Source organism: Brachionichthys hirsutus, chromosome 4 (genome assembly GCF_040956055.1).
Source record: "Brachionichthys hirsutus isolate HB-005 chromosome 4, CSIRO-AGI_Bhir_v1, whole genome shotgun sequence".
Taxonomy (NCBI): domain Eukaryota; kingdom Metazoa; phylum Chordata; class Actinopteri; order Lophiiformes; family Brachionichthyidae; genus Brachionichthys; species Brachionichthys hirsutus.
In genome coordinates, this window is record NC_090900.1 from 10,139,007 (window position 1) to 10,199,954 (window position 60,948).

A 60,948-nucleotide genomic window follows, 5' to 3' on the forward strand; every position below is an offset into this window, starting at 1 on the left:
TGAAAAAAATCAACAGACGATGAAAGGATAATCGGAAACACGCTGAGTAAGTAAAATGTTATTTTTTCTACCTCGCTGTAAGAAATTAGGAATAATAGAATGTTGAATGTTGAATGTTAATTTTTTCGTTTTATAGTTGATCTAAAAAACGAGTTTGAAATAATAAACTTCACCCAAAGCGACTTTGGTACGTATTAAGTATTACATCTTGCATTGCACACTATATATATATATAGATATATATATATATTTCTGTTTGAATTCGTATGTGGAAAAAAATCAGATTTAGGCGATCCTAGTCTTGTTCCAACGGACACGAACCGATCTGGTCAGACGTTCGGCTGGCCTCTACTTGAGTTTGAAGATTTGTCATCGAGTTTGGACGACACCGAAGATGAAGGTAAATATGTGATTGTATGGCATTATATACTGCAGAGCATCATAAATGAATTGCTTTTTTTTTACTAAATCATCGCGTCTTTTTTTCCTCACACAGATCTCCTGCCTAAGAATGTGCAACAGGAAACGGCTGTTTCAGATACGCCGACAGCCACAGATGAAACCCCTGCCAACGCTGGTAAAAAAAAATAAAAAAAAAATCACACACGCACGTTACGAAGCAGTAGAAACGGCTAAAGCGTTGTTGTTTTTCCCCCTCTCCTTACATTCCAGTATCGGCGTTCGAGGACATAGAGGTTGAAGATTTACATCCGCAGGAAGAACGAGCATCGTCGCCAGAAATCATCGCCATTTCCGGATCACAGTCATCAGAAACGGACGTCGACCCGAATGACGTTGGCAACGTTGCCACCGCACCCCCGCCCGCAGGAGAACTACAGCCAGCAAGCCCCCCGGCAGGAGAACCGCAACCTCCAACCCCCCCGGCAGAAGAACTACAAGACCCAAGAATCCCTCCGCTGCGTCTCAGGATTCCGCGTCGCAGAATTCCGCGTCAGAGAAGAGATAGACAAGCCGTCTATGGGAGATACCGACGCGAGCTGACGATTCTTCACGACTCAGCCTTTATGATTCTCGGAGCTCTGTACCGCATGCTTCTGAAGGATTGATGAGTGAGTTTTTAATTTCTTTTATTTTCTTTCTAAAACAAATGTGTGTGTGTGTGTGTGTGTGTGTGTAAAACAAAATGAACCCCAATGCAGATATTCTCAGATCACAGCTACTCGCTATTCTATATTTTAGTGAATTGGATAATGCCATCCGGTTATATGATAATTTAAACCAGAATTATGTCTGCTGTTTGAGCGGGTTAGAAGAAGCCTTGCGTCATCTTAATGAAACTATGGAACCCGAGTCTAATAGTGCCTCAGACGAGGATGAAGACCGAAACGCTGCAAACTCTGTCGCACAGTTTGAATCACCTGCACCCGACAGTCATCCATCAAAAGCAGGCTCATCAGCTGATGGGCCTGGGGAATCAGCTGATTCCCCAGGCCCATCAGCTGATTTGCGTGTGTTAGAATCACCTGTTGCGGGTCCATCCGGTTTTCACCCAGTCTCATCAGCTGATTCCCCAGGCCCATCAACTGATTTGCGTGTGTTAGAATCACCTGTTGCGGGTCCATCCGGTTTTCAGCGCGGAGGGGGCACCGCTGTATCGAGCGATGGACCAACTGTAATTTCACATCCTCGATTTAACCATAAAGAAATCCGTCATATTCTGAGTCTGCCGCCGCCTTCAAACGCTCCAGATTTTGGAAGTTATTATTCGGAAGTCATCGGCGGTATAGCCTCGCACGTAGAAAACGCTCTCTCGGAGGCTCGGTGCGACGATCTCATTCAACTGGAATTAATGGGTCGCGAGATTCGTACGCATATAACAGGCACGGTTCGCAGCGATGAATCTGTCCAGGAGACATTTCGGGATCTGCTGGAACGGATTGTTCAATCCAATCAAAATGCGTTGTGTGATGAGCTCTTAGAATTAAGCGTTCAAATTGTGCGTAATCCACGAGGGGGCGGAAAAAGAAAGGCGGACAAATGCTTAGAGGTCGAGTTGATACGCAAGAAGAGCAGGCATCTCTTTGTATCGCATAATTGTGATAATCAGCTGTGTTTTGCCACCAGTTTAGCGCATGTGATGTTCCCAGAGTTAGATTCTGACCAGATCGGCATCCTAGCCAAAACGTACCAGCGTCTCGCTGGTTTAACCGATCAGACCCCCGTCTCTTTCAGCGACGTTGCTAAATTTGAAAAGATTCTGAACCGCAAAGTTTTTGTGCTGTTTAAAGAATCATCCGATTCAGCGTTTTCCTACTTTGAGACAGAGTTCCCTGTTGGGAGTAATGCAGTCGCTCTGTTATTACATAACAACCATTATCACGGAATCAAAAACCTCCGGGGTTTTTTAGGCGTCAGATTCGTGTGCGTACATTGCTTTCGCGGTTATGAAAAACCACATCTGCATAACTGTCTGGGGTATTGCAACATCTGCTGTGACCCTTGCTGCAAACAAGAAAAGGGGACGAGCGTCCTATGTCGAGACTGCGGTCGCATTTGCAGATCCGTCTCTTGTATGCAGAGACATAAAGAACCAAAGCCGGGCCCCCAAACCAGTCTGATGCTTAGTCGATGTCAAAAAGTTAAACTTTGTTCAAAATGCTGCAGACTGTATGAGAATACAGTATCGGGGGAAGACAGACACAAATGTCAAACCCTCAAATGCAATATTTGTTTTGAAAAAGTACTAGAAACCGGCGAACCACATCTTTGTTACATTCGTCCTCTGCCCCCCGCAGAGAATAATGTAGAAAAAATAATCTTTTATGATTTCGAGACGTTTGTCGACCCCGAAAAAAAAATTCACCGGCCATACCTAGTTTGCACAAAATCTCTACAAGGAAAAATCTGGGCCTCCTACGGTTTGGAATGCGTCAGGGATTTCGTTCTCAAATTTCGCAGACCTATGCATAAAAACACCGTCTTTATAGCTCACAACGCCCGCGGCTTTGACAGCTATATAATTCTTCAAACCCTGATCGAACTCGGTATTAAAACAACGCCGGTCATGCAGGGAAGCAAATTATTGTTTTTCAACGATCCGGAATTTGGGCACAAATACATCGATTCTCTGTCCTTTCTGACTATGAAATTAAGTTCTATGCCGGAAGCTTTGGGGTTTGTTAACATGTGTAAAGGTTATTTTCCACACAGATTCAGCTCTCAGGCAAATCTTAACTACGTAGGACCCTTTCCCCCGGCCTCGGATTACGGCGTTGAACGCATGACGGCTTCTGAGCGGGGTGAGTTTGACAAATGGTACGCCGAGGCGTCTCGACTCACTTTTGATTTTGCTCGTGAGGCGCTGCGTTACTGTAAAAACGATGTTGATATCTTGGCAGAGGGATGTAATTTATTCCGTGCTCAATTTATCAAAGACACTAACGTCGATCCTCTTCTTTCCGTCACCATAGCGTCGGCGTGTGTAAGAGTATTTCGGACAAATTTCCTTTCAGAGAAGACGCTGGCGATTCCCTGTCCGCTAAACTATCGCGAGCGATACAAAAACTACTCTGATGCCTCTATCCAGTGGTTGGAGTGGGAAGCGCAGAAACGAGGCAATTATATCCAACACGCCGCAAATCAAGGTGAAAAAACTATTTCCGCCCTCAAAATACAAGTTGATGGATATTCAGAGCGTGACGGTGTTGCTACTGTATGGGAATTTATGGGATGTTTTTATCACGGATGCAGCGACTGTTTTCACCCCAAAACCGTCTGTCCTCTGAGAGGTGTGACGTTTGCAGAACTGAGATCCAAAACCGAACAGAGGCTGGAGCGGCTGAGGCACGTCTGCGGTTTGAACGTGGTTGTAATGTGGGAGCATGAGTGGAAGGAGATGAAATTGTCCCATCCTGGGCTGAGCGTGTTTTTAAAATCCTTTAACCCGCCCTCCCCTCTGCTTCCCCGCGACGCTCTCTTTGGAGGCAGAACATCTGCGTTTTCTCTGCGTTACACCAGCGGACCCGGGGAGACCATCCATTACGCCGACGTCACGTCGCTCTACCCGTACGTCAACTGTGCATTTGCATACCCGCTAGGTCACCCCAAACTGATTCACAAAGATTTTGAGGAGCCCCAAAACTATTTTGGCTTGATCAGAGCAACCGTAAATCCACCGCGGGGTCTGTATTTCCCGGTCCTACCGTCCAAAACGTCTCGAGGTAAATTAGTCTTCACTCTCTGCCGCACCTGCGCCGAGATGAATAATCAGGATGACGCATGCGTGCACGACGACGGAGCCAGAGCTCTGACGGGTGTTTGGGTGACGGTAGAATTCAACAAAGCTCTGCAGATGGGGTACAAACTAGCTAAAATCATAGAAGTCTGGCATTTTGAACAAAGTAGCAGTAGCATATTTGTCGGTTACATGCATACTTTTCTGAAAGGCAAACAGGAGGCTTCGGGATATCCTGCCGACGTCGTCGATGAGGAGAGCCGACGAAAATACATCTCGGACTATCATCAAAATCAGGGGATTTTGTTAGACGCAGCCAACATCAAACCGAACCCGGCCAAGCGACAGGTGGCCAAACTGTGTCTCAACAGCTTCTGGGGTAAATTTGCCCAAAAAAGTAATTTGCGTCAGACAGTGTTCATTTCAGAGCCGGGGGAGTTTTTTAAATATCTCTTTTCAGGGACGTACGAAATTCACTACTTTCGAATACTCACTGAAAAAATCGCTCTGATTCAATGGACTTACAGCAAAAGAAAGTGTGTGGCTCCGCCAAACAAAACCGATAATGTATTCATCGCCGCTTTTACGACCGCCTACGCGCGTCTAAAACTCTACGGTTACATGGAAGAATTGCAAGACAGAGTTTTGTACGTGGATACAGACAGCGTCATTTACGTAGTGCGCGAGGGACAGGTGCCTTTAAAATACGGTAATTACCTGGGTGATTTGACGGACGAATTGGGGGGCGACACCATTCAAGAATTTGTTTCTGCCGGACCAAAATGTTACGGATATCAGACAAAAGAAAAACTCAAAGTGGTCTTGCGCGCAAAAGGAATCACGCAGACGCAGGATGCATGCCGGACCGTTAATTTCGACAGTTTGAAACTTCTTGTAAACGAGTATTTGAGAGGATCGGTTTGTTCTGTCATAGAAACGCCTCAAACCGGTATAAAACGCGATAAAGGGGGATTTTTTTTGAGAGACTCTGCATTTGTGAAAAGATTTCGTGTCGTGTATGACAAAAGACGATTGTTGCCGGACGGCAAGACTTTACCTTTCGGATATTAACCATGTCACAATTCCCCGAAGGCGAACAGGTGGATTTCGACCCCCGACTTCAGTGCCCGTTCTCCTGTCTGGTGGCGGGCCCTAGCGGCTGTGGAAAATCATTCTTTGTAAAAAATGTTTTACAGCATAGTCATCATGTTTTTGATAAACTTCCTGTCAATGTGGTGTGGATATATACGTCTTTCCAGCCAATGTATGCAGAGCTGCAGAAACTGAATAAAGATATTAAATTCATTCAAGGCATCCCCGACTCATTTGAAGATGAAGGATTGTTTCCGGAAGACCAGACTCATTTGGTTATTCTGGACGACGTCATATTCGAGGCCGCGGATCATCCCGAAGTTGTGAAAATCTTTACCCAATACAGACATCACAAGAATATGAGCGTAATTCTTTTAACTCAAAATATTTTTCATCAAGGCAAGTTTAGCCGCACGATAAGTTTAAACAGTAATTATCTAGTGCTGTTTAAAAACCCTCGAGATAAACTTCAGACAAATATATTAGCTCGACAGATTTACCCCACGCAAAGAAAGTTCTTCCTAGAGTCCTTTGCAGACGCAACTTTACAGCCGCACGGATATTTATTGATTGATTTAACTCCGAGCTGTCCAGAACCTCTTAGGTTGAGAACGGGAATACTTCCCAACGAATGGCCCGCAGTTTATTCTCCTAAATAATTGTGTTTTTCAATAAAAGTAATTCATTAATTACATAATGTCTGCGCGTATGAAAAGAAACGCTCCTCTGCTCAAGGCTTTGTACAACGCCACACCACGGAAACGAAGAGACATTATAAACCACTCCTCCGAAGATTTCTTAAAAAGCTTATGTGAGATTGCTGTAAATTTATTGAAGGGAAATATTTCACTCTCCCCTGCCCTGTTCAAAAAACTCCAAAGGCAGAAAAAGGCAATCAGATTATTAGCCGACAGAAAAACCACGTTGGCGCACAAAAGACGCGTTCTGAAGAAACAGTCTGGAGGTTTTCTGCTGCCTCTGCTATCGGCCATAATCCCTCTTGTCGGTAACTTGTTTGGCGGTTTGATAAACAGATGAGTGGATTAAAAAATACGCAGAAAATGTTCCTGCTTTCGCCGCAACAGTTTAACCGTTTAAAGGCTGCACCTGACACATCCATCAGAGAGAAGGCGGAGAGTGGATTGGATCAACAAATGTCAGAAATTCTGTCTAACGTGAGTTTGGATCCTTATGAAAAAATGAAAAGGTACGACTCTTTATTGCAAAAATATCTGTCGCTCATGAAACAAGGTAAACAGGAAGAAGGAAGAGTAACTTTGACTCTGGGAGAGAAACAACCGGAAGCCTCAGAACGCTCCAACCAACCGGAATCACCCCAGCGTCTGACGGATGGAGTGACGTCTGACGTTTTAAAAAGCCTGCCTTTGCGTCATCGTCAAAACGCAGAATATATCATGAAAAAATTATCTGACGGTCGCGTCGAGTGGACGGACAGAGGAGAGTTTATTCATCGCGGGGAGCGTCATGAGGGATCCCACGTGATTGATTTAATGAAATATTTAATGGTGCCCCGTAAAGAGAGCAAAAAAACAAATCCGCCCGTGGGCTGGTCTCTGTTTCTGAAATCTTTACAAGATCTGAACGTTCCTCATTCTCTGATAACCAACCCACGAGCGAGAGAGGAATTAGGACGTCTTAAAACGGTTAACCCCTCCCCCTCACCCTCAAGGAGGAGAAAATCTGCCACACTCTCTCCACGCTGGACTACGCCCATGACTCCGAAATATCCTGGTTGGATAACCTTCTCATCTTGAAATAATGAAACTTTAAGCTTGTTTTATTCTTAATAAAATATTTTTATTACAAGAATCATCGGTTACAGTCGTCTTTTTTCTTTACAAAATACACTTACACACAAAAGTTTTTAAAGAACATGCGTTGTGGCAAATCCCGTGAAATCCACTGATGCATTTGCGGTTTCTTTCAACAAATTGTGATACAAGGGCGTCATTTTCTACTACGTCGTTATTATATAAAGACAATACCCGATTATAAGACAGTCCGCGGGCTCTATGATAGAGGTAAAAAATACAATGCTGGCCGCAGACTGAAGAGAGCGTATGCTGTATCTGTTTTGTGTGGTAATAGACGCGTTCGGCTCTCTCCTTAAAAAAACGCAGGATGCTTCGAGGGTAGTGGGAAAAATCTGGTGCGAAGCCGTAGGAATCAAAAAACGTAGCTGTTCCGTCTTGATCCAGGGTTATAGCGAGCCAGTGCTCACCGGGCATATGGGAAGGATGCGTGTTCACGATAAAAAAGGCGGGTGTGTCAAAATCTCTTTGTAAAAATTTTAACTGATCGGCCGCCCAGACTCCGCAGAATAAATCCCCGACCAAACATTGCAGTATAGTTTCAATCTCGTTACTATTCATCGTCCTCAGGGAGATCAATAGTAATCTACAAGAACTTCTCTTTTGGAATTGATCTCTAGGATCGAATCGTAGCAGGCATATACGATCAACGTGGCTGTTTGCGGTAGAGGTTGTCTAAAGCGCATCTCCAGTCTCAGATTTCCTGTGGAAACCGGCGTCAACGCGTCATTGTCGTCTCCGGGGCATAGATTAAAAACAAACAGTGAATAACCGTTTTCAAATTCTTCCCGATTTATTGCTAGCGGTAAATCTTTCAAATGTCTTCCCGTGGCTGCAAATATATTATAAAACTCCCTGACCGAAGCCCCCTGGTTAAATTGAGGCTGATATGCTTTCGCCGGCACCTGTCTCCCATCCCTGCACAAGGCCAAAAATTCTACGTCATTATGCATGAAATTGAAAGGCGATAAGTCTCTTCTTCCTGTAAAAGCGTCGTGATTTACCATACATAAAACTACGTATCTGGGCATGGTGCCCAAAAATAAATTTTCCTGGTTGCAGATTCTGGAATTTTGAGGGATGGAATACGTTTTGACTTGTACTCGCGAGAGCGGGTACAGAGCATTTCCTTTCATCAGCGCCGACGCGTGCCCTAAGCGAACGGCCGGGGACACTGTGACTTTCTTCACGTACAGAGAAGCGCCCGTTATGTTTAAACGGAACGCTGAGTCACGCGCCATCATGAGAACAAAGTCGTCGCTGGCTCGGGTAAGCTTGATTCTCAAGTCGACAGAATTTAAAAGCAACCGCTCACAGAAAAATATGTCTGCGTGTAACGGACCCAACAGGTGAACCTCTCGGGAATTAGCTGTAAAATCCGCTCTCTTTCTGTATCCTAGATTGAGACCGTTTAAGGCAAAATTATCAATCGCTCCGGCCGTGTCTTTGTAAAACAAACCGCCGGTAAATTGACTGCTGAGAGTAGCGGGGGAATAATTAAGCAGCGTCTCGATGATTGCTCTGTAGGGATGCGTGGAGCTAGACTGCGAGATTAACCGATCCCCCAACGTCACGTCGCATTGGCTGAAAATTGCATTGAGAGGATAATTAATCAGCCCCACTTCGGCTCCGTCCGGTAAGTCAGTGCCATCGGTTTTGGTAATCTTCAAACTCAGATGGAGCAATGTATCGTTCAAATCCAAATATTTATCACCGTCCCCCGGAATGAAAAACTCTATCGGGCCGGTAGAAGTTATAGCCGAAAGGGGACGTATTTCTGTAGTTATCTTATCTTCGACGGACCATTGCGTCATTGGCGTGGAGAAAAGATCCAATTCAGCCAGCGTACACTCTGCCGATTTCAGGTGCGGGGCCGTCATGTCGGTGAAGTATTAAAATATGTCAGAGTGTGAGAGAGATCTACTCTTTCCAGAGGCGTTTTTCTTTTTTGAACGTTTCTTCCTGCGGGTTTTGTTTTTATGCTGTGATGGTGGGAGACGATCGCCAGGGGGGCGTTTCCTCATTCGTCTAGCCAAAACCATCATTCCGCCAGCGCCTCGCTGGTCCGATTTTCGTTTGAGATTAGTCATAACCTGACCTATAACGTCAGTCGCTATATTTGCTCCGGCAGTTTTCAGATGGGGTTTAACGACGGCAAACCCTTTTTTTATTAAAGGGCTGACGAAGCGAAATAATCTTGAAAATATCGAGCCGATTCCACGTCCGTACATAACAGGCGCTCCGGAGAACCCCGGTAGAGCGCCCCCTACCTGGCTCTCGTAGTAATTTACAAGACGATGCGGATCATCTATTCTGTGGTGAAACTCTTTCATTTTTTCACAGAGGTTTGACGGGGTCTAAAGTGGAGCTTGAGAATAGATTTTCCGTATTTGAAATTAAAAAATAGATTAGTATCCGATTTAATTTCTACGCGGATGGTCTTGATGTGATTCTTTGACACCGGTACGTAATGCACCGTGGAAAATTTCTCATGTACAGAATCGCCAAATTCACCTCGGACGTCTACAACGGCCAGCAGCGGTGAATAGCTGTCTCCGACTGCTTGAGGTTCTATAAAGTCCGTGTATATAAATAAATTTGAAAGTCCCGCTTGAAGATCGCTCAGGTGAGGAGCCGAGCGATTGTGAATATTCCACCACGCGTTGGGAATCAAACCTAGTATGTAAGCTAACGTAGGCCGTACGCGAATATTCGTTCTCCCGGGGCCTTTGAATTCGAAACATTTTTTGATATCGTTGTAAGACATTGCGTTGCCATCGTCAAACTTCTTAATTACAGGGTTAATCTGATCCAACAATTCTGCACGGGATGAATAGTAACCTCTGGTCAATTTCTTATTCTCTGGAAGGTAGGCATCATCTTGGATTTGCACAATAGCTGCTACGCCCTCGACATTATACCACGTTCGAGGATACGTTATTTCAACGAGACCCACTACCCAATGTCCATTCAACTCCAGGCTTCTAGCCAAATCCGTCGTAAAACACGAGCTGGTATTTTCCGGAAATATGCCTTTACTGGCGTTTGACGGCAGCGTGATGTAGAATCCATCATCCAACGACGGTTCCATAGTTCCTGAATGCAGGACCCTACGCACGCATGTTCCTTTTAAACGTTCTTCAAATCAGAAGCCTTCACCCAGCTGTCAAATTTTTCCGGCCAGTTTTTCCAATGCACCAAAGCGTATGTTTTCCCCCTCAACTTGCGACGTTTTAGAATTTTCTCTACCGGGTAAAATTTATCACCATCAAATTTCACTTTCTGTAGTTCTGACTCGTAAAACGATCCCTGAATTTCTTCTCCATCAAAATCCTTAAGTTTGTAGACGGGAGGCACGCGATGCAGGCGGTCAGACACTGTAAAAACCTCGTCGGTAAAACTCTGCTGATATTTCTTGTCAAAAACTCCTCTCATTTTCGATATTCTTACCTGATCTCCCGTTTCAAATTTCATTTTTGAATTACTCGCTTGGATGGGGAAAGTACCATAGAGATTTTGAAATACCGCGTCTCTATTCTGAGAGTTGACTTGCGTCGGACACATTTTAATACTTTTATGATAGCTGTGGTTGTAAGAGTGCATCAGATCCGGTAATACATCCACATAACGACGCGTGTTGTTGGCTGTGAAATAGCGCCACATTCTAGTTTTCAGGGTGCGGTTGAATCTCTCCACGGTAGATGCCTTCAAATCACTAGCTACAGTAAAATGCACGACCTTGTTTTTTTTCATGAGAGCTTTAAAGCTATGATTCAAAAATTCTTTGCCCGCATCAGTTTGTAACTTTTTAGGAGCCTGACTCTCTCTGAAAACCGATTCAAACGCCCCGACCACCTCACCGGCAGATTTTGATTTCATTACTCGTGCATAGGCCTTTTTTGAAAAGACATCTATGACCGTCAACAGATATTTGAATCCGTCGTTATATTCAGCCAACGCTTGCATATCGCAAAGATCAGCTTGAAATTGGTTCAACGGTCTAAAAACTAATACTTTATTTCTAGGAAAATGGACCCTCGCTGGTTTATGTAAAGTGTATGTGTCCTGCTCGGTTAAAAACTCTTCTACATCCGCTTTCTTGACACGTTGACTCGCCTCATCTCGCACACCGCGGAGCAATCTCTCCACCCCGCCAAAACTCCCGGGATGAGATGGTGAATAGTATATATTTTTGAGGAGCCGTTTCTCCATCGAAGGTAATTTTTATTAATCCACACCCCACGTCTTTACACCAGTCTCCTCCGGGTCGAATGATAAAAAAACAAGTTTGATCCTCATTTTTTATTTACTCTGAGTAGCAAGAAGAAAACAACCATACACATGAGTAAGATATCATGTTTTATTAAAAAAAACATCACACAAGAAAAGAACTATACTTGATTACAAAGACTCTAAATGCTGAGTATAGAACATTAGGGTGTTTAATAAAAAACATCATGCATATATTTATAAGAAAAAACAAGAAAGATCTAGAACTATACGTTGATTACATTTCATTTACAATGACTCTAAATGTTGAATATAGAACATTTGAGTCAACGTTTTCGTACAGAGCATAATGCAGTCTCTCCACTTCTTGTAAAATATCCATCGCCATTTTTTGAATTTTTACACGATGAACGATGACATTGACAAACATAGCATAAACCGTTAGCACGTGAGCCGGTGTGATTTCAGCGTCACCCCATTTCTGTATAACTTCTCGAAAGATATCAGACACTCGATGCTCGTTTAATCCCAGCAATTGCTCTTGCATCTCTTTCCAGGAAGGCTTCGTCTCCACAGAGTAGACGATTTGAAAATATTTCTCCAACGCTCGAATCTTGACATTTTCACTCTTGTGGCCGCCAGTCAGTCTGGTTCTTACAAGTTCATCCAAAAGTTCTATCAGGCGATTCATGACAAAAACGTTATGGATAAATCCTGTCAGACGTGTCACACAGTTCCCCATGATGATGATGATCAGATGTGTTTCCAAAATTTAGAAACTTTCTGAATATGGGCAGTCTTCACCTTGGTATAGGAAGTCACGTCCTTGTAAATAGAGTCGATGGTTTCCGAGAGGTTGTCGGCTTCAGATATTTCGACCAGTAGAATCTTTACCACGGTTTCGACGCATTTGTCGTCTATCTTTATTCCACACAGACGGAGGAGCAGTTGGATGGCTTGAAGAGAACGGAGTGAGTAAACAGTCTTGAGCAAGGTCAGCGACTCGGCTTGGATGTAACCATCCGGTGGATCAAGACAAGGATGTTGGTTCTGGCTCGGATGGTTGATTTTGCACCCGTTGCAGTTCTCTTCTTGATAACCATTGATAATTAGATTCAACACGTGAAGGATACCAGTTTTTATAGCGTCGAACACAACGGGGGTCAGCCATACGTCGACTTGCTCCATCTTCATCGCATACGTCTGGTAGATGGCCTTGCGTCTTGCTCTGCCCGTAAGCGGCAATTCTGCCACCACATACGGACGGTTTTCTACAGATACAAGATCCTCCAACGCCGGTGTTCCTGTCCCGCTGAAATAGATTGGAGTGTCTTCGTAAACCAGACTGTCTGGACCATCGGTAAATAACTCGTCCGAAGGCTTATGGATATATCCCACAATCCTGGCACGCTTAGTCGTTGGTGCCGTCGGGGCAGAGTTCTTCTCAGCCTGCATGATGAAATATATATTCCGAGTGTGTTTGGGCAGATGCTCTCTTGCGTCTTCCGATAGCCGTGTATGGAAGTCGGGTTGAATCAGAAAAATATAGAAAGTCAGAAGGTGGGCGGGGAGAAGGGGGACGTACTCGCAGAGCTGGTAGGCGTGGTTTAGAAAGTCAGAAGGGGGATGTACTCGCAGAGCTGGTAGGCGTGGTTTAGAAAGTAAGGCTCCGTTTAACTTCCAAAGTTTCTTTCCATTCACGACAACGTAGAAAGAGGTTGGAGATTTCTTGGCTTTTTTCCCTCGTTGCCTGCAACCACGAAGATAGGGGTATGGATAGCAGCTTCAGGAAGACCCCGCAATCCGAGAAGAAGGATTCGAGCGTGAAGGTCTCTTGATCTTCTTTTTTCTGAAAACTCACACGCATGAACCATTGACCGCTAGCCGTGTGCTTAGATATCCAAATAGCATTGTACAGGGTAGCTACTGTGTTGGAGGACAGCTTTGCACGCTTGGAGCTGGAAGCCATACGCGATGATCCACCTACGTCGACTCCTTCTCCGTCTTCTTCCCCTTCTCCTTCTCCATCTCCTCCTTCTTCACCCGCTCGCTGATCCAGATACTCTTGGGTCAAAGCCCTCAGCATTCCCCAGTCCGTGGAAGTCAGCGAGCTCAAACCGCTGAGACCGATGTTATCCGTTGAATCATCCGTCTGGTAGAGCATCAGTTCTCCGGTCTCGTACCGAAAGATGTACCCCCATCCTCCAGCGACGCCGTGAGGGCCCAGAGACCATTCTCCTTTTAAATCATGAAGCGGCTCTCTCTGGGTTCGACGCAGGAATCTCATAGTCTTCCGCGGGGCTTCCAACGCGTTGCTCGGCTGCTGACATACGGTCACTGGGGTCTCGCGAATAGGCACAACCGGAAACGACATCCTCAAAATCTTGTTGCCTTCTGAGTCAGGATCCGCTCGGCTTTATACTTTTTTTACCCACGCTTACTCCTCCCCTTAAAAATCACTTACTCCTCCCATCCATTAAATTTTTTTATAGTACTATTATTTTATACGATGTGAATTAATTATTATTTATTAATTAATATTTTATTAATATTTTATAAGAGGCCAAAGGTCATCATTAATTTATTAATTTTTTTATATAAAATGTTTTATTAATTATTAATTTTCATATTGGGTCAAAGGTCAAATATTGGGTCAAAGGTCAAATATTAGGTCAAAGGTCAAAGTCGTAAATCTTTTTTGACTAAAGGATGTACTCATCTTCTCTCTCATGAGCATATTTCTAAATATGTTTATTGTTTGTATTTATTTATACAAGTTTATGATTGGCAGACCTTTACTATTACTACTATTTGTTTATATAAACTAATTGCCATTTTTTATCAAATGTTTGTTGATGCAAGCTCAATAATTATCAGCATAATTGATTAGCAAAGGTAGAAAAATACAGAATGTCTAAAATGTCCTACATTTAATCTGAAATGTATTTTTTCTGTAACGTATCCAATTTGACATCATCCCCTTAAAAAAAACGAATCCTGAAATGTTAGAGTGTATTTCTGATTAGTTTAGTTATCATTAGAAAAAACAGTGCTTTTCTTTCAAAAATAAGTACATTTCTAAGGGACCCCAAACTTTTGAACGGTAGTGTATAAAGTACATTTATTTCATGATTGCATATTAAAACATTTTTTGAAACCTAATAATCCCGTTAACTTGACCTGGATCCACATGTGTCAGAAAGTGATGGATGGATCAGTAATTAGTTTAGTATTATTGTATTTTCATTTCATTCATGTCCATTTAATTTATATTCTTTAAGGCTTTATTATGTAATTGCACATGTACCATCCTTGAGGATCATTTTAAGAAAAGAGGAAATGTGTTAAAGTAAATTATAGAAATGCTTAATTTTCTTTTTCTGCAGACACATTACTGCTTTGAGCCTGTACTTGGGATGTTCAAAAATCTGAACATGTGCTCCTGAACCACTTGTGAAGAAGCAACGTCTTCCTCAAGGCCGCAGACACGTAAAGACAAGTGATGGGTAACGTCCTCAGATAAGTCGTGGAAAGTTTACAGGTGCTTGGCTTTCAGGTGTGGCGTTTATGACTGGAGCTTTGACTGTCCTTCACACTAAACTGCCTGGTACTCCATACTGGGTATTAGCATTTAAGAATATTCAGCTAATAATCTGAGTTCGACTCATCACTTCCATTTTTAGTTGGCACATTAAACAAATCAAGATGCTCCCCTTTGTTGCAGTAAACCATTTATTTATTGTGAACCCAGTGTTGAGGTACTTGTTTCATTTCAATGTTGTGCTATTTAATAATTATATAACACTTTATTTGCGCTATAGTTACTTCAAAGTTAGTTATTTTTTTAAAACTGGAAGTCCTGAAAGTTTTAACTTCTTGATTATTGCAGTTGTACATGTTCTATACATTTACTGGAGTTAAAGTCACATTTTCTTCATTCTTATTTCTAAGAAGTATGTGAGCTACATGACTGTTCAAAAGTTTGTGGTCAGCCAGACAAAGGAAGGTCAGTTTCATATAGCTTCTCTAATCAGCTAAACTGTTTTCAGCTGTGCTAACATGATTGCACAGGGTTTTCTAATCATCCATTAGCCTTCTGATGCAACGAGCGAACACATTGTACCATCAGAACACTGGAGTGATAGTTGCTGCAAATGGGCCTCGATACACCAATAACCAGACACCTGCAGCTAAAGTAGTCATTTACCACATTAGCGATCTATAGAGTGTATTTCTGATTAGTTTAAAGTTAGCATTGAAAAGAAACAGTGCTTTTCTTTCAAAAAATAAGGGAATTTCTCATTGAGCCCAAACTTTTGAACGGTAGCGTATTCCTGTTGCATTATATATAAAATATATTTGAAGTAGTTTGGCTAAAATCCTTTAACTAAATTATTCAAGACTTTCATGAACATCACAATGAATCAGCTTCATCTTTACTGCTGTTAATAGACGTGAACAGTTTAATTTCCTTCTACAGCAATAGAAGAAGCAGATTAGACTATATTGACATTTTTTAAAAACAAATGCATGCAAAATATACTTGTATATTTTATATTAGGTTCCTAAATGTCAGCGATCTTCTCACATACGTTACAGACATTGTCTATCGTATTGCATAGAGAATACTAGTTTAGTGCAAATTGTAAATACAATTTAATACAATACAATAATATATTTTTTGTAGCCTGACCCGCACGCTCAAAAAAGCTTTGAATGATGTTCAAATTATGTCTGCACATGTTCTTTTGAATTTATTCTCACCACTTAAAACTGTAGTTCCTTCGCTCGATACATTAAGAGGTGAGACAACAATCGCTTCATCTCTTCCTGTGGAGAAATGTTTGCGTAAAAGAATATAGTTTCCTCTAAAGTCGGCTCTGCAACAGTTTCCTCCAGCATACCCCCCCTTCCTGACTGTCACTCCACCAGGAGGTGGGATCCGAGCAGATTTTATCTATAATGGGAGGACATGATTCATGGAGGCAGGGACAGCTCAAGGAAAACCAATCCTGTGACCCCCCCCCCCTGCGCTGAACACCGGGCAGCAGCAGCAGCTACAGAAGGACACGGCGGCGGCGGCTTGCTCCCGACATCCACGATAAAATGGCCTTCCTTAACCAAACTCGTAAAGCACGGAGCAATAAAACTCAATCTTCTGTAAAATCCAATTAAGTCATTATCTGACTGATTGTATCTTTAATTGAAAACAGAAGTGACAGTAAATTTCTGTGATATATCAGGATCAATCGATACTGCAGTACAGTCTGGTCTCAAGAGGTGATTTATAATGTCAAAGTCTTATAGGTAACTCCACATTCCTCTCTCTAAAACCACTGGTGGATGAAATTAAGAGTAAGTGCGTTTCATAAAAAAACAAACAATGTGGTCACGTTATTGATTACAACGGATGGGGCAGAATCCAATGAATGTTCCCGCCACGCAGCAGAAAGAAAATACAAGTAATTTTCTTTGTCTGTTTTATATTGCCGTTTCCCACACACACCATCGCATTTACACTCCATCACTTAGAGCGTTTTTATTTCACTAAAACTTGTAGCGACATAAACTCCAAGACTCCAAATTACTTTTGTTGCTGTCTCATTCAAACACAAACACAGATAAACACTTTCAAAGCATGCAGTTGGAAATGAATCTCTATAAAACACAAGAGCAGCACAGAGTGCAGCAGTGCGCTGGTCAGCTTCTCCAGAGGTTTGTTTTAATGAACACTCGAACATCACAACTCAAACGTGAGAAACAGAATTACATTCATGAACTCAATAGTTTTTTTTAGGGTTTGATTGACAGAAATGTTAGTGATCAGTAAAGCATAGCGTAATTTTTTTCTCACAAATTCCCAGATACCAATGTGACATCCCAACAACACTCAAAAACATTACATTTAATACAGTTCAGGTCAGAAAAAAAAAAGAAATACAGCAAATGAATACATTTCAACAGTTTTTATGCAACACTTCAAGTTATGTATTAATTCAATCAAATGGCTGCTGATTTTTCAAAATGGACTAATCAATGACGGGTTTCATTGTGTTTTTCACACACTAGTGTTACAGATTCCCCACCTCAGCCTCTGCTGTGTCCACAAGACTGCGTAAACAGTTGACTCTTGGCCTGAAAGGGTTAAATTTACAATAGACATGCAAATGCTCCAGTATAAAAGACGCCGCTGGTTCAGCGCCATAAATAAACGGGTGGCGCTCATCACACGCCAACACAACGGAGGGAAACGTGATTCATGTCTGACACTGCGTGCTTGGCTCTTTCTCCCTGCTAAACCTTCAGTCGGTGTCACCGTCTGCCTGACTCTACTCTGAACTTCACTTCAGTGACACCAACACTCATGCTCAAAAACATACATAGTATTCCACGTGCTTAAATCCTGGGTAAAAAGTATTTTTTATTGTGTGATTTCCCAATAAAATCATGACCGATGTATCAGAAACTCGGAAATCGTCGCCTATTTCAAAGAGAAGCAAGTCCTGAACATTCTCATAAACACAGGACAGAGCGTCTGCCTCAACAGTGAAGTCTTTAGCTAGACATGAATCTGCATTCATTTCAATTACCGCAAGCAGCAAAAAGAAATCTGACCGTATAGTTGGCTTGATTAACAGTTAACAGTCTCCTGATGAGTTTATGGTCTTTGCCACTATAGATATAAATCTTCTCCAAAACAGCATGTTTGTTTTATAAATTCGGGTTCCATTTGAAAAATATATAATATTTAAAAATGTAATATATGTTTAAGTTATAGTGTAGGGCGTGGCTACCTTGTGATTAACCTGTCTCTAAGGCAGTGTGACCTTGGGTTCTAGTTTTAGTCTAGTCTCCACTCTCTCCTCCAAATATGGCTTCTGGCTCCAAAAAGAAAACCAAGATGGCAAGGTCCAAAATGTAAAATTAAAGGCATGATGTCTAGCGCCATCCACTATTTACTGTACAGTCATGGCCCTGATATGAAAATATTCTCTAAAATCCAAAAACAAGCGGAAAACAACTTCTTAGAATCACTAAATCAGTGTTTGCTAATTAGAGTCGGGATCAAATTCATCAATTAGTTCAGTGGATCAAAAACTAACTCTAAAAAACGAATATGAATACTACAAAAAGTGGTGCATGTTAACTGGGAGAAAACTTGTCACAATGAGTGATATATACTGATATACAGTACTGAGCTTGTATATATATATATTTATACAATACAAATATATCTTGCCAAACACCAAGTCTGTATTCGGATTGTCAAAATGCAGTCAAATGCTGAACGAGTCGCTGCTAATTCCCCGCTCAATGAGTACATTTGCTTTGAGAGAAAGGATTTCACTGGAAGTTTTCTATATGTTGGATCATTTAATCACAACAACAGTCTACCATGGTTTCTGATTCATTTAGCAAATTTGGTTACGAATAATATATTGTTTAGCATTTTATTCATAAATGATCTATCAAAGCACCTCACCTTCGAGGAGTGTTTGCAAGTTGGCATTTGTCAACTTGTACAATTTTGGTTTCTCTTTCAATGACTTCCGATATTTTGAACTGCCTTCAAAAGAGGCCTTAACAGCTTGAAGTCTAAAAATAAATCAGAGAATTAAAATGACCTGTATTTGCAATAAAAATATGGAACATTGGATATAATGGACAGAAAGATAAACAATGAAGTATTGAACTGGCGAGAACATGCAGAACTGCTTTCGTCACGTCGTTTTATCCTTAGCTTCTCTTATTTGGTGGCGTCACCATCGATGATGGAGTTGACAGTGAAGCTTGGTGTCTCGCTGCTGACCTCGCAATCTGCGTGGACATCAGCCTCGGCCAGGGAGCTGCTGGACCTGCAGGTCATGATGGAGTCATGGCCGTTGGTGATGCTGCTGGGTAAGAAGCCTGCAGAGACGGCAATGAGACTCTTGATCAATAGAGGTCAGCTGACAAATGAAAGAACGTTTTGAAACTCCCAAAGTCATGCTGTGATAACCAATGACTGGACAGGTACCGAACTGTCCGTTCCGTAAATGATCACACCAAATTTAATAGCATGTATGTTTTAGAGTGCCGTAAATCACCGTTTCTAGGTGATTTATTTTAAGGACTTTGGTGATTCTCTGACTTTTCTTTGAGGTTGCGGTTTTGAATAATATTTCTTAAAAACTATGAGGTAGTCCGTCATAAAAATTGGTGCCAACCAGATTTTGATTCCCACTGGATGAGTAAGCAATAGGGAGGAAAAGTCAGGGGGGCAGTCCCCTGATATTTCCCATTATCATGGCTTTCTGTTAGCCAATGCTATTCGCTAGTTAGCAATTAACATTGATGTAGGTTCACGCTAATTTGCTATCTAATTTCAAATTTGTTTCAGCAAATCCTAATTTTTATTTTGATACACAACAAATTGCCAACCTCACATATTGCAGATTTTCTTAACCACAATCCTTGCACTATTCCCTGACAAATCAAAGAGAATGTAAAAATAAAACAGTTTTTTACTGCAGTAGCGTAGTGAAAAAAGGAAACACATTAATGGTTAAAAACATAATGAAAACAAATGACTGTGCACGCTGTAAAAGAACCATCACACATTAAAAAACAAACCCCAAACCTTTCACCACCTCTGCTGCTGAGCTACAAATCTTTTTTCCTTGGATACTCCTCAAAGTCATTAATATGATAAATTCCTATTGCTTCATGGATGCAGACGGAACAGCAGCACACATAAAATAAAATAAAGTCTCTGTACTATAAGGAGAGCAAATAAGGAGAGCAGAAATACTATGAGACAAAACGGAGCTCTCTGTTAACTGCTGCATTTGCCGGATATAAATATGACTGTCCAATAAAATGAGAATGAAAAGAAAAATCATTTGGTCTTTCACCATTACGACGAGAGCTGCGTTCATCCACTCATTTTGAACCTTCTACTGCACTGAAACAAATGTAAGGCCCATAAACAGAGTGAGTATTATTGAGTATTATTATCCATAGTATGTATACCTTAAACTGTTATTATAATTTACATATAATTATGACATTTGTCAAGCTGTAATATTTGACATTAATCTATGAAGACTCAGTGATTGTTTTGGAGCTGCGCTCAGACATTTTTCGATGATTGATTAGGAAGTTGAGTTAAAACAAATTTGACAAAAATACAGATGAATGGTTTACCCATTATGGCACCAATAAGTAATCTATACACTGTAAGTAATCAATTGATAGAAAGTGACAAACACTCAGGTGTTGCACCTTCTCACATGAAATTATTTTTTTCAGACAAAAAAAAAATCAGCTAAGAAACCAGTTCCTCACTGAAGGAGACTGAGGCGCATCAGAATCAGATGTAGTAAATAGTAGAACAGAGTGCAAGTACAAATTAAAAAGCAATTTTAGATGTGAATGCTGCAAGTTCAACCCAAATAATGAAAATATGAAAAACTAAAGGGACTTGTTAAATTGTTGAAAACATAAAAATGGACAAAAAAGATTTTCTCAACGTCACATATTTTTTTTTGTAGATGAATATGTGGTTACCCAAATATCAATAGGGTGTCAGAATATAAGAATGTCAAAAATGTGTGAGAAAATGTAAAATAAAGTGACATTTGTTGAGTGTGCTATATCAAATCTGAGCATCTCAATGTGCATGCTAAAGCTAATTAAAGATACTCACTGATTCTTAACATGACTCATTGTTGCTTACTTTGTGTCCTGCGTTAAGGAGCTGCAGTAATCAATCATCATGTTTTCATGACTGGGGTTACCTGTGTGTCTCCTGAGACCTTGTTTTGGCCGACTAACAATGCAAAACACAAAGACTTCTGTCACATAAGACAGAAAACACAGAATCTACATGAGCTGGAAATTTATCTGCTTGATAAGTAATGTTAAAAATATTTTTGTGCAGTGACTATTGTAGAAACTATAACGGTTAGCTGATAAAAACAATGGTCTCGCCCCTGCCTTCCTCTCTAAGCCGCTTCATCCCGACGCTCCTGCTCGGTGAGCTGCCAAAGTCGAATCGGAAACTCAGAGGTTCTCGTGCTTTTTTTGTTGCTGCTCCAAAATTATGGAACAATTTACCACTGCACATCAGAAAAGCATCTCCATTGTGTGTGTTTAAAACACATATTTATTATTCCTTGGTGTTCAACACGGCGTGAGACTTTGGTCTTGTTTAATTTGTTTTCATTGTCTGCTCCATGGCTTTCATGATTATTGCAATGTTTGTTTCATGTTTTTTATGATTATTGATGTGCAGCATTTTGTTTCAACTATGGTTGTTTAGAGTGCTTTATAAATAAAGTTGAGTTATGATTTTTGAAATGCGTTGCTTGCAAGAAATTCTCAATAAACCTGTCTCAAAAGACTCCACAGCGACTGGAAAAGTTGCCTCGTTTGGCCAAATGGTCAAATGTATTTAGGACACAACAAAGAGCTGTTTAAGTTTTTTTTTTTTTTTGCTCTACTCTCTCTGCTCTGCCTGCCACACCCGTCATCAGCATATCCACGTCACCTGTGCTGCTCAGGACACCTGCTGCTCGTCTCCTCATCAGCCTCACAGTACAAATACTCTGCTCAGGCCTCTAATTAGATTAGGTACTCTGCGAGATGCCAGATTGTTAGTGATGTTTCCTAGTTTCCAGGGTTCCCAATTATCATGTACAGTGGAATATGTCCTGAGAGCTACCTGCAGAAACAAGATACACTTTAAAATGAAGGTCAGCAAAATTCCTATGGGCAAACATATTGTTTAGATATTGACTTTGACACACAATATATTGTATATATGTATGTGATTGTCCTGGTGTCGTATCAAAAGTGCTTTGCCAGTGTATACCCTCTCTATTTGACGACATGTGTTGCAGGTCTTAGCTGGACAGTGATTGGATCGTCAGATAAAACCGTCATGCTAACATTAACACACAAACATACACAGATATGCTATCGCCGGTGCTCATCTTTAGACTCCACTAACAAGAGCTTCGGCTGGTATTGTGAGAGTCCAAGCAGAGATCATGATAACCCCGAATACACGATCATTTTAATTCAATGAAATTGGATGCAGAATTCACCCTATTCTCTTTTACATTTCTTCACAGGTTAAGTGAACATTTGATTTGAGGTTAAACACACCAAATTTCAAGAAGAATTGCAACAAATTAGGGGGGGGGGTCAATGTGATTTCGGCACATTTAACTCTTTTAAATGTGAAATAAATGTGGCCCTGGTAGGTCGGTAGATATCGGTTTGCTGTAGCAGATTATTAGTGGAATTAGCGTAGTTCATCCAAAATGAATTTAAGATCTGATGGCGTCTCCAAAGCACAGATTCCCAATGAGTGGAGTATGAATATAATAAATGGAGTGATGGATCCATCACTACTTATTCTGGATTAGATCCGGGGTCAGGAACAGAGACCTGCTCTGGAACTGAAGGACTGAATAGCCCTTCAACCACAAACACATCACGTTGTTTTATTACTGTCGTATTAACAACTTATTGACGTTTTCACATTGAATAATAAATATTTTAAAAGTCATGTTTGTTGTTGTTTTGCCTTTAACACATGAGGATACATCAGTTATATATTTCATACATGATTATTCAGAAGAGCCTCCTTATTGGGATATCATGAATATACTGTAAACAAGAGTCAATCTTCATTATACCCAGAATCCCCAGACCAGCTAGTGAAAGGCGAGCGATGCTGCCTTTCTCCTTTCTCAGCAGGGGTGGGAGGGGAAAAGATGAATAATTTTTCTCCTCATTAACTTCCTGATTGGTTTTGGACTCCAGCTTTTGCCCGTCTACAGTTTGTCACCAATTCCAAACTGGCAGCCCAATCATTAAAACTAATGTTTGTGTAGCTAAGTGCAGCCGGCTTCATCTTTAATACCTCAGCGGTCTTCTTCGTACAGCAGTAACAGCGAGAGGGTGGGAGAGGGCCGCTGAGAATCAGACTGCTCACTGTTAATTATCTGCCTGTTCATCAACAGCAAATCTATGATGTAATTAAAGGCTGAAGGCAACTGTTCACTGTACATCTGACTTTAATACGGATTAATGTTGCTGAAAGCTTAGCCTTGTTCTCGATTAGGTCTTAACCCAAGTTAATGACACAATTAAACATTTAATGAGTGTTTTCATTATTTTTTTACTTAATTCTGTACATTTCATTATTTGCATGATGGATTTGTCATACAAAATCTGGAAACTATAAATCATTCAGATCAAAAAGTGACATCTTATTGCAAAATGTTGACAATTCTCACACCTGAGAACTTGGTGACATGTTTAAAATTTTTGCATGACAATAAATTAACCAACTGATTAATACTTGTTGGTTCCTTATCTATATATCTATACATTAATTAATCAACCATTCACATAATTTTTTATCTCAACACGTTTTGAGTTTACATCATTTGTGAATCTGCTTTTGCACCACAACTTCAATTTAGTTTTACAGCCATTATTCTCTAATCATCCATTTTTGTGTGTACGAGACGACCTTGATCATCTCATCTACAGCCGCTTAATCCACCTTGTGGGTCAAGGGTGTTGCTGGAACCTATCCCAGCTGACTACACGCGAGAGGCAGGGCACACCCCGGATGAGATGCCATCTCATTGCAGGGCCGCACAATGACAAACTACCACTCACACCTCAGGACAATTTTGGAATGATCAATTCAACTGAATTGCAGTTGCAGTTTTTGGAGGTGGAAGGAAGCCGGAGAACTCGGAGAGAACCCACACAGACACGGGGAGAACATACAAACTCAGCACAGATCGGACCCGGAAGCTTCTTTCAGTGTTATACCTGCAGCAATAACTGTGCTTTCTACATATCTCAGTGTGACCAATGAAAAGATAAGGTCTCGTGTAAAGTTTATTTAAGGTTTGAACTGTTACAAAAAAAAAAGACGTTTGTAACAAGGCAGAGCCTTAACCTGCTGAAAGAGTTTGGTCTCCCCGAATGAACTTTTGCCCTTTTCCCAGTCACTCAGCACTCTATATAAGATTTCCAAACTACTAAACAGTCTTTGTCCGGATTAACAAAAGGAAGCTTTTTTTTAACCTCCCACTTGTCCTGTTAAGAGAGGGAGGGAGGGAGTGAATGAAGGTGCAATCATTTCTCCTGCTGCCAAAGAGTGGAACAAAAGCCCAGATGTGAGAGGAGATGGTAATTCAGTCCGATCCAGCAGGGATAAGCTCTCGCTGTGGGTTTTATACGCCACACTCATCCACCATACACAAGGGTCATAGGGGTAGATAACACTTACATAAACACACACACACACGCTGTATTCAACTGCAGGGAGTTACAGACGTTTCTGGAAGAGCTCAACAAATGAACAAATGCTAATATATATTAATGTCCAAATAACATAAATACAATACAATATATAATCTTGTTCAGTACCTCGGCTTTTTTTTGGTACTTTTCTATTTCAATATCTAACAATTAATTATTCATGAACGTGTGATCATCACACTCATTGAGAACAACAAACAAGTAAACCTTGTCGAATAATTGGAAGGACACAATTTCCAAAAAGTGACATGCTGAAATATGTTTTCTGACCAAGATAGCACTCAGTAGTGCCTTCAGAGTGGCTGGGGGTAAAAAAACAAACAAAAACATTATGGTTTATCTGGTCATGGCAAACCGTTGCATAATTCTGATCGCAGACAAACAGACGATGGTGAAAGCCCTGCAAGCAAAGATATATAAAAGAAAAATGATGACTAAGATGGCTCATCTCTTCAAATAGCAATCAAGGTCAGGTTTTAAAAGATATAGTTTCCAAATCATACCTTTAACAATGTGTGGCTAAATGGGAGGGAATCCCTGCAGCTCCTGTATCAACCAGAGCAAAGTCCTCAAAGAATGGAATCAGTTACAAAAGCTCAGTAATACCGATGCAACGCATACGGCCAGCCACATAAGTAGCGGCATTATGGAGGCATTAGCTGGGTTGAAAGTCATGCTTGCGGTTAACACACATAAATGATTATTTAAACCAGTTTGGAATTTCTTGTGACCACATAATTATAAGCTCAACATACATTTAGTAGCCTTTTGCAGCATTTTAACAATCTCTCACCGTCTTCTTGAGCAGATTTTGTGTGACAATATCCAACAACAACCCTCAAGTTACCACAAAAAATAAATAAATAATGTCCATGGACGACCAGGGACTGTCAGCGGAGGCTGACATCAAGGGAACAAAGATTCAGTAAACGAAAGGTCGCCTGTCACATTACAAGGTTGGCCTGGGATTAAATGGCTCCCATTAAAATGATACGGGTTGTGTCCAAACCCAAACATCCCAGACCAGCTTGAGCGCCCCCCCCCCCCCACCCCCACCGGTGACCAACTGAGGGCAGCCCTTCGATATGGTCGTCTGGCTCCTCATCATCAGGCAAACATCAGGACTTAATGGTCCAGAAAACTCAGTCACAGAGCAGACAGGCATGCTGAGCCCTGAACAGTGGAGGCTCGCGCCACTCAGCTGATGTTCACAACACAGCTCTTCACCCTCAGTTTCTGATCAAGCATCAAATCTCACAGGTTTTGGTTAACTCTAGATCCTGTAAGTTTTTATGATGAAAGTGGCCAACATCACACAAAAGATGAGCTTTCAAAGGTATCTTTTATTGTCATGAACCGTGCATTATGGGAGCTACGCAAACTGCCACATAATAACTACATATATTTATATTCAGTTGCATAACACTGATGATGCAATCGATCTAATATCTACTACATTTACTTATTACTGAGCAGTTTTTAGCAGATAAACTACATAACGGGAAGCTACTTTTTCACATCGAGGAAGTTATAAACCTTGAACTTGTATTTTCAGTCCTTGCGTGACATTAACGGCTAACCCCAGAGACCTGCTCTTATTCACGAAGCGAATACAACTCTGCAGGAATCTTTCTTTGTATTTATTTATTCATTCAGTACTGAATCCAATACTGCTGCTAATGTCAAGCCAGGTCAAATACATCAACTGATTGTATAATAGCATTGGTATTATCATCAATAAGGACTCATTTCATAATGTAAACCGTTCAACCAACCACACATTACAAATTAACATCCACTGAATGAAGAACTGTCGAGAGAATTGTTTTAAGGGACGTTGTCTCTCATGAAGCCATTAAAGGGGGGGTGGGGGGTCAGAAAACACTTAAATGTTGATTATTGCTTTAGTATGGAGCTAAAGTGCCAACACAGACTGACATAAGGCATCAGTGTTGGGGTCAAAGGCTAATTAAGCAGAGAGGGCCCTTTGCTCCTGTATTGTTAGCCGATCTGTCCCTGGTGAAGATGAGAGCTGGAGAGGCGTGACAAAGCCCTCGTAACTATGCTAAAAGTCCATTTCAGCTACTTTGCCTCATCAACTCACAAAATAGCCTGTCACTCCATCATTTGGCTGTGTGACATGAACCATCGAAAAATTATGGATATGCAATAATGAGCTGAGGCAGCCGATCAATATTTGTGGGACTTTTCTATCATTACATTTTAAACAAGCGATTCATTGTAAGTCGACAGGGTAAGAAAAATGCCAAAGTAAAGGACACAAGAAGAGTGTAATTTATTGCTCTGGTAAGAAGGAGCCGTCCTGTGAGTGCTAAAGCTGCCATATGTGTTTATCCAAGTCATTCAGCTGTTTCAGGGCTGCCAAGGCAACATCATTTATCAACGCATGCTGAGCTACCGCTGCCCCTGCATGGAACAACACAAGGAAAGTGACTACAAGATCACTATTAGGTAGAGGGGACACCATAAGGAATCAAGAAAACAACATCCACTTTCAGCACATGGACAAAAAAATGAGTATGACACATTGTATTAAGTATTTTGTATAATAACTAGACCTTCATGTAAACTAGATTACCTGTATGAGTCATATTTTTAGGAAGGATGAATGGCATGTTAATTTATACAATTGGCAACAGAAGTCCAGTAAGGAGGAGGAGCCAGAGGGGTTATCATGGAAGGCCAAGCCCCTCCATGGCATGTACCACCGACAAATTGAAGTGGTAGCCGACATAGGGAAAAACATACCAGTGGCTGGAAAATGCAGGACTGAAAGACAGCATGGAGGCACTAATCATGGCAGCACAAAAACAAGCCCTAAACACAAGATCAATAGAGGCCGGGGTCTACCACGCCGGACAGGACCCCAGGGGCAGGTTGTGCAAAGAAGCCCCTGAGACACTGCAGCACATCACAGCAGGGTGTAAGACGCTGCAAGGCAAGGCATACATGGAACGACAAAACCAGGTTGCAGGCATCGTGTACAGGAACATCTGTACCGAGTTCAGATCGGAGACCCCAGAGTCAAGACGGAGGAGGTGGCTGAGAACAATCAAGCCAAGATCCAAGAATTTCCAAGGACATAAGGTAATGAAAGAAAAAAGGGAATATTTCTACTTTTCTACACTATAAACAGTACAAATATTACACGTGTAAATTCCTGCCCAAAGAATCACCAAACTGACCAATAAATACGGTCCGTTTATCTCTCAATTTTTTCCCCTATAAAATAGAGACAGATTAAAGATCTACTCTGAGACACGCCTGCAGATCATGGATGTGTCAAACATCAGGACAAGTCGACGCTGTAAAGCGAGCTCAGCATGCCTAATTGAAAATGTTTAAGAACTTTAGAAATCATATCACATTTATAGAAACAGACATAATGACGCAGGACCTCCCATTAGAAAATGATTGATTGCAAAGAACAGCATATGATATGATAGTTCCTGATAGCCGGGCAGCGAGAGAGCTTGCGTTGGTGCGCGTGCTTATGTGAGAGAGAGAAATAGAGAGTGAGGGGACGAGGACATAAACTACACGGCCCTGGCCATTTAACGTCTCCACAGCCCCAGGCCTCGGTTAATGGTGGTGTTGTACAACACATTACAACAGCGCTGCTGCCCTCAACAGACGATTACACTGGTATTTAGCCCATCTAAAGCCCTGGAGGTAATTGTGGCACTTAGCAGCACAGCAGGGTAGGGAAGAGAGTGTGTGACAGGCCAGAAAGGACTCCACTGTAAGCAAAAGGCAGTGGAGACACTAACCAGCCGTGTGTTCATTGAGGCCCTCCGGGGGACCGACAGCCCACAGTGGGCTTACTTTCTCCGTCGGTGTTTACTTCTAGACCCGTCACCTTAACTAAAATACATTTTTACATATCTTGGAGGATTTGCTCACCTATCGGAGAAGTGGTCTGTGGTGAACTTTAATTAATATATATGTATATGATTCAAGATTCAAGATAATTTATTATCATTATGCGAACATATTAAAATCGTGTGAAGGCTCACGGCTTAAGGCACACATCATAACATAATCAAAATCAGAAACAAAAACTAAATTCTCTCTGAAAACTAAATTCTCTCTCTCTCTCTCTCTTTATATATATATAAAAGAAAAATAAGTCCAACTCTGCCTCTCTTTATTGTCTTTTTTTTAGACATATTGTCCTTTAGGAATGTTCACTATAGGGGTAAGAAGAAAATCGAATGGACTTTGAATATGTTTCCGTTTCACACAAAGACATTTCCTACGTGTAACGCTTCTACAGAATGCCCTCAGAGCAATCAAACAAAACGGATATGAAAAGCTTTTTCAAGCAGGGCAGACTTTAGGTGAATAAGTTGCAGGACATATAATTATTGTTCCAACAGCATTTGAATTACCACGTTTAAATGTGAAGCTGGTCACAACAGCATGATAAATATATTAACAATTTCATCTCACTTAGCTAAAGTCAACATTTAATTGGCCAGGTTACTTCAAACCTGCTGATAAAATATTAGCGTCACAGGATCTTGACTTTTCTCAGTTCGAGGAAACAACACAGAGTGCACACTGAGGTGAGTGATGCTCTCAGCATGTCGGTGACCGAGGAAATGAACTCTTGCCGCTACATGGCATGAAACAGCACCTCCTTCGAAAAGGTCGTCTCCTTGGTGGGAAGAACCCATTTGTTTCAGGTTTAATAAATCCAAAAGAGCGAGAGGCCTCTTTGGCACCACCAGGAGGAGTGTGGCCGCTTGTGTGAACACGTACATGTAGTGAGTGTGTGTTTGAAGGGACTTCTTAAAGTATTTATGTGTGTGTGTGTGTGTGTGTGTGTGTGTGAGAGAGAGAGAGAGTGTGAGCAAGTGCAATTTTGAAGTAATCTGATCGGACAACAGGTAAAGCCCTTTTTACACACGAAACAAAGAAACTTACCGATGTCAATCTGTTTTTTTACAGGAGTTGGAGAACCTGAAACGACAGATTTTATACGCAGTAACTCACTTTGCTGCACTGTACAGTATAGATTGAGGCAAGAAAAATCAATAGAATATCGTCTAGAAAGATAGTAATGGATTTCTAACTTAATGGGCTCACACAGGTCCATCGATCTGCAGGATTAACTTCTGCAATACCTCAACAATCTGATTTGCATTTAAATGACTGTCCGTTGTGTGCTGACACCGGTATAACCAAACAGACATACAGTACGGGTACACACAGCGGCGTACGACGCAGCAGCACTCCATTCTGAGGTTTGGCTTTAGCATTACCACAGTTTTCAACATAAGAAGTAAGTGAAAGGAAAGTTGCTGCCCTGAGAAGTCTGCAAACTTTGAGCAGTTTATGAATTTTGCAAAACAACAACAAGGACAGAAATGAAAGAACATTTCACTGACAGACTGGGCTCGAAGCTGTCGCCTGCAGGACTGAAACAGCCATAACTCTTTTGGGGCAGCTCATCTAAACCTTCCTGGTTAGATCTTAGTGACAAAGTTGGCCGTGTGTTTGTGGGGAAACAGTTTGTGTGTGTGTGTGTGTGTGTGTGTGTGTGCGCGCGCGCGCGTGCAGCGTGAGGCGAGATGTGGGGAGGGCACTGAGACGGGGTGGGAGTTTGATGGACTGCGATGTCACCTCCCGCTCTGCAATTTACGGCGGCGGGGCTGCTGACGAGCGCGGGGCAGTAAACAGGCCGGCCGGGGGCGTATTTCACAGGGAGCTGGCTTTTATGAAGAACACCAGGACGGCTCTACCCACAGCTCCGCCTGGCCCGCCGTGACGGATGGAGAAAGACGCATGACAAGCTTCATCATTGTTTGTAAATCTTAACTGTTCCCGCTCACTAACTCCAGAAGGCAATTTTGCGGAGACTGTGGGGTGGTGAATGGGGAGGGTGGAGAGTGGGGAGGAAGTGGAGGAGGTGAGGAGAGAAGGGGAAAGGACAGCATGGCACTCCTGAAGGTTATTTGGATCTCTGTATTTGGCCAACTGATTAGCCCTATCCTGAGAGGGAGATAAATCTGATGGGGTGCAATTTGGCAGGAAGGAAGAAAGGAGGGGCGGGGAGGCGTTGAGCTCACGGCTAGTTCCTCCTCGTGGATCTGGAGTTACACAACATGTTAAGTCAAAGCAAAACTATTGGAGGATGAAAAGGAGATATGGCTCAATTTTAAAGCAAATGTCAAATAAAATTAATAACCAGGATAATACCGTATTCATAAGCTTTTCTTTGTTAATGCTTTATCGTTATCCATTCATCTGCAAATCATTTAATGGGTTATTTTCAAGTCATTTCGGAAAAGCGTTAGAACAACAAGGATTAATCATGAATTACTGCAGCTTCTCATGTCTGGATGTCTGGATGGATGGATAGATAGTATCTATCGACAGTATGCTGGTATTTTGAGCTCTTGAAAGTATGACTTTTAATACCGTTAAAGTAAAGACGCCCTTCTGATGGACAAACTGTGTTGAGGTGATGTCCTGTAGTTGAACAGCTTGGACTACTAGAAGTTACTTTTTCATGGTGGAACAGGCAGACAATGTTATAGGAAGCAAAATGTCTCTCGCGCTGTTTTACAGCATTACTTGCTCCATTGAATGAAAAAAGTCAGCCGGTCTTTACAGTGAATGATTTTGCTCAATCGTCATTATCTGTAGTAAAAGTATGAAGAAGTGAAGATGATCCTCAGGGGCAATCTATGTAAAACATATGGAAGCCCTATTTATTATTTATTATATGGGCCATAAGTGTTCAAACTCTGTGCGACTTGTTCATAGGCTAACTGTAGATTAAACATACATTATCAAAGAAAGGCATTAATGCCTTAAAATCATCAGCAGTTTAACCAATTGTGAATATTTAATTCTTAATCAATTGCACAGTCAATTTTAGCGATAACCTGGAGAATATCTGTTGCTGAGATAAGTTGGTTGGTTATTTTGCACATTAAAACTCTTATTAAAAGGAAAAATACACTCAATCAACATTTCAATTAAAAAAAAATCTATAAGGGAAAGTCACTCTCTCATGAACCCCCCCGCTGCTTCTATTTAAGGTGTCAGTGAAAAACCACAGATTTATGTGGTTTGTTTATCTGTTGGAGCCTGAGTCCACACAAATGACGGACCACCCTCGGAGAGCGTTGTTATCTTGTAATGGAGCGTGGCCGCTCGCAGTCGGAGGCTGGCGGTGGACCCTCACAGGAAACGGACAGGTGAAAGTCAGAAACAAACACAGGCTTGAGGGAAGATGCGGGGAGCGATGGGATTGTGATGCTGGTGGTGTCAGCACTGAAAAAAGGATGTTGATGTTTGACTAATGACGCTCTTCCCTCGTGTTCTTTATAAATGAGTAATAATAATACAATACTACTGTTGAAAATCAAAGCATCATCATCTTTTAATTCCTAAAAGGAAAATGTCCTTTTTGCTGTAGTAGCATGCATAATGGGGTGCTAGGTGGGCACTGAGTTCATTGCAAGAAAATAAAATGGCGTAATCAGGCATCTTCACTCATTAAATGAAACATGCAACAACTGAGTCAATCACAAATGTCTCAACACAAACCAGGGTGAGGCCAGATGGTGTTGGGTATGACCATCAAGAGAAATGTAAACGTTGACCCACTTTTAGAATCCAGAGCATTAGGCAATCTTCATGTACACAAACAAGGGTGACAATAATCTCATTAACCAATCAGAAGACTACAAGATCACGTAAATTGTGGAATGGTTAGTTATACAGATAATTATTATGCACAGAAAGTTATAATATAATAAATACACAAATACAGCATTAAAACAACATCAATGCAACAACGCTGAATGCCTAACTTTACAAAAAAGTGGAAATATAAAAAGCAGGATAGTTACTACAGGCGGTGAACTCGCCATAGAAGTACAAAGGAAAGAGCGCCATGTACAGACAGTTAAAGCTGAGTCAACAATCTGACACATGTTGACATGGTTCAACTTAAAAGAAGACAGTCGTTCACTGCACACCACTACTGGACGTTAATGTGAAGCTTATGACAGTCATTTGTGAATTGTGAAGCATAGTAGTACTACGAGAAGGGCCTCCTCGTGACGTCACGGAATGGTGGCGATGCTAACCGTTTAAAAACGTTATATTATCTCACAAAGAAGCCTGTTCAATTCATAAATGTACACAACCACATACTTTGACAAGCTGCATTATGTCATAGTACATTTACATATAGCTTGCTTCTTGCCATGAGCTCTTTAAGGTGCCAGAAAGAGAAATTACATCTGTTAATCTCTGAAGCAACCAAAAGAAACAGCTGCACCGTGAGGTCTGGAATTTTAGTTTTATTTTTTTTAAGGTGATGGCAGCAGAATTTCAGAAATATATGTGTGTTTTTTTATTCCAGATGAGATGAGGCTAATTGTATTGAAAAGTAGGGCGAGTGGGAAGGTCCTGGATAAATCCTGGATATCGTTCATATTTGAGAGTGAGATTGTCACTTACTGGCTGCCATGGTCTCAGTGTAGTTGTTATTGTTGTTGTTGTCCTCCAGGCTGACGAGGTGTGGCAGACAGGCTGAGGCACCAAGGCCCTGAGTCAAGTATGTGGCTGCTGGATAGCAGGAATGCATGTGGTACTGAGAGGGCATGCTGTGGCTCTGCAGGCGGCCCTCACCGTGCGGCACCTGAGTCACACAAGACAGCAAAGAAGAAGAATAGTAATCATCCTATTCCTTCACTTTTCAGGTCCAGGAGACCTTCATGAAGACTTTCATATTATTTACAATAGAAACTGGAACAGGGCTTGGAGTTTACGTTAATCAGATTCTATTAGGGGTGCACCGATTGCAATTTTCTGGCCGATCACCGATTTTTAACAAATCCTGACCGGCCGATACCGATTTTTAAAATAACTGACAGTATTCCTTATTTTACTGAACACAAACAAGAATTTGTGCAACAGGTTACCCTGCAGACCTGTTTTGAGTCTCTCACCAACATAAAGTGCACAGCAGTATTTTGCTTTTACAGATAAAAGGAAATGACAAGGTTTGAGGTGGTTAATAAAATAACTATCTACAGGATAAACTAACAAAACAACCTAAACCACCAATAAGGTGTCCTGAGTTTTAGGTTTTCTTTCTTGCAGTGCAAAAAAAGAACAAATAGCCAAATGCAGCAGCTTTGTGACGATTTCAATGTAAAATTGACAATCTAAAAACTGAGAGAAGCTGTTGTATAGAGAGCAGCAGGAGAGTAAAGATGCTTCCTTCCAAATAAAAATAGTTTGTTTCTCATTATCTTTTGAAGGTGAGAGATCTGCTTCAGCTGCTGTAATGTTTCAGTACCAACAGACAAGCAAGAGGAGCAACAAACACTGGAGCCAGAACTTTGCTTTAGTTTACTTATTCTGCATGTTATGATGTCCTTTGAACTTATTTTTTCCTCAACTTTATTGCGTCCAATTTCCCACATTTAAATATTGATACTAAATGTTATCTTTTTCTTTATAGAATGTGTGTGCATCCTAATCCCAACAACAGCACGGGGTATGCAGATCCATTCATATCCATTTTTCTTTTCAAAATACAATAAATAAACAATAAATTTAAAATACAAATTTTTTCCATAACCCATTCACCTGCTACTGTAATGGTACAATCCTCAGCCCTCAGATATTTACAGGCAGCAATTTAATCTGACAGGAGAAACTCAGAGACAAAATAATATATGACAAAGAATTATTAGTGTTTAAATTCATGGATGCGTGGCCTGTTCTAAAAATGGGCTGCAACATGCAGCGCTGGCTTTCCCCCAGCTGTCTGAAAACTTTAAAATGAGCTGTCTACTCAGCAGCAAGGCCACCTCATGGAGGGTTTTCAATTTCACTTTTATGGAATTTGATTTCTGTCAGCCTGTAATATGTCATCCATGTTGTCCACACCATCAGTTCTCAGACAGCTTTATAAACTGTTATTTAAGCTACACTCAGCTCTAGTATTAGGGTGTGAAAAATACAGCAGAGATTGAACTGGAGTGTTGGGAGTGCACTGAACTCATGGTTTGCAGTCGAGCACCAACCACAACAAACAAGATGTCTCGTGCTCACGGCAAAGATGAGCCCTAACATGCATATATGGCGCCACATACCCAACGAATATATCCACGTACATGTATAATTGTGGAGTATTTTTTTCTGTGCTGATAAACGACCTGACCTTCCTCGTGTTTCTATCGAGGGTCCGTCTTGTCCTTGCTTTTCCCACAGACACAGAGATAAGTCAAGGAGACAGGTGAGAGAGTAACCCAAGTTGAGAAGGAAGTTGGTGCATTAAATAGCAAAGGTATTCCTCAAAAACAAAGATGGACAAGCATTAACATGTATCTTTGTTTTTTGCCTGGCGCCACACAATCTGCTGCTGCCCAACATAAACCTTGTAACAGCGACGATTTTAATATCTCCACCGCGGGGGAGAGCAAATCAAATCTAAGAGGCTTTCTGCTGCACACATTTAAATGGTCAGAGGAGAATGGATGGAACGTAACTTATTGCTTGTGGACAGAAACCAATTTATATATATATGAGATTAACAGTCAGTCAGTCAGTCACAGCAGTATCACTGAAGGAATGCAGATGGGACTGGCGAGAAACAGAATATTAGTGTTTTCCACTCGAGTTTACAATATAGCTGTGTGAAATTAGTAAGCAGCTGCAAGGGAAAGCACAGAACTGTAATGAATAATTATATGTAATAATAATCATGGATCATACACAAAATCCAAAGTTGGGTCGATATACACGGAATTACAAGGCTAGATTAGAAAAGGATACAGAAATTATAATCTGGCCTTTAAAAAGTATATACTTACATGCAGCATTGCAGAGCTATTTATGCTAAGAATATGATTGTGTCACAACAACACCTTGGTAGGCTGGCATTCAATAACAATAAGATGTGATGCAAAACGCAATAGCTAACATAAAAGGCGATTTATTTCACTATCTGCCCAGTTTACTGGACGTTTATGGGGTTTTTTTTTTATTCAAATGATGTTCTTTGTGTTGCTACTGTATCATTCAATGCCCGGGGATAGGTTGGACACTATTAAGACAGAGCCTGCTTCAGAGACGGCTGCTACTAACTCCAGAAGCTTCACAGACGTTGGGGCAGAATTAAGGCCATTCAGGCCCGGAATGAAAACGCTGTCTGATTAGGGGCTACAGCTCATTTTGATGCAGGACTTCAGAAGGGGAGCAATGCAAACCAGTACTGACCTCAGCTCAGCTGATTTCTAGATGTTTATAAGTTAGAATTCCTTTGCAATAAATTAGACCCAGTGATTAAAGCAGGACTAAAAAAAAAAGAATAAATCTGCATTTCATTTCATCCTCAGGACTGTGAGCCGAGTGGCGGCTTCCTTTAGCTCAGGTTGTTTCTCTGAAAGCTTCAGATCCAGATGTCCAGCACCTCAAAGTCTCCTCTCAGCCAAATCCACCAAAGTCTAAAGCAGTGGCAGTGAAATAAAACAGATGGTAGCCAGAAGGAAATGTTTTGGTGTTCGGCTATTTGACTGGTGGTTATGGAGAACTGGATTACAGCAATGTCTTTAGGAAATGCTGCCTTCGTGCTTCCTCTAAACTTATTGGCTAACGTGTTGTCTCCTGGGGGGGCGTTCTTACCTCCCTGAAAGGGCCTGTCTTCTTATCTGGCACCATCACCTGTCTGGAATCTTTTCACGACCCTTATATTATCATCATCCACCTGCATGACAGCCAAGCAACCACTGAGTGCACAGGAGAAGAGAGGACGAGGTAGATGGCCTCCAGCAGATAAAGCCGCAGCGTTTCCTCGTGGGTTGGGATTTAACAGAGGGCAGAGTTCTGACTATTCTGTGAATATCAAACACAGAACCAATGCCATAGGTTCAAGATTGATATAAATACATTCCCAAATAGTAAAATGATGTAACACAACCGCCGCTTCAGCACTGCATCAGGTACAGTACTGGCAAGGAACCAGGAAGAGGCACTTCTTAAAGTTAAACTAACTTTGTATTATAAATAATAATATTTAGTGAAAGTATTTGCATTCACCAGGTGTTAGTTCAGCTTTAGAAACTTGCTTAGTGAAAAGACATTGTTCTCTGGATAGTCAAGAAAGACCACAGCCGTCAGTACAGCAAATATGGAGACAGATTCAAAACGGAGTAATTCAAGGACAACCACTTCAGCTGGCGACGCTAAAATTGGAATGGTGCTCATTCAAATAAAGACGGTTAGGACAGGTAAAGGAGACAGAGAAGAAAAGCGTTTATATTTACTAACAGAGGAATTCTAATCAATCAGCTACTTCTGCTATCTCTAAGGAACATTTCACCTCTTTTTGTGATTCCTTCAGCAAATTAATACTTATGAACTGAAAGAAATACACGTTTGCACTTCCTGCTATACAAAAAGAGGTCCCTGAATTTGAATAACCGTAGCACATAGTCCTCTCAACCTTTCAGTGACAACTTCACTGAAAATATCATAAATCACAAAGGAGGATGGCTAAATTATGCTAAAGACTGCTAACTGATTAGCATTAATGTGCTCACTTTCTCCCCTTCGAGCACTGAGGCATAGCGGTTTGTTCCTCCGCCGACAGACAATACCATTAACCTTTGCAATTCAGGCTCTGCTGTGCGCTGGCAGGTTACCAGAGGCAGTGACCCCAAAACTAGATGTTGCTATTGGGGGGGGGGGGAAGGTGGGAAGGGGGGTAGAAGAGGTGAGAGCGGGGGTGGACAAATGTTCTTCATAAAAAATAAAAAAAACACCTCATCTGAGATCACAGGAGAGTTATAGATCTAATTTGCTTCACGCACAAGCTCATCTCATTGGACACAATAGATACATTTAGGCATAAATCAGCGTGAATACACACGAGCATGAATGAAGGACCATTGTCTCCGTACTGTCTCCCCGCTGTGTCCTACTTTGTAGTCTGAGTGCCAACATTAGAGCTGACACTCTTATTCATCTCTAGGGAAAACAAAGAAATAAAAGTTGGTATAAATCACACCCATATTCAAAGAGAATGATCTTCTAATGTCCACAGAGCTGCTTCCACATGCATCAGCAGCACAGCTCTGTGTCGCATCACTGCCACGCCACGGCAACGCCTCCTGCATTGTTTTTTCTTCTCTTCGCTTTTTAAGTAAAAAATAAAAAAGTGCAACGTTACATTTTTTCTTTAATTGTCAGGCTCATGTTTCTTGTATATGCTGACTGTGTTTTTTAGATAAAAGGACAGTTCATCCCAAAAACGCTACATGTTTACTCGCAGGGCTATTCGCGCATTTGGATTTGTTTTTTTTTTTTTTTGAGTAAAAGGGTTTGGGAGATATTAGCTGCGGAAACTACAAATGAATAATAGAACTAGAGACAAGAAGAGTCAGGAAGGCACTTTTGAAGATGCAAAGTGTCTCTCAGGATTATCATGAACCAGTAGTTCATGATAATCCACGCATCCTGAACTTTTCTGTTTCATTCACCAGAAGACAGACTTCTCTTCTTCAAACCGTCCATGATTTCATGCGTTTGTTTTAGTGAAGAATGTTTTTTTTTTTTACTGGTGATGGATCTTTTTCTATTTTCTTTGCCATTTTTTTCCTTCGTTTGTTAGTTCATATATCTTCTGCTTGTTTCTCTATCTTAATTAACAAGAATGAGCACTTCAAAATAATCTCTTTCATTTAACACAATTTTAGCAAAAGTAAATAAACTATTTTGCTCACAAATATAATTATAAAGTGCTGCGTGTCTTCCCTGTATTCACACAGTTTCACGCTGACTGAGGTGTGTGTGTGTGTTCATGCTCAGGTGATTTGCAGCTAAGCAGCTTATCTCTTGTTTCTGTGGCATGAAAGCAGCTTAGACTTGAACTTCTCCCTCTGAGGTACGAAGCCCTTTCACCACCTGAGATCACCCTAAAAGTTTTAACACACATAATTCCGACATCTGACTGGTAAGGGCAAAATGTTGCATATTTTTATTCAGTTAAATTTTATGCTGTCATCGTGATATACATTTCCTCACTGTTGGCAGCTGCGGACAGGATGGATCATTTCCAGAAATGCTTAATTTGTTTAGATCAAGACTCCACGTTGCTGCTGAGTCCTTCACATTAATTATTTTCCCTTAGAAAAGAAATATCATCAGGTTATTGCTTTGTAATATAACGTCTAATGCTGTATAGCAATATCTATATGAAATATATATTTTTGCAAATTAAAATATATATAATCTGATACTGCACAGTATTGTTTAGTTTCTCGTGCCACAAATTACAGACATTGCAGGAATAGTGTGGCAAGCAGCATGGAATGAAAAGCAGGAACTGTGAACTTTAAGAATCATGTTCCCCATTTACCTTTTTTTAATTTTTAATATTAACATGTTCATAGGCTAACGGAAACTTTTGAGAAAACTTCTTCACAGAAGGATAAAAAGAATCAAACTCGAAGACCACTCAGGGAGCGCAGACCTCCGCCGAGCAGCTCATTCCCCTCATAAATTAGATTTACAACGTCCACATGGTGATCTGGATCATCACCAAAAGGTTCGAACTTGTTCTTTGTATCTTTATACACCAACCATGAAAAGTAAACATGAATGTGTATTTTTAAGAGATTGTTCGCTCTGTAAATTGGGTTTTCAATGTTAAAATGTAATATTTTTTTCCTGACCTCATTCTGGATCCGACCCAGATGAAATTCGGTGGTGAGATCGAGGCGCCCACCCTACATGACTTGTGTCAAATTCCACAAACATCGGTCAATAATCAACCGAGATATTGAGGAACAAATTTTGAAGCTACATTGACTGCAATGTTACCAAAAATTTCAAACTGCTACATAATCCAGGATCTCTCCTGGATCATCACCAAAATGTCGTCATCTGTTCCTGCTAATAGTTTACTGTCGACTGCTGGATCAAGTTTGAGTCTAATACAAGGTTGTGAATTGTAATTTATCATCAAACAGAGATACAAATAGTCTCTCTTAAGGTGAGCCGAGAACCTGAGATCGGCAACCTCGTCTACGTACTGTTCTGGACTGCAGTGAAATATCTGCTGCCTTCTTGAGGCTTAAAATAAGAGTTTGATGGATACGGATGAACAGCTTTAGCGGCTTGTTAGTCACCTGGTATTGCTGGTAGTTGTAGAGGTTGCCGTAGTAAGCGGGGTAGCGGGAAGGCTGGTAGAAGTTGTAATAGGAGGTTTCCAGCAGCAGGTCCGGCGGTCCCTCGGTGAGAGCCCGAGCACCGGCCGGCAGACTGGAGGGCGGCATGGAGCGGCTCCCTAGAACGACGAGAGGAGACGGACACACGACTTCACTCAGAGACGCTTAGGATGCGTTTTATTTCAGCATTTTCATTTCATTATCAATTTTAAAATAGAGACATGAGGACTGCGTGAATTTACAGTTTTAGAATCAAAAAGTCTATTAGTAAAATGTTTGCAATTAATTATGTATTCACATCAAAGCTAACGCAGACTTATTGGTCTGAATTTCCAAACTGATAACCAATAACACTGATCGTGTGTATTTGTTATACAGACCTCGGCAGAGAGTAAATATAGGGATAGATCATTTAACAGAAAAACAATTCAGCTGAACTTTGAAGTTACTCATCTCCCTACCACAAGACACAAATTGCTGTCAACAGCGCCGCCTGCAGGTGGCAGCGTGTCATTGATATCAAATCAGCTGTCGCGCCACAATTCATTCACAACACAACACTGAGGAGTGGGTTGCCCTGCTCGGATGTTACGATCGTTATTACCCAATGTTCTTTCCTTATCAACAAGGCCACATTCTTCTCAGGCAGCTCCTGAGCACTTAGTCTGACAAAATGATGATAATGTGCAGAACTGAAGCCAAAAGATAAAGGCATGTGTTAACCCTGTTCTAATTCCTGTAATCTGTGGATCATAGCGTGCCCAACTCCCTTTCCCACCTCCGAAAGCTCCTCTCTGTTTCCAAGCCAGATGCCCGTGTTCATTGCCACGAGGACAATAAGCTGCTTCAGAGTAAGACATGAGCAGCCTTGACCAGTCACTCATATCTGTGTTTGCCTCTCCATCGTGGACGAAAAAAGAAATGAAAGATACTCTTCATTGCTATACGTAGCACCAAAATACCTCAGTTCACTCTTATTTTCTCTGGAGAATGTCTCTTATTAAAGGCACCTATAAAAAATAAATAAGAATTAAAAATAATTTGTTGTGACTACCCGTGCAATAACCAATTAAATAGCAGTGGTTTAGTTGTTTGTTAAAATACATATTGTGGTATGTTTCTATGTGTCACAACATTTTCTAGATGTGAAACAGTGCCATAATAAATGAACGCTCATCCTGATACTGCTTTGAAAAGCATTTCTGAATATTTTTATTTAGATATAAAGAGCGAGGACAGTTTAACTTACGTACGAGAATGTCTTTTACACAGTTTAAATAAGACAAATTAGCAACAATCTGCCATCTCCCGCCAACGCTAGATGCTCTTTCATTTCTATGCAACTGCTTGTCTTGACAGTGCAATTATTAGTGTGTTTGTTTATGATTAAAATAAATATATCTAAACGCATTTGTATGACACAATTCTGACACTGAGGATGGCTGGACAGCAAACAGCATGTTGTCCTCCTCTTCATGTTAGTCAGCATAATAAGGAATGCGGTGAACAGTGTTTATTCATAAACATGAGGGTTTCAGTTTGTTTTAAAAATGCAAAAAAATATTACAATTGTGTGCCTTTGTCTAAATGTAATCATTTTAACAAATGGAAAATTAGGATGATTCATATTCATTTATTTTTCTATCAATTAGCTACTGTTCCATTTGGCTTTAATATCCCAGCATACCTTCCTACTGTACAAGTTTGTGTCATTGAAGTGCTGGTTTTGTTCCGCTGAGCTTTAAAACCACAAACAATAAGCAAATCATCATCTCTTGCATTTTGCTTAATGAAAATAATAGATTAATTAATTATAAACCTCTGGTGAAGTGATGAAGAAATGAAACAAGTGATTGCTTCAATATTATTTAGAATTGTTTTCAAAGTCAAACTTTTTTCTCAAGTTGTTGAAGGCTGAGTGATATCTGATGTGAAACTACCGTAGGTTTTATTCAGGGAAGACGGATGGTTTGAGAGATGCGTTAAAGAAGCCATTTTTATCAAACTGGAGAAACCGTCCCTGAACAGAGGAGGAGGATTAAGGCACCATCTTTCAGCAACATACAATGCAATGCTGACCTCCTTCCCCAAAATCCACAACCCCCCCAGCCACACCTGGATGCAGCTCAACACAACAGTTCACCTGAAGGTGGGGTCACCTTCTGGATGCTAATGACCCCTGAGGAGTCTTATGGTTTCTGTCCTTTGTTGGTTATCTAAAGTCTCTGCCAGTCATTTAAAACTGAAGAAGCATCTTGGATGAGGTGAAACGTCTTCAACCAAACATGAACAAGTCCAGTTGCTTTTTCATTTTTGCTGTTTGTGACATTTGAGGGTGTTGGAGCAGGACAATATATTTAATCTAATGTATATAATACTTTTAATATCTCACCGGACACAGCGAGAGAAGAACTGAGGGTAGGAGTCAGGCATCGCCCCTCTGCAGAGAACAAGCACTCTGCTCCACCTTCATCCTTCACCATCACCTCGGGAATGGGCACAGTCATCGGACTACAAATCCCAAGCTCCTCCTCCTGAGTCTGCTGCCGTCTCAGAGCAACCTGGAGGAGAGAAAAAACAAATCATTATGTATCGACTCTGTAGAATGGACTTATATCGCTGAATAATAATGATCAGCAGCCATTACAGCACAATTAAACGACCTGATGGATTACAATGAAGGGAAAATGATGCATGACATAAATCAACATTTAAAGGTAGATCCTTGAGAAAAGCTCTGATATTGTTTTTCTTAAATACCTATTAAGTATTGATCCCAATGTAATTGATGAGGAATATCAAACCATCCCTGAAGTGCTGCTTGTAGATGTAAATAAAGACTAATTCTTTATTGTCTTCCTCCTTACACATTTGTGATGTAAAACACAACAAATAATCAGACCATGTTTTTGCTGTTTCAACCAATACAAATGCTGCAAGTGAAATTTAAAAATAAAAGTATAAGCCACAACATATGTATTGCGGCTTATTGCCAGTTGTTATAATAGCAGGTATGCATCGAAACATTAATGCTGGTAATAATTTACAGAAACATTTAGATAAATTCATCCATCATTAATTGTTTGGATCACTTTTCACCCCAAATAAAATTAAAAAACATTAAATGTCAATTTTAACTGCAAATGAACAAAAGTAAATGGATCCAATATAGGGGCATTAAAGACGCATAATATAGTCTAGTAAATCTTCTCCTCCTGCTCAGAGGCGGGTTTTAAACCATTTAAGCCAACCCGTAATGTTAGCTTCGACGCGCATCTTCAAAGGAGGATACTTTTAGTAAAAACAACAACAACAACAAAGTCTTGATCACCTGCGCCGCCATGACTCTCTGCCGCTCCGCGATCAGCTTGCATTTGAGACACTGACAGTCCCTCCAGTTGCAGAAGCGCTTGTGTCCCTTCAGGGGAGACACGTAGCCGTGGTTCCTGCAGCGGGAGCACTTGGGCATCCTGGGGGGCTTCTGGCCTTGGGACGGGGACGGGGACGGAGACGGGGACGGGGACGGAGCTCCGGCCTGCTCCGACACCTGCTTGATCTGCTTGTCCTTGCTCATCATAGCCAATGGAGAAATGAAACAACAACAACAACAACACCACGTGTCCCGCTAACAGAGACAACACGCAGAGCAGTTCGACTCGTCTGGCTCCGGGTCGGGATGGTGCCCGCTCCGGGGCTATAAGGTCACCGTCCCCCCCCGTCCCCCACCCCCGCCCTGCTGCTGTGACCAGTGGGAGGCACGGCAGCGGCCTCCGTGGGTTGCACCCATACCGGTCCAAAAACACAAGAATACACCTCTACTACGTAAATACATAGGCAAAAATATATACTTATTTCTTATAAGATATAAAATTCGTTTGGTTTGGGGGGGGGGGGTCACCGTCTCAAGGCATTCTGGGTGTGACGTCAATTGAGCTGCTGTTCGTATTGTTTTAAATATTCGTATTTAACATTTCCTGTGGCCGGTGGCGCAGTGGTAAGCGCTGTTGCCTCACAGCAAGGAGGTTGCGGGTTTGAATCCGACTTGTGGCCGTTCTGTGAGGATGTTGCATGTTCTCCCCGTGTCTGCGTGGGTTCTCTCCGGGTTCCTCCCACCACACATCACCAGGTAGAATGTAGTTTTGACGTATGTAACAGAAAATAAGAACTTTCATGTGGCTGGAATAATAAAGTCGCCTCTAACACACATTTAAGGACGGGACAGCTCCATTCTAAACAAGCTAAGTTTTATTTTTTAGTTGAATAGCTCATGTTTTGGTCCTACAATAATAATGACGTCACCAGCTTCTTCCTGCCCTCGCCTCACTTCCTGCCTCCTTGATTTCTTTCGTGAAGAATGATGAATATATTTATTAGATAGAATGTTAGAGTACAAGTACAGTCACACAGCAGCATGTATTACAGTACAAGTACAGTCACACAGTAGCATGTATTACAGTACAAGTACAGTCAAACATCCTGTCTAAGAGGAGCATTTAAAAAAAAGCCCTTGCGGTCTTGTTTCCATTGAAAGTCCTTATAAATTTGCTGCAAAATAACAATACATTAAAAATAAATTACTCCAGATATAAAATAACAATAAGTTCAAAATAAATTACACCACAGATGCAAAATTACAATAAATTAACAATTAAAAATAAAAAAGACAAGTATGTACAACGTAGGTGGACAAAAAAAAAAGAAAAATTGTGACAATCACACAAAAACAAAATTAAAATATATTTAATCTGATAATGAATAAACAGGTTGGGATTATACACTGCGCTATAATTGTGACCTCGAACCGTATCAGAACTTTTTTTTTTTTTTTTGGTTTTGTTCCAGTGGACTGGAAGTGTCCTCCCCTCATGCGGAAGAAAACATTTCGAGGGGTCCTGAATGCAACATTGCCTAGCAACAACGTAACAAAACTCTGACTGAAGAAAATCTCAGGAGAAGTTCTAGTAATTAATAACCCGAATGCCAAAAATGAAGGAGAAAAGAAAAGGAGATAATCAAAATGAGGAGAAAAAGGACGGTCCCCGGAAGGATTCAAATAAATCCGGTGGTTCTGACGACAAAGAGAAGAATCTATACGTGACTCAAATACGATATCTGAACGAGAGTTTGGAGCGGTAAGGCCGGAAAACAAACACGTTCAAGCTACTCAAAGACGACATGTTGTAACAATGTGGATTGTTTTCCAAACTTTGAATGAAAGAATCGCTTCATCGCTGTTACGTAAATTCCGTCGCGCTTTCGTAATGTCGTTTATCGGAATCAGCCTCTGCGTCAAAGCGTACGCAGCGATGTTGAGATGTTTAATAACACGACATAGTGAGTCATGGGAAATGACATGAACGCAAGCGGGCCTTTAGATTCCTTCCACTTTACGCCCATGTCGTGCTACTTTACGCTTCTTAATTAATTAAAAAATATATATACTTTATGTAGAAAATGTAATAAAATGTATTGTGATGATGATGATGAATATATTTATTAGATAGAATGTTAGAGTACAAGTACAGTCACACAGCAGCATGTATTACAGTACAAATAAAGCCAAACATCCTGTCTAAGAGGAGCATTTCAAAAAAGCCCTTGCGGTCTTGTTTCCGTTGAAAGTCCTTAGTACATAAATCATCGACATTTAACAAATACCAATAAAACTAATATTAAATTACTCAATCGAGTAATTTGTCATTTGAGTAATTACATTTGAGTAATTGAGTAATTTGAGTAATTGTCAGCCAAGTCAGTCAGAATTGTCTTCACCATGAAAAACTATCATTGCAAAAGTACTTTCTGCTTTCCTTTACGTTTTTTGAAAATGCCATTGTGATGCTGCTTAAAAATGTTCTGAAGGCATCGTCATTTTTAAGCTTTCATGGGGGGTAAAAACGCATGGCCTCCTAGTTCTTAAAATATTAATAGAAGTTGGACGTCTGCAGCAAATACAGGCATTAACAATTATCAGTATCACCAAGTGATAAACTGTAGATTCACATCATTATGCATCAGAATGTACAACCAGAATCATGAAATGTTTTTTTTTTTTTTTTGATGCTCTTCCTCCTCCAGGTATCAGAAAAAATGCGACCAACTCGAGAGTCAGGAGAAGGACTTAAACGCTCAGTGCGCCACACTGGAAACAGAGAAGAAAGACGTCGTCGACTACCTGAAACGCGCTCTGCTGGAAAAAGAAGATGAGGTGGATGAGCTGATGGAGCGTCTGGAGAGTCAGCGCCAGGCCTCCGACAAGGACAGAGATGCCATCCAGCTGCAGCACAGCTGTCTGACACGAGAGCTTCAAGATCATATTGAAGAACTCACCACAAATCATGCAGCGCTGGGTGAGACTGAACATCTCTGACATCAGTCCAGATGTTAGTAAAGCTTCTTGAAAGTTCAATCAAATGGGTTTTTAAAATTGGAAATGATTCCCCCCCCCCCCCCCCCCCCACTGCTCTAAAAGAAGAGACGGAACTACTTAATTGAGACGGTAGTAAAGGTATCAAGCAAAAAAAAAAAGACTTTTCACCTTTTTGAAAATGGTTACAGACCTTATTGATGCCACTCTGATAGCTAGCTGCTACAAGTTATGGGAAATGTTGACAATCCTGTCAGACTAATTCACACCTTCAACCCAAAAATATATATTTAAATACAACAAGAATGGTGTGGATGGATGGGAAAATGTCTCCGCTGCAGTTTATAACACAATTTGTTACAGAATCAAAATTATTATCAGAACATATTTTATACTTCGGTGCGATTAAAAGCCCTCTCCTCCCTTCAGCGGGGAGGCTTGCTGATCTGGAGGAGTTTCAGGAGCAAAAGGAGCAACTGATATCTCACATGGAGTCTCTGGAGAAGCAGCTGGCCAATCGCATGGAGGAACATAAAGATGAAATACACAGCCTAGAAATTAAAGCGTTGATGGAAAAGAAGAGGTTGAGTCTGATGATTTCCATGAAACAATAAACTAGATAGATCGATATGTCTTCATAGGCATCACTAAATACACAATGGCTGAACTCCCCCCCCCCCCCCCCTCTCCTAATCCATTCTCTCCGGTTCCTTATCCCAAGCCTGGAGAAGGAAATGGAGAGCCACTCGATGGCCTTGGCAGCAAAGGTGCAGCACCTAGTGGACCAGAAGGTCCCAGAGAGGACCAGGCTGGCCCTTCAGGAGAACACGGAGATCAAGGCTCAGCTGAGCCAGCTATCAGAGCAGGCTCGGGCTCTCATGTCAGAGAACTCTGCCCTGCGGGATCGGAAGAGTCAGCTTCATGTGGACGTGGACATCCTGGAGCAACTGTTTAGCGAGACGTCACGCCAGAGCTGCATTCGTAAGAAGGTAGTACTTCAGTAAAGTACTTCAGATTTTCACCCCCCCCCCCCCAAAAACCTGATGTCTGTCGATGCGTTGCTTGGTCCCGGTAGGACTTGGATCCAGATGTAAGTCATTGTAGTGAATGACATTGCAATTGTTAGATCTTTTCAACGAATGCAGCAAAATTGTGTATGAATATTTCAGTCTTAAATGTTTAAAATATTTTGGTTCAATACAAAACTTAATGTTTATCAAATAAAAGTGAATAAAGCGATGTAACAATTTAAATGTGCGACGTTGGTGTCCTGGAGGATTCTGTCTAAAACCACCCATACTGCCTTTGACTTTGCTTAGGTATATGAACAACAAGATATATGCTATTCTATAACATATCTCCTTAGTAAGAATAGTTGGACTGCGGAGCTGAATCTCTTATTTGTATAATTTATTTTTAAAAACAATTGATTCACTAATCATTCATTCAGGTTTGACATCTTCTTTCTTTCAGGTGGTGGAGCAGCTTAAAGAAAAGTGTCAGCATTTGCAGGCAGAACTTAAAGACTGTAAGCAAGAACTCCAGCAGCTTCCGGCAAAGGACTCGGCAGTCCCGGCTGAGATGCAGGCGCTCAGGTCGACGCTCACTCCTTCCCCTTTGACACCACAATGACATCCCAGTTATAGGAGCAAATGCTCAACAGACATCTTAGAAGATTGATATATGAAGCTAAATCAGGCACATAACTAAAATAGCAGCCCAAATAATGGACTGACTGCACAGCAGTAAATTGACCTGTCGCAGTAGGAGAGACATGGGTGAACTAATATCAGTAACGATGTGTTGTGTCTTCAGGCAGGGCCGGGAATCTCTGTCTGAGCAGTGCAGTAAAAATAGAACCAAAGCAAGTCGGCTGGAGGAGGATCTACAGGAGGAGCGGAGGAGGATGAAGATCATCATGCAGGAAGCAGCCTCCGCTCTCAGACAAGCCCTGATGGTAAAACGGAACTGATTTAACTGATTTTTGAATCTATAAATGGAGTTTTTAATGTTAAAATTTAATATTTTTTCCTGACCTCATTCTGGATCAGAATCCCTTTTATGACTGATTTATTGTCAGTGAATTGAACACATTTTATTCATTCATTTGATGCTTTTGAATAAGTAAAAAGGGAAATCTAAATTAAATTAAACCAGATTTTTTTTTTTTCTTTTTTTTAAAATCAAGATCCATCCTGCAGTCTTTCTGTAATCCTGCTAACAATCAGACAAACAAACAGTCAAAAACCTACCCGCCTTGGCGGAGGTAAAAATGCAGCATGGCGATGCTTGGAGTTGCTGCCGGGAAACGTTTCGTTCTCTAAACCCGATTACGACCGTTACACATAGGAGGCACCAATTGAGCAGGAATGTGAAGTGGACTCTGTACTCCAGTGGAAGGAGCTGATGCAGAAGCTGCTGTTGGTCCTGGACCCCCCCAAAGCCACCAACGCAAAATCTGAGAATGACCAACTGCGTGAAGTGGCGACCTCTGACCCGGCAATGGCGAGGTAACTCGAGCTTTTGCTCCCAAGGGTTGTTTAGCACTCCTGGCTCTCTCACCATCTTTGCGCTTCATGTCTCTACAGAGCAGAGAGTATAAATCCCTCTCCAAGTACAAATTCAGAGTCGACCAACCACAGAACGGGGGATCTGGGTCTTGTACCCCGCCCGACACTGAAACAAAAACACACATCCTCCAGCAGCACCAGCATGCCTCTGTACAGGTTTGTTATTCACCTAAATGTTCAGCAGAGGCCAGTGTTGTCTCAGGAAGACGGCCATCAGAATGTTTGTTCCGTTTGGTTTAATCACAAAGCTATAGCAGCCGTAATGTTCTAGAATTTATTATTTTTAAACGTTCTCGCTGACACAGCTCTACTCACCCATTTCACTGGTTCTTGTTCTTCAGGAAGCCCTTCAGTCAGAAAGCAGCCATCTCCAACTCCACCGATTCAGCCGTTAAATATCTGCCCTCCAAAATCTCTTTCACCAAACTTAAAAAATGAATGACTTGTGTGCTACTCACGCTAGAGAAAAACCTTCATTCGAAGTGTGGAAGCATTATCAGCTGAAATAAATCAAGTCAAACAACCCATTAGAGAGAAGGGACCATTTTCTTCTGCTCGACTGGAACAGAGCATTTAGGAACTGCAGTGTCGACACATTTCTAAAACATGTAAATTCATGCAACGGTACAGATGAACTCCGCTGAAGTCTACAGAACAACCCGAAGCAAGCCCAAGATTCAGCAGCGACACAGAGGCTGACGAGTTAAAATTTAAACCAGTTCTCCCATTACACTCACACACTGGTTTCCAGGTGAGTGCTAGCCCACGTGTCTCCTGGCAGACGTGACCAGCTGCAGAGTGCAGAGTGAAAAGTTACAGAAGTCTTTTGATCAGGCTGTGGGCCCCGAGTTTCTCTTTAACGTTAAGCTTTAATGGTCATTAATGATAATTCACAGATCCATGTTCTTTAATTGACGTTTATTGTAATATGGCAAAGTCTCAGGCACTTCAATTCTCATTTGAGGATGAAAGTCAGTACCTTGATGAATACTAGAGGAAGACAGACAGTTACATGAAAGACCTAAAGAAACTGGACACGAACACAAGAGCAACTATACTCGAATGACTGGTGTATGTACAATGAAATAGATATATCTGCATTAAAACTATACTTTGATAAATATATAACTTCATGGGTTGATAAGCAGTAATAGGAAATATCCAAAATACTGTGATTCTTTTTTTAAATAGATACAAAAGATTTGTATAAAAGTAAAATCTGTCCAGGCTAGGTTACGTCTATTCTTGTTTCCATTAATCCAAGATTGGTGCATATACTGTAGAGCTGAGCATACATGTGATACTGGGATGTTGACGTGAGAAATATATACGGGAAGCATTTCCTCTAACATGTGGTTGGATAATTCTCAGCCGTCTAACCTGGTGCACTCACAAATAGAGAATTAAAAAAAAAACGTTTCCGTGCTCTTAAATGATCAACATTGAGCTTTAAAATTAAAAACCTAAAAACAAAGGTGGTCAAAAAGGAAAATAAAAAAACATCGTTAGAGGAATAAGAAACTTCACTGTGGGATAATTTGCTGGTCTGCTGATTATGAGACATTTCAGGAAAAATGAGAATGTGATAGGACTTGAGGCACCAACTGGTTACATTCATATTTAAAAAGGGCACTTTGGGCTCAACATGGACGATCTTGTGCACATAAATAAAAAGCATTTCCAAAAAATCTCATTGGTTGGTTGGTGTTTGTGAAGAAGTTCCTCATCAGGGTGTGGGTAAGGCGTCGTTCACTGTGAACCAATAGCAGCGCAGGGTTTGTGACGAGAGGCGGGTCCTAATCAAACATGCCCTTCCGAGCGAGGCTTGGAGAGGTCTTTCTGCCGAGTCGAGGAGTCCCCTGGGATAGAAACATACACAAGCGCGAGTGTAAAGGTCACCTGTAAACAGATGCTTATAGGTTTAAACCGGGTGAAACGGAGGGAGTGATGAGGACGTACTGGTGACTGCGTTTTGGAGAAGTTGACGTGTGCATAAAGCAACACTGCGATGTCCTTGTGTCCTGCTTCCAGAGAGATGGACAAGGCATTACTCTCATCCTGATGGGAAGCAAAGGAAGACAGAAAGGGAGAGAGACAGAAAAGAGAAGGAGGAAGTATAATTCCCCGCATTTTTAGTATATTCATGACCGACAGAAAGCAGTTTAATTTTAATCCGCCATAGAATTACAATGAATATAAGGTCCTTATTTTTAATTCTGAAAAAGTTAACTGTTTGCTTTGACTGTTATGACATCAGGATCTGAATGAGGTGGAGCTCACCTTATTAGTTTTGATATTAGACTCCTTCTCATTGTCATTTCCATTAAAAGATCACTCTGCAGATTATCAGTCGCATTCATTTTGATTATTTGATTTGTTCAAACTAAATGCCACCATGTTTATTCTTTTGTTCAAACCATAGTCCAAACCTCAAAAGAAGAAATTAAAATAATGAAAAAGTAAAGCAAGTTGGTGTATAAAAATGTACCAAGAACAATCCAGAATCTTTTGATGATGATCCAGATCACTATGTGGACGGTGTAAACCCAATTAGAGGGGGATGAGCTGCTTGGAGTGCTTTTCTAGTTCCCCATTAAAGTGAAGTCTAGGCATAAAGTACTATTCGTACTTAAACACTCAAGGATCGCCCCTCCCACACCCGGTCACTCACGCTGTCACTCAGAGTGGCGTCGCAGCCGGGTTGGGCCAGCAGCAGTTTGACGATCTCGACGTGTCCGTGTTCACTGGCGCACATCAGCGCCGTGGAGCCCTCGTCATCCTGGACGTTGACGTCGGCTCTGTTTCCCAGCAGAGCCTGAACCATGTCCATCCTGCCGTGACTGACCGCCAGCATCAGCCCCGTCTGGCCAGCCTGAAACGGGGGCACCAACACAGAAAGGGGGCACGTTTCAACGTCTCCATTGGTGCGTCTGGGGTTGGGCTTGGCGTTTAAATAATCAGGGTTTCTTAATAAAATGGCGTCACATAATCTATTTTTACCAGGCATATGAAGTTCTGCGACTCATCAGGGAAGTACCGGTAAGAATTACTTTTTTTCAGTATAAAAACTAGTCACAAGTGATTCTTGACATCGTTTTATCCGACCAGCCGCCCACAGTCGAGACATTAATAGTTTAACATAAAATAAAACACACTACAACATCAAATCTTCACTTAACAAACCAGAACCTGAAAATGTTTTATTAATTTTTTTATAAGAAACCATCTTAAACTGATTTTGTAAGTTATTGTGGGTGATTTGTTTTCTGCTTCTTGGTTCCCTGACGACTGCTTTGATGAAACAAAGATTTGAGGAGCACACCAAAAATATATTTATCACCATTTTGGAAAAAGTAATTCTTGCATGTCATGTTCACTGACCCCAACCCCAAAAACACAACAAAAACCCAAAGGCATAATAACAAAAAAAAAAACTGTCTTCTACAAAAATGAGTGAGCAAACTAAAATAAAAGTCTTACACGAAGGCTGCAAATCCGAACAGTTACCTTTTTTTACCACTTGATGTCACCAAACTATAACGTGTTCTTCAGGGTAACAAACACATCTGGCATTAAACCTCCTGATGTTTTGTTTTTTTGGCAGACTTTTCACTTTGTCTGGTGTATGAACAGGCTTTCTGGCATTGGTATGTCCACGCCAGCCAGTAGCGCTTAATGTCACCCTTCTTGGTGTGGAAACTTATGAATCAGTCCATCCGTCACTACAACCTTCATTTCCACAGTTGAAACCTAAACCACGTGTAACGTCTGTCGCTGCCTCCTGACCTCTGACCTCCAGTCACTGACCTGGCTGGCTCGGGCGTTGACGTCGCCCTTGCTGAACAGCTCCTCCACAATATGCATGTCCCTGGGCGTCTCTACTGCCGCCAGTGCTGCCAGCATTATGGGTGTGTATCCTGCCTTATTCTGCTGGTTCACATTACACACATCTGAAACACACACACACACACACACACACACACACACATTGAAAACATGTTTAATACTCAGACAGTTTAAAAGAATATGCTTTCAGTGTGGGTGGTCTCTGTGGGAATCAAAGTCTTCCATGCCACCACAGCCTGTGATTGACTTGTCACCGTGGCGACTTGTCAGTCAACGGTACACTAACGTACAACGACTTCACTTCTGTTCCTTGACAAAAGAGCCGGGACCACAATTCATAGCTTGAACCTTAAAGGTCCCATCCTTTACATTTTGTGCAGCCTTTTCAGCCCTGACAGCTTTGAAAGGAGGCCAGACTTCAGAGTGAGGGTGGGGCCGAGGCGGGTACGAGGGTGGCTGCACCGCCACCGAGGGGAGGAGAGGTCCAAGGAGCTCGGACGGTGCGAGGACAAAGGCTACAATGGAAACGGGGGGGTTGGATGTAGCGTCAGAGAGCACAAGGTCACAAAAGGCTGAGGAGACAAAAAGGCTTTTAGAGCTGCGAGTGGCCAGGACCTCATCGCATACCACTGAACCGGTAAGGAATAGCTGCGTGCAGTGGTGTGGGAACTACTCAGAAGTTACTAAAGTACTCCTACTGTTAAATACTGCAGTACAGCTTCAGATCATTACTCATGCATCTATAGGAAGGAAAGGTTTTATGTTTGCATTTGGTTCGCTGTGGTTTAAACTCAATTTTGAGTGACTGCTTCACGACGACGTGCTACCAACTCGACTCCTGGTGACTCACCTGCATCCAGCAACGTTTTCACCACCTGAAAGTTGGAGTGCGATACGCTGTAGTGCAACGCCGTGTTGCCGTTGCCGTCGGCCATGTTGACAACGTGGCGCAGGACGGCCGTTGAGACGGCTCTAAATGCCTCCATGTAGTCGTCCACCATGGCCGCCAGCGCCGTCTTCTGGCTGGAGACCCGAAACCACTCGTGCTGCACCGTGTTCAGACAGGCTCTCTGGGAAGAGGGGGGGGGGGGGTCATTTTTAATAGAAACTCTGTTTTGGTTATTGTTAAAAGTTATCACCCAACTTGCTTCAGCATAAAACAAAGTAGATTGCAGTACTGAGCACAAAGTAAAAAACTCCTCACCACTTCTTTACTGCCAACAGCCTTCGGGTCAGCGAGGTGAGTTCTGAGAACGTTGCACGCGGCCAACATCTTCTCACTCAGCTCATGTCTTTGGAGAAATCAAAAGTTATTGGTCCAACTTTCAAAAACCATTAGCTGGTCCTTATTTGATATATTCAAAATGATTATATCCCAGATTATTGAGGCATGTTTCAAACTAATTTCAAGGGCAAGCACAAACGTGATTCAATAAACCACCATTTTAAAATCCTTATTATTCAGCTACTTATGAGTCACTCTCATAACTCTGCTCGCAGAATTAAAATGATTAAGATCGAACTTCTGTGAAATTTGAACCTATTTCTTTGGCGTATATTTGTTAAAAATAACGAAATAATTCAAACAAACATTTCAAAGTGACACTCTTTACTGTTTCTTTACCTCTCTCTCATCTCCTCTGAACTTTCCTCTCCATCCTTCTTATCCACATCCTCAGCTCCCTCCTGCTGGAACTCCTCGCTGGTGCTCAATCTCTCCACTTCTTTACTTCCCTCCTCTCCATATTCATTCTCCTCATCCTCTTCCTCCGACCCAGAGGAGCTGCTCTCCTCTGAACTGGAGTCGTCGCTTGACGTCGTCTCATACCTAGAGCAAAAAATTGAAAATTACAAGCTTTCGTCCCAATTTGCGTTATGGCTATTAAAGTCAGGCTTTAGAGTAAAGAACATCGATTTAGCAGCTTGTAATTGAATTAATTAAGAACTTCGTCAACCTGAAAAACATCTAACAAGAACCTAACAATGCAAATACACAAACCTCTACAATGCTGCTTGCATTCAAGTTACTCTGAACGCTTATGAATATCCTCTAAGACTCACCCTCCGTTCACGCCGACAAACTGAAGGTTCTTCTTCGCGCCGTTCGAGTCAGGTCGGCCATCTTTCTTCTTCATGATGGATTTCAGGGTACTCTGGCTGCACGGCTGCCCTGAAGGAGAAAGAAAACAGTAGAATAGTCACATACATCAGAGGATGCCTGAATGATGACAGCTGCTTGTTATAACGTCAAATATCGGGGCTTCTTCTGATTTAGTTGGTTTTATTTTGTGTTCTAAATCCATTCCTTCAGTAAAAGTACCAACAGCACACTGCGAAAATATTCCACAAGAACATACTGTACTCTAAACCAAAACAAAATAACGCAAAGGAACCATCCAGAATCCATCTCATGTTCTTTTCAAAGCGATCCGTCAGTGAGATGCTGGAATTTCCCCCAAACCTTGAAGTATCTCAGTCATTTTAAGTACAGGCCTGCAAAACCAGAACACCAGCTGTTAGCCAGAACACTCAGCACATCTGCCAGGACTTGCCCCAGTGGTGGAACCTCTTCCACTGCTCAGGGTGGGGGGGTATAGCTGTGGTGAGTATGCCTCTTCATGCATCAACGTGCATATAACTGCACGGATGCACTATAGCAAGTACAATCAGCAGCAGGTTTCCTGCCGGCTGGGATCAGCTCACCAGGAAGAATTCACCCTGATGATGTTTATGATCCTTGTAATATATGAAGCAGGTGTGAAACCAGAAAGAACAACTGCATCAATCAGCAGCCCAATCTCATGTCCTTTGAGAAATAAATGACTAAAAATACAAATCTGCTGCTTCCTCAAAACTACCTGAAAATATAATTTCACCACTAGAGAAACGTGTCAATGAGACTTTTAGGAATCTCAAAATCAGATTGATTAAAAAAACAAACAGCGGCTAAACCTTGTGTTTTTGCAGAAAGGCTGTAAAGCTTGCCGCTTTACACTCATGGCACACAGTCATTTTGAGAAACTTCTGGATAGGACAGCAGGAAAGTGATCCTGTAATAGTGAAATAAATACCCAAAGACAAGTGAGGATAGGTGGAGTACAAGCATGCTGTGGCATTCGCACCCACCAACAATGTGTGATGGTCGGTGCTAACGTACCATGCAGTGCTGTAGACATCTGCAGGTCCATACGGCTCTTCTGCTCAGCCGCACTGAGCTGCTGCTGCTGCTGTGCAGGCGAGCTGGCAGGCTGGTCTGCAGGTCGGCCTGAAGTCTTGTCCGTCGGGGGCCGCTCTGTCCAAACAGACAGTGGATGGCTGCACAGCGGCTGATGGCCCTCTGTGAAAGGAGAGGTAGGCCGAAGTCAGCGTCCAGAGCACAGATAGGAAAGGGCAGCTCAGCCTTTATGCAGTGAAAGTGTAACACCATTATTAGACACCACGTGGGGTTTACGACCAGCAAACTGTCATGTAGGAAGGCTCTAATGAGCTGGGCCCCGTTTCAGGCATTCTCTCAGCTTGCTGCGATGAGTGAAGCGGTCCAACAGACATTATATTTCAGTTGAGGCATGTTTCTGATTTGTCAAAGAGGTGGAGTAATTGGTTTCCATGGATAATTTAGCAAGATCTGAATCAGTGATGAATGACAGTGTTGGGTTTCATTCAATCAGCATTTATTGCACGTATTGCTGCGGCAGATTAGCCTCTCTTTGAACATGTTAATTGCTTTGACTGTTTATTAAATCATGACTATCAGAAATAAGATGTAAATTCAAAAGACAAATCCAAAAGGCCCTGAAAGTTTAAGAATGGAAATAAGAGGTAAATCAGCCTTTTTAAACGTCTTTTAATATTAGGAGCCTCTACTTTAAAATGCTTTTGGGATCCTCTCGCTTCCAAGTCTCGCCATATCATTAGACAAGAGCCATATTGTGATGGGGAAATTAGTTTTTACATAAAAAATACAACTTAAGAGAAATCAGCCACAATTAAATATGGAAACATCTTAAAAACATAAAGATCAACATATTTTAACACCATTTGCTTGTTTTGGTTGGTGCCCTCAAGTAAAAACAAAAATAGTACAGCCAACAGACTTGGAAGTTACTTCTAGTTCTTTCATTAACGCATTTGAAACTACTGCACTCTCTCAAGGTCGGAACAGGAATTGTTCATAATTTCCAGTCCCAGTAACGGGAGCGGTATTCTGATTAATGATTCTACATTCCAAAAGAGGCCAGCAAACAAGCACGCAAACAACTCAGACAGTCACCCTGCATTCATGTGCCAGCCAGCATGAATGCAGGTTATGCAACTCAGGAGGAGCCATGAATCAGCATCAACACCGAGGCGTTCGTGAAGGCAGGCCAGTCCACAAAAACAACAAGCGGCTGATTGGTACAACAGCCCTGGTTCCCAAAAAGAAATGAGCTCATTGTTGGTTCACATCCAAAGCCCCGCCGCATTTTTAATGTCTGCCTGTCCAATCCTATCAGGATTCTTTTTAAACAGTGTGTGAATGCTCCGGTCACCAGCCCAGACTCCAGACTGCATCTTCCACAGCAGAGCAGAGATGATGCCAGCATTCATGCTTTAAATACATCTGATTTTGTCACCTCATCATCTCCATGTCAATGCTTCAACAGTCATTCTGTCCTCTGAATAATCCTGTAAAACGTCAAGTCATTCGTCTGACAAGCAACACGCAAACAAGCGCCGAGTTGGCATGTTTTAAGACGGTGGGCAGCCAAATGTGCGAACTCCAAAGCACTCAATTTGTTTTTGGCATGTATTTGTCTTGTTATAACTTGACAATGTTCGATTACAAAGCGAAGCAGATATGAAACTATTTTAATCTTTTGTACAATCTGTCAGGGAAGATAAATAAAGTCGGCACAATCTCTTGAATGCATCCTGGAGCACTAAATACTCGACTACACTAAATACTTGCCAGCTATTCAGATTGAGCAACATAAGATTTGCGTGTCAGATTATACGTAATTTTACTGAAACTTTGCTTTCATTGCTCGGCAGTGAATGATTCTGGAACATTTGGAATCCATATGGACACACGAATAGAATCAGTGCTGGATGTGGTGTGCTCCCCTCACCTTTGTTTAAGTTCACCGAGTCTGACTGCAGCTTGAGGATGTCCTCGGCACTTCCGCACTTCATGGCCGTGTTGATGGACGAGAGCGTGCTGACCAGCTGATTGTTGAGGCATCCAAATTGAGACTGGGGCTGACCGAAAGCATCTGCAAGCTCGCTGTAGTTTTCCGCCAGCAGCATTTGCTGCTCCTGCAGCAGTTTTTGCACCCGCTCAATATAATGGTCCAGTCCGACACCACTTTGGGCCTGAGCTTGCAGTGGCACTGCCTGAATAGGCTCTTTTCCACTGCTTATAGACACTTCAGGTTGCTGGGAGGGGCCGCAAGCTATGTTCCTAGTTTTTAATCCAACCAGGAAGTTCTCATGGATGTTAATTGGTCCCAGCCCACATTCTTTGGTTTTAGTAAAGCCTGATTCGCCAAGGAATGACTCCCCATCTGTGGTGGTTCCAACAGCAATTGAACGCATCTTTCCTGTTGAGAGAACATCTTTGACGAGTCCTTCCCCAGCAGCAACCGTCCTCATTTCAGTCACGGACGTGTTGGTGTGCTTGTCACTAGTGACCAATCCCATATCAGTGGAAGAGTCAGTTAGGACAGTCGTTTTAGTGTTGGTGGATCTGCTGACGGCTTCTACGTCAGTGTTGGTCTGCTGAGTCGTGGACTCAGAAACGGCCATGACACCAGAGTCCACTTTGAAGAAAACATCCGTGTCAGTTCCCTGTGACACCAGCGTCTTGATAGAACTGACAATCACATCCACTGAACAATCTCCGCAGCCAATCGATCTCGACTCTTTGCTCAACTCGGTCATGGGCTTGCAGAGCGCCAGAGTGTCTACCGATTCCTCAGTGTTAACACCAACCTCGCAAACATTCAGTTCCATGCCCACCTTCTGGTGGCATGTTTCCACCGATCTACCGACACACTTGTCATTTACTTCTACACGCTCACGTACAACCCATTGTTCCATTGGGATCTCTGGGCCTAGGGAAACGCTGTGCACACTGGGTTGACAGGACACTCCAATGGTGTGGCTTTGAGGCGTTTTAACCATGTTTGTGTGGCTGACTTCCAAATGATTGCCTACTCCTTGGCTGTGCATCTGGACTTTGGCCTCCACAGAGACACTGTACATTTCAGGCCTGGCCATAAAACCTTTGTCTGCTTTTTTCTTATTTGACCCACCGGCCACTTGGAGCTCCAGTTTTAGCTTGCCCATTTCCATTTCATAAGTCGTTTCTTTCAGTTGAACCTCTAAGCGGTAGATCTTCTCCTTCAGCGCTTCGATGGTCTGGTGCTGGAGCTCAATCTCTTTCTCAGCGTCACTGGTCATGCCAAGCATGGCTTCAGTCACACCAACTGCAGTGCTGCACATGTCCTGCCCTTCTGTTGATACCCCCACATCGTGGAAACGGTGTTCATTTTTCCACTTGGGAATGACAGGAAGGTTGTTCATGTTTTCATCAGTGACCACACCAATGGACTTATGGTGGGCCTGATTGCCCATGTGCTTCTGAGGTTGAATTTTAGTTGGACTATTTTCCTGGGTCGTTGTCTCCAGAGCTTGAACTTCTGCAGCCAGATGTCTGAACTCCTCCAGGCGTTGAGCACTCTGTTCCGGGGCTTCGGGCTCCATGATATGCAGCTCTGTGACCTTTTGAATGGGGCCCGGGTTCTCCATTTGGTCAGCACTGCCTACGCTATAGGAGCGCTTACGGAAGCCAAAAGCACCTTGATTCTTGGACTGAGCAGCTAATTGTCTTTTTTCTTCCTGAAGAACAGCAATCTTAACCTGTAAGATGGGAATAGATTTCACCTGCTCCTCCAGCTCTTTTAGTCGCTTCAGGGCAACAACCATCTGCTCCCGAATTTGATGAAGATGTAAGGGACTGACGTTTGTCACAGGCGTAGCCATGCCAGAGCTCATGGGGCTGTGGCGGATGGAACTACCCATTGATGGTGGGTAATAATGGTTATACTCTCCATTGGGGAGGTGACCATTGATTAGCAAAGGCTGATGCGTGCTGGGAGAGATCTGGCTTGGGGCCATGGAGCCCGAGTAAGATGACGAGCTACTTGAGCCCATGCCGCCAAAGCTGGCAAGACGGCGGCGGGGCATCCCGGGCTCACCGTGCGGCAGCATGAGCAGACGCTCCTGTTCAAGGCGAAGGCGCGTTTCCATGAGGGTTCTCTCCACCTGGGGGTTATGACGAGGGGCAAACCTGGGTGACGGAGGAGGGAGAAGTGGTTTATGTTCGGTGATGCTCAAATACGATTGCTGTTGGGGAACGTCACAGGTTGCCCTAGAGAGGGTGGGGGTCAGCGGTGGAGCAATTTGTGGCTTTGAGTTGTAGACTGGTGACCGCTTGTCGTCGCTGTTGGAGGAGGAAAGGGAGTCTGTGGAGGTCCATTCAACACGAGCGTTGCCCCTGCCAGTGCCTCCACGAGCCACTGGCAAGGGTTTAGCCGCTTTCGGCTTCCTCTGGATACTCAGCTTCTTAATTGCGTTGCCCCTCTCGATGTCATCGACATATTTGAGGAAGTCAAGGTCGAGCTGATAACCGTATGGTGTTTCAACATAGTATGGCTCCAAAGAGTTCTTCTCGTCCTCCGTACCAGGGCATCGCTGTCCTTTTTCTAAAATAAAGACCAAAAGAAGAAATGATGAGTGAAGAGTTCTGATTTTTCATTCCTTTTATCAATACAAAACAAATAGTCTACAATATTGTTTTTTGCTGCGTTGGTTTACGAATGTGACATCAACAGAGTGATTAAGAATTTAAGAACAACATTTTGCTGACTATTTTTGCAGCCCCTGAAAGTCCTGTAGTGTCCGTTAACACATTTCCACAGCCTCTGACAAGCATCATAATTCCCCAGAGCAAGTACAAACACGTCTCAGGTTTCTCACGTCTGCTGGAAAAGTGTGAGCGATAATCATTTTGCCATGGGGTGGCCTACGAGCTCAGAGTAAGCAAAGTCAACAAACAAAACAACGAGAGGCATCATACGTTTCAAAATACACGTGCTTATCCTTCAACTCAACTTGCTGAGGCTTGTGAAAATCAAAATGTAGATAGCAACTTGAGACCGATAAATATGCAGCCGTTTACAGAGCCTGGGTTAGAGAAGAACCAAAGGGGCAG

At 41.9% G+C, this 60,948-nt stretch overlaps 3 protein-coding genes across 4 annotated transcripts; 1 reads left to right on the forward strand and 2 right to left on the reverse strand.

The window, feature by feature from the left end:
• Nucleotides 1–19,096: 19,096 nt before the first annotated feature.
• dmrt1 (doublesex and mab-3 related transcription factor 1) lies at nt 19,097–43,485 on the reverse strand. The gene is made up of 6 exons (XM_068738718.1): nt 43,243–43,485; nt 42,304–42,472; nt 39,873–40,030; nt 36,806–36,808; nt 33,190–33,370; nt 19,097–19,257 (listed from the first exon to the last, which is right to left on the reverse strand). Exons 1-6 carry the CDS (start codon nt 43,483–43,485, stop codon nt 19,097–19,099), a joined length of 915 nt encoding a protein of 304 aa, XP_068594819.1.
• Nucleotides 43,486–44,888: 1,403 nt separating this feature from the next.
• On the forward strand, nt 44,889–49,286 carry cfap157 (cilia and flagella associated protein 157). The gene is made up of 9 exons (XM_068738782.1): nt 44,889–45,043; nt 45,990–46,261; nt 46,708–46,861; nt 47,000–47,267; nt 47,752–47,873; nt 48,094–48,235; nt 48,628–48,788; nt 48,867–49,004; nt 49,190–49,286. The coding sequence occupies exons 1-9, from the start codon at nt 44,889–44,891 to the stop codon at nt 49,284–49,286; spliced, it is 1,509 nt and encodes a 502-aa protein (XP_068594883.1).
• A 449-nt stretch (nt 49,287–49,735) lies between these two features.
• kank1a (KN motif and ankyrin repeat domains 1a) lies at nt 49,736–60,424 on the reverse strand. Of its 2 annotated transcripts, XM_068760613.1 has the most exons (10): nt 57,803–60,424; nt 55,848–56,031; nt 54,756–54,851; nt 54,319–54,522; nt 53,899–53,986; nt 53,545–53,764; nt 52,656–52,798; nt 51,520–51,720; nt 50,808–50,906; nt 49,736–50,707 (listed from the first exon to the last, which is right to left on the reverse strand). In XM_068760613.1, exons 1-10 carry the CDS (start codon nt 59,982–59,984, stop codon nt 50,645–50,647), a joined length of 3,480 nt encoding a protein of 1,159 aa, XP_068616714.1. In that variant the 5' UTR covers nt 59,985–60,424; the 3' UTR covers nt 49,736–50,644. The 2 variants fall into 2 exon arrangements, with proteins under 2 accessions (XP_068616714.1, XP_068616712.1); XM_068760611.1 differs by lacking the exons at nt 49,736–50,707; nt 50,808–50,906; nt 51,520–51,720 and having other exon boundaries at nt 52,771–53,209; nt 54,756–54,864; nt 55,852–56,031; nt 57,803–60,119.
• Nucleotides 60,425–60,948: the final 524 nt, after the last annotated feature.

Excerpts from the sequence above, each read along its gene's own strand:
- cfap157 (XM_068738782.1), top strand. The coding sequence starts at position 44,889 with ATGCCAAAAATGAAGGAGAAAAGAAAAGGAGATAATCAAAATGAGGAG. Across the intron at positions 46,262-46,707 it reads CACAAATCATGCAGCGCTGG|CGGGGAGGCTTGCTGATCTG; the intron begins GTGAGACTGAAC and ends TCCTCCCTTCAG. Across the intron at positions 48,236-48,627 it reads CTCTCAGACAAGCCCTGATG|GAGGCACCAATTGAGCAGGA; the intron begins GTAAAACGGAAC and ends CGTTACACATAG.
- dmrt1 (XM_068738718.1), bottom strand. The coding sequence starts at position 43,485 with ATGAGCAAGGACAAGCAGATCAAGCAGGTGTCGGAGCAGGCCGGAGCT. Across the intron at positions 40,031-42,303 it reads TTCTTCTCTCGCTGTGTCCG|GGAGCCGCTCCATGCCGCCC; the intron begins GTGAGATATTAA and ends TCGTCGTTCTAG. Across the intron at positions 19,258-33,189 it reads CACTGAGACCATGGCAGCCA|GCTTCTTACCCAGCAGCATC; the intron begins GTAAGTGACAAT and ends CCGTCTCTGCAG.
- kank1a (XM_068760613.1), bottom strand. The coding sequence starts at position 59,984 with ATGGAAACGCGCCTTCGCCTTGAACAGGAGCGTCTGCTCATGCTGCCG. Across the intron at positions 56,032-57,802 it reads CTCGGTGAACTTAAACAAAG|AGGGCCATCAGCCGCTGTGC; the intron begins GTGAGGGGAGCA and ends CTCCTTTCACAG. Across the intron at positions 50,907-51,519 it reads ACGCCACTCTGAGTGACAGC|GATGAGAGTAATGCCTTGTC; the intron begins GTGAGTGACCGG and ends GCTTCCCATCAG.